The sequence below is a fragment of the Oryctolagus cuniculus genome, chromosome 4, assembly GCF_964237555.1.
Source record: "Oryctolagus cuniculus chromosome 4, mOryCun1.1, whole genome shotgun sequence".
Lineage (NCBI taxonomy): Eukaryota > Metazoa > Chordata > Mammalia > Lagomorpha > Leporidae > Oryctolagus > Oryctolagus cuniculus.
This window is the reverse complement of record NC_091435.1, coordinates 109,401,175-109,473,111: the sequence shown is the minus strand read 5'-3', so window position 1 is coordinate 109,473,111 and position 71,937 is coordinate 109,401,175. Positions and strand designations below refer to the sequence as shown.

The window sequence follows — 71,937 nt, the reverse complement described above, 5'->3', positions numbered from 1 at the left end:
AAGTATCAGCTCGGGGGTGGGCATGCGGTGCAGAGGCTTACGTCTCATCCTGGAGTTCTTGGTTTGAGTCCCAGCTACTCTGCTTTGGATCTGGATTCCTGCTAATGCACATTTGGGAGGCAGCAGATAATGGCTCAGGTGCTTGGGTCATGCCATCTACATAAGAGACCTGGATAGAGTTCCAGACTCCTAGCTTCAGCCTGGCCTACCCCTGCAGAAGAGATTATTTGGGGAGTGAACCAGTCTCTCTCTCTCTCTCTCTCTCTCTCTCTCTCTGCTCCTCTACTTTTCAAGTGAAATGTAAATAAATAAATTTGTTTAATAAAAGATATCAATTAGCAATCCAGGGCAGATAAATCTGTAAGTCATTTTTCTTCCAATGACTCCAGTTTCAAGAAATTTATCAAATTACTAATCAGTCTCTCAGCAATTCACCACAGAGACATAACTGGGGGATTCCGCACGTTCACATGATGAACAACAGAGCAAATCCTAGAGCACCGTAAAAGTACTGCAGCCCTGGCCGCATGAATCAGGGAGAGAATGAGAGAGGCAACAGTGTTAACAAATGATAACTTGCTCATCCCCAACAACATGAATTACCATTTACTGAGTCACTACTGGTTGTCAAGTAAACATGTCACATTCGATTTTCATAATGTTCATATAGAGACTGGAGACAGGACAGGGGTGGGGTGTGAAAATAGAAGACAGTGAGTTTCCTGGAAAACCATTTGGCAATATGTGTCAAGAGCCCTCAAAATAAATGCACATTCTTTGGCCAAGGAATTACTCTTCAATGTGACCATGACATGGAAAAAGTTGCACATGCAAATGGCACTTCTGTTCACAAAGATGTTCACTGCAGCATAGTTTATAATGGTAAGACAGTGGGACTAGCCTAAATACCCAGTGGTGAAGACACATGTTGTTGTGTCAGTCACTGGAGTACCACACAATCATTAAGGATATTTTCCCCCTTGAATACATTTCATGGCATGGAAATTGTTAGCATAATAAAGCACAAAATAAAGTAAGACTTAAAATAGTATCTTCAGTGTGATCCAAAGTTCCAAGAATGGCAAGTAGTTATAAACATGTCCGATCCAAAGTTGGTTGCAGTTAGCTTGCCTTTGTTTGTACCACTAACTTCCTCAGAGAACAACTTCCAAATGGTTAAAAGGTACAGTGCCAAAACGGACATCCCTCAATAGCAAACACGGTGAGCAAGTGACCCCGTGGGGTGCCGCTGGGTGGTCCGTGCGTTGCTCCGCACACTAAGGTTCAGCTCTTCGGCCTGGCCACATCCAGCTGAGGCCAGGCAGGAAGGCATATGTAAACAGCGGAAATGGAAAACAAATGACAACTGATGTGGCGTACAACCAAAATACTTGTTTCACAAGTTCTTCTCACTACTGGAATCTGCTTTCTCCACGGGTGTGAAAAGAGGAACTGAGAAAGAAGGAACGATGAGCAGAAGAGAAAACAAAAGGAAGTGGAGTGCGTGGGCGGGGAGACGCCATGGGCTCGGGCCTCGGCGTGCAGAACCCTGCTGCCCAATCCGTCTTTTCCTTCCACGGCCGGGTTTGCATTGAGGGGGCCCCTCATTTCCTCACATCTTGCTTCTGTTCAGGGGACAGCCTGGGCAACCCTGCCTCCGCCACAGTTTTCAAGGCCACTTTCTCCTGCTGTGAGCTCCTTAGCCAAGCTGTTTTCCTGTTCGCACCATAGAATGTGGGTCTCTGTCTTCTGGGCCTGGTCATTTCAGATATATCGGGCTGTTGGCCAGGTTATTTTATGTATCATGTACTATGCGAGTATATGATGATGCTGTGTGATGCTACATCACAGACATAAGATGCGTGCTTCAGTCTACATATGGAAAGGTTGGATTCAATGAGGGCAGCGCAACAGAAATTGATGGAAAACTGAGACTCCAACAATACAGGAATCTGCTGCCGTGTCAGTTTGCTGTGCATTTAAAGGCTATAATCGTTCTCCAAATGTTTCAGAGGCAGGCAGATGATTTTAGCCTAAAACCAACTCATTAAATTCAGTCGGGCTCCGTGGTCCTTTGAGAATAGCAATGCTGCTTAAAGATTTCTTGTAATCCAGATGTTTAACTCCTTGTGCAAATCTCTTTGATCCGGGTTAAACCATCTAGAAGCGTAACAGAAAGCAGCTTTTCCTCTGAGGTCTTTCTGTTTCTGCATCACCTTCTGGTTCCTATTAAGTCAGAAGCCCTCCTGGTGACTTGTCTCTGTATAAGGGCCCACTTGTTTCAAGACAGATCTAATGTGCATTTAAATTAGTTATAAGAGGGTGGCTATTTGGCCTGGCAGTTAAGACACTGGTTAGGACGACTTCTGGGTTGGAATCCCAGCTTCAGCTCCCAACTCCAGCTTCCTGCTAATGCAGACTAAATGAAGGAGCAGGCAGTGCCTAAATACTTGGGTATTTGAAAATACCCAAAGAAAATATGCCAAACTAGTAATAACAGTTTATAAAAAACTGCACAAAGAGGGACGGCGCCGCCGTAGCTCAATAGGCTAATCCTCTGCCTGTGGTGCCGGCACACTGGGTTCTAGTCCCGGTCGGGGCGCCGGATTCTGTCCCGGTTGCCCCTCTTCTAGGCCAGCTCTCTGCTGTGGCCAGGGAGTGCAGTGGAGGATGGCCCAAGTGCTTGGGCCCTGCACCCGCATGGGAGACCAGGAGAAGTACCTGGCTCCTGGCTTCGTATCAGCGCAATGCGCCGGCCACAGTGCACTGGCCGTAGCAGCCATTTGGGGGGTGAACCAACGTCAAAGGTAGACCTTTCTCTCTGTCTCTCTCTCTCACTGTCCACTCTGCCTGTAAAAAAAAAAAAAAAAAAAAAAAAAAAAAAAAAAACCACACTGCACAAAGAGTCCAACTCTCTTCTCCAACATTAAAAGGCACCATCATCCTCCAGGGTTCAGAATCACCTTTATGGGAGACTGTCAAACAAAAGAAGTCACCTTTAAAAACCTGGTACTTGGGTGGCTGTCCTGGCACACTGGGTTAAGCCACTGTACCAACATCCCATATCAGAGTGATTTGTCCAGGTCCTGGCACTTCTGATTTCAATCCTGCTTCTGATAATGCATCTTGGGACATAGCAGATGATGGCCCAAGTACTTGGGTTTTTGCCACCCCGGTGGAAGACCAAAGCTTCTGACTTTGACCTGGCCCAGCCTTGGCTGTTGCAGGCATTTGAGGAGTGAATCAGCAGATTGAAGATTCTGTGTGTGTGTGTGTGTTTGTATGTGTGTGTCACTCTGTATTTGTGTCACTCTTCCTTTCAAATAAATAAATGTTTCTTAAAAAAACAAACCTGGTGCTTTCCACGTGTTTTCTGGGAGAACTTACCTTACCCAGTGCTCACCTGCCACTTCTCACTCCAAGCCTCCACTCCTGGTTTCACTGCCATCCTCTGCTCTTTGTGTTACCTCTCCTATCAGCTATTAATCTTTTTCATTATCACATTGTCCCCACCATGGAGACTGCACCCTCTCGATCATTTTCTGAAGCAAGGCCACTTCCTGTAATTAACCTCTATTGCATGTTTGGGGTCAACAAAGAGCAGCAGTGCAGGTTAAAAACAACTCAAACTTAAATATCCATCATCTGTATTCTTGAATTTCCCTGCACATCCTGATATCGTTTTCCTAGCCTGCTTTCTTGCTATCTATTATAATGAGAGCACCGAGGATGTGTTGAGAAATAAAGTGTAGATGCGTCAGAATGAAGCCATCATCTTGCTAAGACCAGTTCCGTGTCTAGGAGTCACATGGCTCAGACTCACGTGCTATTACATTCAAAGAAACAGCAGAACTGGACATCCGCAGAGTAGTTAAGACGCTGCTTGGGATGCTGCCGTCCCATATCAGAGTGCCTGGGTTCAAGTACAAGCTCCACTCCCAATTCCAGCTTCTTGCTGGTGTGCACCCTGGGAGGCAACAGGTGATGCCTCAAGTACTTGCATCCCTACCACTGATATGGGAGACCCAGGTTGAGTTCCTGGCTCCTGACTTTAGCCTGGCCCTCCCCTGACTGTGTGGGCATCTGGGAGCAAACCTGTGGATAAGAGCACTCTTTTACACTCTCCGTCTTCCTCTCTCTGCCTCTTAAAGAAATTAAATAAATTTAAAAATAAAAAAAAGAAACAGCACGAAAGGAAAATGTCACTTTACTGTTCATTCTATCATGCACAGAACGTTCCTCCTCCCTCCAGCTCTCTGACCTCCTCTGGTTATCGCGATGCCTCTCACTTGCCAAACTCCTTATTCGCCACTCTCCTGCAGGATTTTTCCCAGTGTCCAGCCAAAGAGGATTTGTAATCTATCTCCTTTTCTTTTAATACCAATGCCCATCAATTTAGCCTCTCGGGTTTCCATTACTTTCTCTGTTTTGCCTACTTAGAAAGTTCAACACCATGAGGAAGAACCTGGGAGCTGACTGTCAAGCAAGACGGGATGATGGGAAGCAGGACTCAGTGGGAAACTTAGACACTGAGCACTCCTGTCCTGATTATGAAGGTTGTGTTTCTCTCGTTCAATAGACAAGTCCTCCTGGGAAGTTAGGCATGTGGTCACCGCTGGCAGGATATCAGGATTGTCCCACCTAGTAGCAGGGAGCCCATAAAGCAGTGGTTCCCCAACTGTGGTCCCTGGACCAATGGCATCAGCACTGCCCACTGCCTGTGAGGAAACTTGTTTGAAATTCAAACTCTCAGATACATGGGACCTACTGACTCAGACACGGGGGTGGAGCCAGCAGCCTGTGCTTTAACGTCAAGCTCTAGGTGCCACAGAGGCAGCCAAGGGTGCTAAGCTAGGAAGCCCCCGAGCTTGATTTGGGCTTTAGCTCTGCTCATTCTTCCTCCATGGTCTCTGCTTGACTGAACCCCAAGTGCCTTGGGTGGAGAGTGCGCTGGACTTTTCTCCCCCAGAGTCAGTGCCAGGGTTCCTTCTCATGTCAAAGCCTGGCTCCTAAAGGCATCCTCTTCCTTGTTGTCTACCCTCAGAGATGCAGCCTGCTTTCTCTCCTTTGGAATGCTGCCAGTGTTTGCTCTGTCCTTTGGGATGCCTATCTCCCAAGTCTGGGTAATATTTTCATAATGATCTTAATGCTGATGATTTGGTGAGATGGCAGCTGAGGAAGATCCTCCACCAAATGTTTCCCCACAGAGACACTGATATGAAGAGCTATTTGGACACACATCACCTTCACAAGAGCTGGGGAAGCCTGGTAGAGACCGCGGTGCCTGGCATTAGTGTAATGAGAAGAAAAGATGCACTGAAGAAGCAGGAAGGAGAAGAGTCGCCATTGTCTGCTCCCCACCAGCTCCGAGCAGCACAGTGCGCATGCGCAGAAACATCTTCCGCTTTGGGGAGAGACAGGCAACTAAGTGCAAGCCACCGTTCCAGGTCCACCATGGTGCGACCTAGTGCCAGGCAGAGCCCCGTGGCCCCTGACCCCAGGCCAGTACCCGGGAACCGAGCCTCTGCAATTGCACCTGCCACGCAGCCAAGAGACAGACGGGCCTCCAGCATCCCTCCTCCAACCTCAGGGAGCGCAGCAAGGAGACACATGACAGCCTGGTGCACACAGCACCTGCCATTTCATCTCTCAAGCTCATTCTGAACCAGAAGGGTCTTCACTCATAAGCAGGAGGCCCCTGGTGGCCCCCATTCACGCCTCAGACACCTGAGCTATTTACTGCTGGGGAACCCTGGGGCCCTCATGGGCCCTGAGCCACCAGGTTAGGTTCTGTGAAACAGCTGCTCCTAGCAGCTCCTCAGGCCCAGCCCTGAGAGCCGGCGGGGAGTCCCCGCCAGGGGCTGCACACCCTGAGCGGCTCAGATTGCAGCAAACAGTTGAGTGCCCTCTCCCACCCTCTCCCTGCGCAGAAACAGCTAGGCAGCCCCGCCTACCCAAGCTGGCCCCACCCACCCTCCTGCTGCCTCGGGACCCTCATTACCATGTCTATGTGTCTTCCCAAGCCTGCTTAAAACAACCATTAAAATAGGGCCACACCTTGAAACACCAGTCCCAGCGGTCACAGTCAGCCCCCTCTTTGCCAACAGTGGGCTCAAATGCATCCCCCGAGGTCAAGTGTGCCTTCTAAACATCAGCGCCTTGGGACGAGATGTGGGGCTCACGCAGGGCACTTGCTGGGCTGGAAGGGCCCTAGTCATGGGCAGCAGAAACTTCCCAGCTCGGCCCAGAAAGGCAAATTACCTGATTAGGAAAACCTGTTGGACCACAAGAAAACAAAATTAGCTGAGCTACGATGAGGCGGCCCACCATATATAAGCCTGTCAAGCTGCAGTCCCTGGGTGGAAGGTGGTCTCTCGGTCTTGCTCGCTCCTTTCTTGCAGTGAATTCGCTACTCACCCTCTCTGCCCACTCTGGTGAATTTGTTCACTGCCCATGGCACAAGCCCCAGTCGGTGGCTTCCCATGGCACTTTGGTGGCCCACCCAGGGTCTTTCTCCTCTGATCACTAGGAACCAGCCTCCAACATGTGGTGCAATAGGTAGCGGCAACTGATCCTGGTGAAGCCACACACATACACACACACACACACACACACACACGTTTCCCCCATCACTCTTCAGCCCTTCTTTTCTCCTGATCTCCAGTCCTTAGCGAATGGCTCACCTATGCAAGGGCTGCTGCTGATTCCTGGCGGGGCAGCTACCCCCTGGAATCCAAAGGCCCTTGTTGGTGGATGCCCATTACCAACTGCCCTTCTCTCTGACCCACCTTACTGGGCTCACTTTGTCCTCTACAAAGGTTGAAAACCTACTGCCTCCTCTCTTTCTCCCATAACTCTAACCAACAGCCCCATTGGGAACAAACCCGGGCTGAAGGACTTGACGCCTCAAGGGCAGGTTCAACTTTTGTCCCCATTGGCTACCCAGCATCCGAGACCTTCCTTCTTTAGGGGGGAACGTGAGGCCTTTTCTAGCCAAGGAAGCACCACTGGTGCCTGCAGTGGGCAGGGGGCTCCCTTTGAATTAGACACCTGCTTAATCTGAGTCTCTCCCTCTGGCAGGATCGCCTGGAAAGGGTTTGCATTGGTTGCCCCTTAGTCGGGCTTTTTTCTTCTAAGAATGGGACAATCGTCTTCTGTCCCTCACAGTTTGCACATGGAACGTGTCCTAAAGAATTGGGGTCAGTTTGATTCTTAGACCCTGAAAAGGAAGCATCTAGTTTTCCCTTGTAATGCTGTCTGTCCCCAGTACAAGTTCTGGAATGGGAGGCCTGCCCGGAAAATGGAACTCTTAGTTACAATGCTATGTTTCAGGTTGATCTCCTCTGTTGCAAACTCTCCAAATGGTCCGAGGGCATTTAAATTGAAATCTTCATGGCCCTATTCCCAAGCCCCAACCTATACAAAAGCTGCCGAATGTGCCTTGCTAAATTTCATGGACCCACGGGCCACCTTGTCATATTGGATGATCTCTCCTTTGCCTTCACCCAGAGCTCCCCTCCTCCCGATGGGCCAACAGCTCCTCCACCCCATCAGGGCGTATTCTCCCCTTCACGTCCTGTGACACAGGGTAAAGTACTTTCCCAACACAGAGGCTCTGACAGGGAAGCAGCCTGCCTATAAAACAGGTCCCAGCAAGGTCCATGGTGTTCTCGCTTTGAATATATCCCTCCACTCATACCACTTCCTAACCAACCTCTCCTCTTTTTCCCAGCATGTGGGTTGAGTCCTCAGTAGCTACTTGTCTCATTGCTCTAGGAGTTCTGTCATTGAGAAGTGCAGCCTTTAGATTTTATACAGTGGTGCCCAACCAGAAGAAGTTTAGCTAAAAGGATAATCCTGGTTCTGATAATGGATGGTTGGAGATCCTGTATGGTCTCCCACAGCCTCAGGAATGTCCGTGGCTCTGGCAAGAAATTAACTGAGAGCAGCAAAGTGAAAACAGGGGAGTTTCATTAAAGAAAGTGGCATGGATCAGGCTACTCTGCAGGCAGAGCAGCCCCACGTGTGGAGGGGGCGCTACATTTATAGGGTCCGGGAAATGTATGTTCATATCTGGGTGGGAGGTGGGATATTCATCTTATTTCTGGGAAGGGGGCATCAAGTTCCCAGGAATTAGGGATGCTCCTCTTTTCTCACCCTGTGTGGGCACGTCTGGAGGTTGTCATGGCAACTGGGGAGTTTTTGTTTTGTTTTGTTTTGTTTTTTTACTATCCTAATGCATGATCATGGATGAGGCTGGAGGTCAGGTAGTGTTTGATCTGGGTGCCATCTTGGGTCCAGTTGATTTGAATCAGTTCCTTTACCTGGACCTTGTTTTTCCTGCCTGCTCCCTGGTGGATGGGGGGCTGGAGCTTGCCACTTACAATCTCAGTTCTGCTGGCTCTGGGCTCTCTGGGAGTGGGTGACAACCAACAATCCTGATCTAAGTGGGATGCATCTTCCAGGGCAGCAATGAGCCAGAAACCATGAAAGGAGAAGAATGAGGGTGCTCCAGGGGCCTAGAGATGATAGTGCTGACCCTCACATGCGCCTGAAGGAAGAAAGGCAAGACAGAAAGCCATCCCCATGCCCAGGAAAGGCACCCGCAAGCCCCTGCAGAAAGTTTCCAGCTACCGAAATACATGCTTCTCTGTTGCTAATGTGCGTATGAATCACCCACAGATATTACTTGTTATTTTTAACACATAATAGTTTTTTTTAATTTATTTACTTATTTGAAAGGCAGAGTTAGAGAGGCAGAGGCAGAGAGAGAGAGAGAGGTCTTTCATCCGATGGTGCACTCCCCAACTGGCTGCGACAGCCGGAGCTGCACTGATCTGAAGCCAGGAGCCAGGAGCTTCTTCCAGGCTCCCATGCAGGTGCAGGGGCCCAAGCGCTTGGGCCATCTTCTACTGCTTTCCTAGGCTATAGCAGAGAGATGGATTGGAAGTGGAGCAGCCAGTACTTGAACCGGCACCCATGTGGCATGCGGGCACTGCAGGTGGCGGCTTCATCAGCTATGCCACAGCGTCAGCCCCTCAAGGATCTTATTTAAATGGACATTTTTTCCAGGACTGGTGTTGTAGCAGTGTGGTCTCTCCTAAGTGGGAGACCCAGAAGAAGCTCCTAGGTCCTGGCTTCAGACCTGCCCAGCTCTGATGTAGCCATTTGGGGAGTGAACCAGTAGATGAAAGATCTCTTTCCCTCTCTGTGTGTCTCTCCCTCTGTGTCTTGCTCTGTAACTCTGCTTTTCAAATAAATAAAATTATTCTTTTTAAAAGATGAACATTTTATATTTAACAGGTCTGAGGTGGTCCTTAGAGTCTGCATTCAGGCAGTGCTGAATGTGGGCAGCAAGACCCTCTCCACTCCATTTGTGAGTCCTTAGCCGAGAGAAAGAACGGTGGAAACACAAGAGACTCATTAGCTCAGAGTAATGGTAGGCATTTCTGAGGCGTGTTATCAACAATCTCAGCAGTCTAAGTTAAGTTAAAATATTATCTTAATTTGGAGTCTGTTTGTTTTTACCATTTTTTCAGAAAACAAAATATTTTAAGTGGTGGTATGTGTGTGCTATTGTTTTATGTATGAGTGTGTGTTATATTTTCACTTTCTTAGCCAAGTTTTTGCTTAAGTACAAGACTCATTCTTAGGACTCATGACAAAGTGGGGAACAGTTACTCCTAGTCGTGGCAGGGTTCATGGCAGTGCACCGTTTGAAGCCATACAATTGAGGTTCTAGCTTCTACCAGCTATTTTCCAAATTGCCACCATGGCCAGTGCTTCTCAGACTTGGTTGAGAGATTGAATGCTTGGAAATCACAGTGCTCTCTGCAAAACATAACAGGTGAAATATTGATGTATTTATGTAATAATATGTTACAGTTTTACAAACCAGTGGAAGGAGAATGAATGCAACATAAACTCACAACTAACCCTAAGTCCTCTCAGAAATGAGCCTCGATTTCATTGTTGCAAAGATGAAGGTGATAACTGCTACCTCACCTAGGAAACTTCTGATTCTTCCATTATAGCCAAAGATAGGCCAATGGTGTTTTAATGATTTATTTATTTATTTGAAATGCAAAGTGACAGAGAGAGACAATGAAACAGAGAAGAGGGAGCTCTTCCACTTGCTGATTTACTCCCCAAATGGCTGCAACAGCTAGGGCTAGACCAGAACTCCATCCAGGTCTTCTACATGGGTGGCAGAGACCCATGTCCTTGAGCCATCATTTGCCACCTCCCAAGATACACATTTGCAGGAAGCCAGATTGGAAGCGGAGTAGCCAGGATTCAAACCAACACTTTTATGTTGGGTGCAAGTGTTCCAAGCAGTGGCCTAAACCATTTCACCACAATGCCCACCCCTATGTAAAAGACTTTTGATTCTGGTGCTTTTGTGGTTATCACCATAAAGCACACAAGATGGCCAACACGACTTCCACTGCTACTGGCTGCATTCTTTATGTATCAGATCCTGTGCTAACGTCCTTCACTAAACATGCAGACAACTCTTTTCAGTGAAGTTTTTATTAGTAGTATTATTAGTATTTATTTATTTTTTGAATAATTATTTTATTTATTTGAAAGACAGAGTTACAGAGGGAGGTAAAGAGGTAGAGCCAGAGAGAGAGAGGTCTTCCATTCTGCTGGTTCACTCCCCAAATGACCGCAATGGCCAGAGCTGAGCTGATCCGAAGTCAGGAGCCAGGAGCTTCCTCTAGGTCTCCCATGTGGGTGCAGGGGCCCAAGGACTTGGGCCATCCTCCGCTGCTTTCCCAGGCCATAGCAGAGAGCTGGATGAGAAGAGGAGCAGCCGGGACTCGAACTGACGCCCAAATGGGACGCCAGCGCTGCAGGTTGGGGTTTTAACCCACTGCGACACAGCACCAGCCCCAATATTATTAATATTCATTATCTTTGCACTAAGATAAGGAAGAGTAAAGCAGTGGTTCCCTGATAGAGCTCATTGGTAGAGATCACTCCTGGCTCCTCTTTCAATCACCAGCGCTTCCTCCCATGCTAGGAATTTACATCTTCATCAGGAAAATAACATGTGTCTCTTGGTTAAGCCAAGTCCCCAGGGCAGTATCTCTTCACCACTTTTGTCAGAATCCCTCTGATAATCCACTGGAGACTGTGGACCCTCTTCCTAGGGAAATGCACACAAGCACACAGAACATCTTGCATTCAACTTGAGGTGACTCATGGGCGCCAAGAAGAACACCTCTATCCACAGAGTGTCTCAGAAGGCAGAGGACTTTTCCAGGCTTCAGGCTGAACTTGACCTGCCCTTTCAAGCACGGACCTGAATTGTTTCCTTTCACCATCCTCCTGACCATGTTACTATTCAAATATTTATATTGATAAGAGATAAACACACCCAAAATGTCAAAAAATATTCGCTGGCACCAGGGAGCCTATAGAGCTTCCAATTTCTTTAGCATCAGTCATCAAGGGGCTGCCTTTCTGGAGTGAAGAGACAGCATCTGCTCAGGTAAGGGAGCGACTCTGAGAATGCTTGTTTCTCTGGATGAAACAAGATGCTTAAAGCAAAAACAGCATTATCACTCCCTCTTGGTTCCTTAATATAGAAGAGAGTTGAGCTGTTGACAAAAATACAGAGGCGAGAAATATGGAGCTTGGTGTTGTCCATAACTCCAAACATGAAGGGAAAAACCAGAGGAATGAAGTGGGAAAGAAAGGGGGTGAGGGAAGAAGACCCGCTCTTTGTCTTTAGGATGCTCTGAAGTCGACCTCTGTTGTGCATTTCGTGGACCCAACGTGCTCTCCGGACCAGCAGCTGCAGCCTCACCTGGGAATTTAGAAAAAAGGCCAGTTCCCAGGTTCCACCCCAGGCCACCTTATCAGAAACACAGGCGTGAGATCTAGCTATCTCTGTGTGCTTTTTCTTTTTATAAATAAGTTTATTTTCTTAAAGACTTTATTTTTTTGGAGCAGTTTCAGGTTCACAGCAAAGTTGAGAGGGAGGTACATAGATACCCCCATACCTCCTTCTCTATCATATGCAAAGCTTTCCCTTTATCAGCCTCCCCACCAGAGTGGTACATTTGCTACAACTGATGGGGCTGCATTGACACATCATTATCTCACCATGCCCATGGTTTACATGAGGGATCACTCTTGGTGATGAATATTCCGTGTTTGACAAATGGATAATGACGTGTGTCTATCATTGTAGTACCACACACAGTGGCTTCATGCCCTAGAAATCCTCTGTTCTCTGTTTACCCATCCTCTCCTCCCCCTTTAATCACGGAGAGCCCCTTATCTTTTTATGGTCTCCATAGTTTGCCTTTTCCAGAATGTCATAGAACTGGAGTCTTACAGTGTAGAGCCTTTTCAGATAGACTTCTTTTACTTCGTGGAATACGGTCATGTTTACTCCAAGTCTTTTCATGTCTTGATAGTTTATTGCCTTTTATCCCTGCATATTCCATTGTTTGGATATCCCACGGTTTATCTGTCCATTCACCTCCTGAAGAAATCTTGGTTGCTTGAGAATCATGATTAAAGCTACTGCAAACACCTGTGCGGAGGTTTCTGTGCAGACCCAAGTTTTCAACTCCTTAGGTAAATATTGCTGAGTCATGTGTAAGGAGTGTGTTTACTTTTGTAAGAAACTGCAAACTGTCTTCCAAAATGGCTATCCCATTGCCACCAGCAGCAGCGTGGCTTTGTGGCCTCTCTAGCACCTGGTGTGCTGGAGTTTGAGCATCCCAAGAGGAGTGTAGTGGTCAGTAGCCCGGTTTTGCCCAGCCCGCGAGGTGATTCTGGTGCACACCAGATACTGAGACCCTCCACTGTGAAATAAAATCTTCTTTTGTAGACGTAACTCTCCCCACTGAGCCTTAATCAAACTGCTGGCCTTGTAACAAGGGGAGCATGAAGAAACCATGGCAGGGACACTAGAGTTTTCTGAGCAAGAACATACCAGGCACTCTGTGTGTAACATCTCAGTTCACCCTGCCAGGAGGTCTAAGAAATTTTATTCTTGTACCCATTTTAAGCATTTTCTTAAATGAAATTCCAAGTGATAATATTAACATTGAAGGTTACAGATCTACTAAGTAGCTAGCTCATAAAAGCAAATTTGAAAAGTACGAAAAGTTACAAAAAGGAATATAGGAATTACCCACAATCCCAATTAAAAACAGCCATTATTGGGGTCCATGATGTGGAATAGCTGGTAAAGCCACCACCTGCAGTGCCCGCATCCTATCTGGGTGGTGGTTCGAGTCCCGGCTGCTCCACTTCTGATCCAGCTCTCTGCTATGGTCTGGGATAGCAGTAGAAGATGGCCAAGTCCTTGAGCCCCTGCACCCATGTGGAAGACCAGGAAGAAGTTCCTGGCTTTGGATGGGCCCAGTTCCAGAAGGCTCTCCAGATGTAGACATCTGGGGAGTGAAAGAGCAGATGGGAGACCTCTCTCTCTCTCTCTCTCTCTCTGTGCCTCTCTGTAACTCTGTCTTTCAAATAAATAAATAAATCTTAAAAAAACACACACTATTATTATTTCATGGGCCCCCTTGCAGTATTTTTTTCCCTATGTAAAACCCCTTAAAAAGTGACTGTATAGTCTTCTAGAGAGTGGGCTCTAGGGAAGGGTTCTTTCTCTGAGCTCTCAAGACCCAGGAACCAGGGCCTCCGCTCCCAGCTTGGAGCTGACCTCCTCTCAAAGCAGGTGTCCCCATTCCTCTATCCCTGCACTTGACAATACAGAGAAGTAAGAGCTCAGCGAACTAAACAAGAGCGCTGAAACTGATGCTGAGAGTTGGCCTGAAATGAAGCGGTGTTTGAGCCAGAGGTAGAACAAGTTAGTTTCGCTCAGTTCTCTAGGAAAAGGCTGGAGGCTGGCTCTGAAATGTGTGCGCCTCTTGTGCTGGGGGCTGCCGGCACTGCTGTTTCTGGAACACAACCGCGAGCGTCTATCCCAGGAGGGTCGTCATGATCTCCTCACCAGGAGCACCGTTGTGCTCCAGAGACAGGGAATGGAAGTCATCAAAGTTCTGGATGGTGCTCTGTGATGTTTGGACAGCTCTCTATTTAACCCCCTGTGGAGACTGGTGTGGGTCTCAGGGAAAATAGTAAAGATAAAAGACAGAGCCTTAGGCTTATGGATGTTGTTTTCATGAAGTGTTTGTTTTCTTTGCCATTAAGACCACTTGTCCTAGTGAATCACTTGGAGTTGGATTTTACTAAAAAACCTCAAAAAAAAAAAAAAAAGAGCCAAAATGTTTTTAGAATCTATAGCTCTGGGTGGCCTAAAGATAATGAGCTTCCTTCTTCTGAAAAAGAAAAAAAAAAAAAAAAACAGCTTAAGGTTTTTTCCAACCAGGCACTAATTCTATGAAACCTGGAAGCAATTTCTGCCCCTCCCTCCCAAGCCTTTAGCTTTTACCCAACGTAAAGTGAAAATGAAGATCAAGTGGAAGAATTTTTTTTAATTTTTGTATAATGTACATTTGTCACATTCGGCCTGTGGCTAATTGAAACTTACAATTATCAGTTTTGTCAGAAGAATGCCTTTTGTTCCCTGGGCTCCTTTGTAATGCATGCTGGTTAGGAAGTGATACAAGCTGTTCAATTAGGAGAGAAAAGTTTATCAGGGTTGGCTTATCTCCTTTGGAATTGACAAGACATTCCTGTAGTTCGAAATCCAAACAGTACAAAAAGATAGAGAATGAAAATAATCCTTTCGGCCTCTTCTTTTCTACCCTTCAGGTTTCCTCTCTCAGAGTAATCAAGGGTACCAGTCTTTTGCTTTCTGTCAGGTTTGCTTTATTGTTAGGCCCTGTTTTGTTTTTTTTTGTTTTTTGTTTTTTTTTGTTTTTTTTTTAAATGAGAATGGGAATGTTTAATACCCGCTACTCTACAGCTTGTTTTTGTACTTAGCAATGTCTATTGATGTTTGTATTTCAGAGTAGAGAGAATATTCTCAGATATGATCCCTACTTTGGAATGGTACCTCACGAGACTTCCTTACAAGTGTCCTTGTGGCTGCTTCATCCCCTTTTATTGTTTTCTGTCTCTGCTTTCATTTTAAAGTTTCTTTCTTATTCCTCTAATAGTTCACGTGGCTTAAAGGAAGAGCAGATCTTTACACTGCAACGATCTCGGGCCTCCAAGAATCCAGGGATAGCTGGCTGGTGGGAAGAAAATTCCCAAGTCAAAAAAAAAAAAAAAAAAAAAAAACAAACTAAGAAAAGGCCTGCGCCGCGGCTCACTAGGCTAATCCTCCGCCTTGCGGCGCCGGCACTCCGGGTTCTAGTCCCGGTTGGGGCGCCGGATTCTGTCCCGGTTGCCCCTCTTCCAGGCCAGCTCTCTGCTGTGGCCAGGGAGTGCAGTGGAGGATGGCCCAGGTGCTTGGGCCCTGCACCCCATGGGAGAGCAGGAAAAGCACCTGGCTCCTGGCTCTGCCATCGGATCAGCGCGGTGCGCCGGCCGCGGCGGCCATTGGAGGGTGAACCAACGGCAAAGGAAGACCTTTCTCTCTGTCTCTCTCTCTCTCTCACTGTCCACTCTGCCTGTCAAAAAAAAAAAAAAAAAAAAAGAAAGAAAAAAAAAAGAAAATTCCCAAGTCTAGGAGTCTGCACCCTTCTTTAGAGAGAAATATGCAAAAGGATGTAAGGAACAAGGAAATGGAAGCAAGATCAAAGGCAAAGGCGATGTGAAAGGAACTAGAAAAATGATCTGGGTGAGAGAGCAGTCATGAGGTTGCAAGGTTAGATGTACTAGATGGCTTGATCCAGGTTCTTGTCTCCGACACAAGAACTAATTCAAGGATGAGCTACAGGTAAAGATTAGCAGAGGAATAAGATTGATTTGCATGCACAGTGAGAGTACACACTAGAGAAAGAATGTGGGCATGCTGGAGAGTGAACAGTATTCAGTGAGGTTTGGGGTGACCCCCTTATATCACCTGGAGGCATGGGTGTAGTGTCTGGGGAAGGGCTGAATTGGCTATTCATGGGGCAGAGTTTGGGGTGCAGTTCTGATTCTGCCCATTTCTTTGTCCTATTTTTAAGAAATTTTGGAAGTGTCATGGTATCAGGTGCATGATGGGAACAGGGATGTCAGGCATGATAATTTTATTATAAGGATTTTATAATTAGTTATAGGTCATCATGGGATGCAATCAGTAGCTGTCTTTGTTATTTTGGTTTGGCGTCAGTTCTAACAGGCAGTTTCATAGAACCATGATTTTTCACTGCAAAGAATGTCCTCTGAAAACCTCCTTAGCTTTTGTTTATGTTGATTTAAGTCAGTCATAGAGAAAGGGACATGACACTTCCAAGGGACATGTACCTAAAGTGTACCATTAGCCAGCTCTCTCAGAGGACAGTACTTGTATGCAGATGGTAGGAGGCCCCACTGTGACTGCAGCCAGGCTATCCTCTGAAAGAAGGGAATAGATCAAGTTGTGGAGTGGGGGCACTGGGCCAGTGGAGGTGAAAGAGAATTGGGACTTGAGGGAGAGTGGGGAACCAAAGCCCTGGGGAGGGTTCCAGCAACGAGACAAGTTGAGTTTGAGGTGGTTAAGCCCGGAGTGGTGGAGGAGCACTCAGGAGTGGGTCATCCACTGTGTCCACTGCTGGTCTTCTGACTCTTGTCTCTCTAAAGGGGGGGTTTTCAAAGACTGATGTGAAAGCCTAGACTTAAGGCATATCTGGCCATTTGTGTTGAAGGTTGAAGGACAGTGGGGATCTGTATGGCTGCGACCTGTTGTTACAGCACAGGGCAAGGAAGAGGGCTGCACAGCTGGAGGCTTTTGAGTTCCAGGGGTGTCAGGGAGAGGCCTGATTAAGGGGGAATCTGGTTTCTCACTCACCCTGTGGAATTGTTCAGAAGCTCTAACGATTGTAAGGAAACAAATGTGAATAAACTTGTCACATTATTTATAACATCAAAAACACTAGAAACAATTAAAACAGGTAATGTGAAGGGTTCATGTAGCAAAACAAGATGCATCCATAAATCGAAATACCGTTAGTTGTAAACTATGCTTACAGAGATCAAAAAAGATTGTCAATAAATTTCTTTTTAATTTAATTTATGTATTTGAGAGGGGGATAGAGAGAAAGAGAACTCCCGTCCACTGTTTCACTCCCCAAGTACTCACAATGGCTGGAGGAGCCGAAGCCAGGAGCTCGCATCGGGGTAAGAACACAGCTACTTGAGGCAACACTGCTGCCTCCCAGGCTCTGCATCGACGCACGTATCTGGGATTGGGAGTGAAGGCTGGGCATTCAACCCAAGTATTCTGAAATGAAACATGGACGCCTTAACTAGCATCTTTTCCACTAAGTCAAATACCTACCCCCTCTCCATCCATTTCTTAATTTTTTAGAAAGTTATAATTGTTTCTTGGTATCTGTAGGAAATTGGCTCCAGGTACTTGCAGATACCAAAATCTGAGACTATTCAAGTCTCTTCTATAAAATAATTGCATATAACATATGCACATTATCCTGTATACTTTAAATCATCTCTATGTTATTTATAATACCTAACATAATCTCTACGTTATTTATAATACCTAACATAATGTAAGTGCTATATTATTGATATATTGTATTATTTAGAAAATAATAAGAAAAGAGTCTGTACATGTACAGCATGAATGTAATTTTTTTTAAAGTATTTCGATCTGGAGCAGATGTTCAGCTTACGGTTAAGATGCCCATGTCTCACACTACAGTACCTGGCTCAATGCCCAGCTCTGGTTCCTACTCCATCTTCCTGACAAAGCAGACCCTGGGAGGCAGTGGTGATGAGTCAGGTAACTGGGTTCCTGCCACCCTCATGGAAGAATTGGAGTTGTCACCCGCTAATGCTTAAAAGTCTTGAATTGACTCATTTTTATTTCAAGACCCTAAACGCACCTGGTGTTCTTGAGTTGTTGTTCTGGCTTTCAGGCACATTACAGAAATAAATGCAATCACCAGCTACCCTGAACTGATCCAGACCCTACAACAGGAACAACACCTATGCAGATGGGTCAAAGAGTATACAGAGGTCACCTTTTGCTTTATTTTATTTTATTTTATTTTTTTTGACAGGCAGAGTGGACAGTAAGAGAGAGAGAGACAGAGAGAAAGGTCCTCCTTTTGCTGTTGGTTCACCCTCCAATGGCCGCCACGGCAGGCGCGCTGCGGCTGGCACATCACGCTGATCTGAAGCCAGGAGCCAGGTGCTTCTCCTGGTCTCCCATGCGGGTGCAGGGTCCAAGCACTTGGGCCATCCTCCACTGCACTCCCGGGCCATAGCAGAGAGCTGGCCTGAAAGAGGGGCAGAATCTGGTGTGCCGGCGCCACAGGCGGAGGATTAGCCTATTGAGCCGCAGCGCCAGCCACCTTTTGCTTTATTTTAATATTAAGACCCCCCCCCCCCCAAATCCACACAACCAGGAGGAACTTAAAACTTATTGCCATAATTTGCAACATGTCAGTGCATGTTTCCAAACTGTACATGCGCGTACTTGTCCCCACCCCTACATGACATGGCAGCAACACCCCCTCCTACATATTCATGTGCCCCTAAAATAAAGATGCCCATTTCCTCTGTTCATAGGGTCAAGGCTTTGGAAATTAGTCCCTGTGGTCTCCTTATTTGTTGCAAATAAATTATTTTTCATGACAACTCCTTCTGGTGAATTTCCTAAAATTTGCCAGGAAGTGGGTCCACAGGTTTGGAGAGAAACAGATTGAGTTTATGCTTTGCCCAGTCCTGGCCCTTTCGGGCATTTGCAGGAGTGAACTAGCAGATAAAGTTCTCATTCTCTCTCTCTCTTGCTTGCTCTCTCTCTCTCCCTCTCGCTCTCTCCCTGTATTACTCTGTCTCTATCTCTTGCTGCCACTGTCTATAGATAAATAAAAATATTTTCAATCTGTTGTTGGTGCACCCCCTGGTGGACACAGAGCCCAAAGAAGCTGTGGAGGCGGAGAGCTGACGACACAGCTCGAAGACTAACTCTGTGCATCTATCTTAGTGGGCTGATAACAGCAAGTGCTTTCTGAGATTCACCATCTGACAGAAGCTCTTAACAGCATTCTGCGTGTAACTCATTAAAATTTCCAATACAGTTGGTAGGAGCTATTGTGGGGAGCAACTTGGACTAGACTGTTACTGGAATTAAGACTTATTCTATACATCTGCTCTCCCACAATATGGCACTGGGAGAGGAGGAAACAGCTTCTACACAGCTGCCTCCAGTTCAACCAATAAACAGCAGGACCTGCTCCTGATTGGAGGAGAGCAGCGTACTCGGCGTGTGGGTAGCAGAGTTGGGATTGGCAGAAGAGGACTATAAAGGAGGAGAGAGACAACATGCACCAGGAACATCTAAGGGGAACACCTGTGCAGCCCTCGAGAGAGCCGGCCGGCGGTGTGCTGCTCCCCCGCGGAAGTGGGGAAAGTGGCAGGGGGAACCGCCCTTCCACGGAGGTGGAAGGGACGGTAGCCAACCCGGGAAGAACCAGCAGCAAACCCGGGAAGGGCCGAGCAGACAAAAGAACAGCGCAGGGTCCTGTGTCGTTCCTCCACGAAGAGGGGGAGCGACAGCTATGATAATTTTCAGTTTGTACGTAAGAAAGTTGAGGCTCAGAGCAGTTAGGCAACGGGGGTCAGATCATGCAGTGGGTAAGTGGAAGGGCTCGGACTTGGACCCCGCTCAAGAGCCAGTTCCACATGCTTACCCACAGGCGCTAATGCCTAGCTATGTAGCAAGAAACCTAGGTAACAAAATAGAGTTAGGGCTTTGAGTAGTGACCATGGCGGGGAAATGTTGGGGACTAAAGAAAGTGGGTGCGAGGGAGTTTGGTCTGTATTGCAAAGATTCTGTTCTGATAAGCCAAATATGGGGAAATAAAGTGAAGAATAAAAAGTAAACTGAAGGAGATCTGTTAGAGGCCAGTGGAGTGGTGCAGGGGCCCAGGAACTTGGGCCATCTTCCATTGCTTTCCCAGGCCATAGCAGAGAGCTGGATCAGAAGAGGAGCAGCCGGGACATGAACTAGCACTCATATGGGATGCCAACATCACAGGCAGAGGCTTAGCCCACTATGCCATAGCACCGGCCCTCACATTGTTTATAATAGCAATAAAAATCATTTCACCTGTACCATTTCCTGCACATGCCAAAGACTATGTTCCCAGGAGTTCAAAGCCATCAACATTTACTGATTTGTTATCAAAAGCATATTTTAATAATGGACTGCAATGTTTTAAGACTTAAAGAGATATCCCCATAACTTATTTAGTAAGAGCAACATTGTAGAATAAGTCTATCTTCCTGGATGGCTCCTGAGAAGTTCTGACATTTTTTCTTGGAAAATGTCACTTTACTTTATAATCACCTGTTAAGCTTCATGTTTAAATACATACATATTGCATAAATTGAATTACATTATATACATGTACCTAGAATTTAGCTCAAGGCATATGAGCACAGTGCTCCTTAAAGTATAATAAACACTATTTTCCCCTTCGTTGCATAATGGCCTGAAGCCTTAAGCAAACTAAAATAAACCGCACTAATTTTTCAGTTGTATGTTAAGGCCTTAAATCCTCCACATAAACATTCCCGAGTGCACTCGGCGCGGTCAGCTAATACGCCGCCCGGAAAGCACCGTCAGAGGCTTAGGCGAGGCTCGGAGGGCGCAGGGGAAATGCGTTCCTGACCTTCTGTACGCACGGCTGCTTTTCATCTGGTTTCAATTCTCTTGTTTGTGCACCTTGCCATATTTATTATTGAATTCTTGGTTTCATGTTCCATGTCCCGATGATTTATGAGAAACTGCTGGTCTAGATGTTATCTTTGGCATCCAGCGAGCTCACATAGCCCCTCAAGAATGCTGAGTGAATAAATGTGTTTTGAGCTGCACAATACCCAGGCTGAGCACACGTCCATCAACTCATAAAAAATGCCAGCTGAAGATGCTTTAGCAAGATGCAGTTCTCTTCTGAAACACAGCAGCGAGGATGTTTTGAAAATCACAGAGATTTTTTCCCTCGTTGGCAAATGATTGTTGCTAGAGATGGTAAGACTTGGTCCTAAAATAGTCACTTCTGGAAAAATCTCAAGATAATTTTTCCTCCTTGTTTTTCCCCTGTTTTTTTCTTTTTTTTAAGATTAGCTCAAGATGAAGTGGCATGTTTTCCTATATCAGGGATTTGTCTTCTTTGGTTGACTAAGAAATGACATTTGCTAATGACATTTTGGTTAATAGCTAAACATCTTCTTGAACATGATCTAGTTTGTGTGTGTAGGGGATGAGAGTTTTTAATGATGATCAGCTTTTTTCTTGCTTATCTAAGTAGAAACTAATTGGCAAGGCAAATATGCTCAGAGAAAATAATATAATTACAGACATTTTACAGGCTAATCAAAATGGTTGGGGAATTTTCTCTGGACTTCCTCCTTTCCCATAAAGGGACTAAAAAGATTGCTCTGCCTGAGACTGACCTCACCACACAAGTGCTTCTGTAATTAACTCACTAAATGTTACACCAAACCTCCTGAAGTAGGCATGTAGATGGGGTCCTTAGTGGGACTGATGCATCATGACTTTGCCATAGAATTTTTTTTAAGTTTTTTTTTTTTTTAATTTATTTGAGAGAGAGAGTTACAGAGAGAGGGAGAGACAGAGGGAAAGGTCTTCATCCACTGGTTCACTCCCCAGGTGGCCCCATTGGCCAGAGCTGTGCCAGTCCAAAGCCAGGAGCCAGGAGCTTCTTCCAGGTCTCCCACATGGGTGCAGGGGCCCAAGGACTTGGACCATCTTTCACTGCTCTCCCAGGCCACAGCAGAGAGCTGGATCAGAAGAGGAGTGCATATGGCATGCCAGCACTGCAGGGGGAGACTTAGCCTACTATGCCACAGCGGCCCTGCCACAGAATTTAACAATTTTTAAGAGCACAGTGTGTAAATGTCAAGTTCGAATTGTTTAAAATTACTTTCTCCCTTCAGTTCCATCTTATTTCTCAGAGTTAAACATAAAAGCATCACCCAGAGGAAGACAACATATAAAGAGATCAAGGAGCACTATGACAAACAGTACCCTTGGAATAATAGAAATATAACAGTGAAAGGAAGAAAAAAGCCCCGTTTTTCTCATGGTAAGAGAGAAAGTAGATCCTTTTACCTGTTTCTTCACAGCCATGCTAGAAGACTGGAGCACTTAATATCTCTCTAGATTGTTACACCGACTTAGCTCAATGCCAGTTGGAACTCAGGCCCCGGAAACACAATCCTTCTCAGCAATTTCGGATTTGTTTTTTAAAGATAGCTTCCACAAAGATTCCAAAGGGGAAGCAGGAAAAGGTATTTCGTAACAAATCCTCAGCAAGCAGCTGCCAACACCCCAGTCGGCTTGTCCCACGCTGGAGCTTTGCTGCAGTCTGGGCTTTCCTCGTTCCCTTTCATCTCCCCTGTAGCCCCCAGCCCGGTTAGTTCCCTTTCTTTCCTCCAATATTTATCTATCTAGTGGTCAGCAACTGAAAAGCTTTCCTTAAGGAGTGAAGGGGGAGGGGGATGAGAAACCATTTTACTTTCCCCGACACATTCACGTTAATGTTCACGACCACTTCTGCGATGGCGAGAGTGTTCATCGCACCCAGTTCCCACGGAGCAAAGTTCAGTTCCCTCTCCAGAGCTTCATTCGTAACTGCTGTACAACATCAGTCTTCTTGTACGATTGTTGGATGTCTGTAGAGCCCTCACACAAGCTGGTAGGAAGGCAGGCAGCTACAGATATAGGGTGGCTTTCATCATTCGAGACAGGAAACAATCACAGGATTATTTTTGTGTGTTTCTCTTTTTGTTTTAATAACGAAGGAAGACATCTCAAGGTCAAACCCAATTTTGAAAGTAGACAGCTATTACATTCTACCTATCAGAGTCACAAAAAAGAAGAAAATATTTTCAGGCATCCAGCGTTTATGCAGATGGCATTGAATTACATGTGTTTTATCCTCCAGCATTTATAAAAATGCATGCAGTAGCAAGTAAATTGTATAGGGAGGTCATAGACGCAGAAATACAGTTGCTGAAGATTGTACACTTCAAAATTCGCACTTAGAAACTATACAAAGAAAGAGTGAGCGGCTGGTGTTGCAGTGTAACAGGTTAAACTGCCACTTGCAATGACTTGAAATGTCAGCATCCCAGATGGGCCCAGTTGGTGTCCTGGCTGCTCCACTTCTGATCCAGCCTCCTGCTAATATGCCCAGGAAAACAGCAAAAGATGGTCCAACTACTTGAGTTCCTGCACCCCCATGGAAGACCCGGAAGAAGCTCCTGGCACCTGGCTAATGGCTTCAGCCTAGCCCAGCCCTGGCTGTGCTGGCCATCTGGGGAGTGAACCAGGGATCAAGGGAAGTCTGCACGCTAACCATCAGTCCTTCTCAAGGACAGGAGGGCTGATTTGAGCGGTGAGTCACCATGGGATACAGCAGGGTCACCATGGAGGCGCCTGGGTGAAGGCCCAGTGGGGCGAGGCCCAGTAAGCTGTGTGCTGACGCGTACCCTGCACGTCTTCCACAGCACCACACGCCCGGCTTTGTTCTACATCTACTCGGGCCTGTCAAACTGCCAACTCAGGCAACTGACTGGTTGTTTCTGGGTTTAAAGCTTCAGTTTGAATAAACTTGAACTCTGATTTTCCAACCAGACTCTGGTTATTTCAGTCAACATAACAAAAAAGAACTTCCTCTCTTCCTGCCTTTGAACAGAGGAAATACGGTTGACAAAGCAGAATCGAGCTGTGGTGCGGTGAGGGGAAAGACGGCTTTGGCTCTTGGGAGAAGAAAGGGGCTGTGAAGAACTTGGAGGAGGACGCTCCGGTGAGTGAGACCCCCACATGCTCTGACTCACCTTAGACCGGGAAGGAGGCCCCTCTCCCATAGGCGTGGGATGTGAAGAGTGTGGCAGTCAGTGTACTCTCGATTTTGCTGCCGAAATAAACTTTTTAAAATGCTCTGGGCTTAGCCTGGCTGATGTTTAGTTCTTGCCGACACTCATACGCCCACTGCAGATGGTGAGGATGTGCCGCCCACTCTAATCTCTCAGGGACCCAGGCTGTCAGAGTCTCCTTCTCAACCCGGGCTTCCATAACCATCACGGCACAAAATGCACCTGCTCTTGAAGTCTCCACCCAGAAGTGACATCTGTGCTTTCCTGTCACATTTCAGTGACCAAAGCAAGACACATGGCCACACTTCAGAAGCAGTTGGGAATGTGCCCAGAAAAAGAAGTGGAACAGGGGCCGGCACTGTGGCGTAGTGTTAAGCATCGGCCTGCGGCATTGGCAGTTCATATGGGTGCCGGTTCGGGTCTCAGCTGCTCCACTTATGATCCAGCTCCCTGCTGATGGCCTGGGAAAGCAGTAGAGGATGACCCTAGTCCTTGGGCCCCTGCACCTGCCTGGGAGGCCCAGCAGAAGCTCCTGGCTCCTGGTCAGGATTGGCTCAGCTCTGGCCATTGTGGCCATTTGGGGAGTGAACCAGCAGATGGAAAACCTTTCTCTTTGTCTCTCCCTCTCTCTGTCTGTAACTCTGTCTCAAGTAAATAAATAAATTTTAAAGAGCGAGAGCGAGACAGTGAAAGAGAGAGGGAGAGAGAGAAACAGCCCAATGACTATCATAAATAACTGCAATGCTAATTTAGCAAGAGAGCACCAGAAAGTCATCTTCCCTCAATTTCTCCACCTCCAAAGTTCACACAGGTTGTCCATGTGCCTCCATGCAATGCATCAGCCTTTTTGATTTAGCTTCACCATCCTTCAATGAAGAGGGATTAGATTTAACATCAGAAACTCTTTGCTTTTAAGTATTTATGTTATTTGAAAGAGAGAGAGAGAGACAGCAAGATAGAGAAGCAGAGCTCCGATTTGCCTGTTCACTCCCTGCAGTGCCTGCAATGACCAGTGGTGGGCCAGGTTGAAGCCAAGAGCTGAGAATTCAAGCCAGCTTTTCCACACGGGTGGCAGGGTCCCAACCACTTGAACCATCATCTGCTGCCTCCCAGGACATACATTAGCAGAAGCTGGAATCAAGAGTGGGGCCAGGACTTGAACCCAGGCACTGTAGTATGAGATGCACATGTTTTAGCTGGCGGCTTAATTGCTGGGCTAAATGCCTGCTATCTCATACTTGCAACTCTATATTAATAAAAAGCCACAGATCAATATTAGATTTAGAAAACTGCGAATAATTCATTGCAAAAGAATCACTTCAGGTGATGCTCTTAGTCGTCTTTAAGAATCTCAAGAGTCGTATCAAAAGCTATTAGGAGGAGTGGGCATTCAGCTTAGTAGTCAAGACACCTACATGCCAATCAAAGCGCATGGATTTGAGCCCCAGCTTTGACTCCTGACTCTAGCTTCCTGTAAATGCAGGACCCTAAGAAGCATCAGGGATTGTTCAAGAAATTGTGTTCCTGCCACCATATGTTGTGCTTCTGGTTCCTGGCTCCAGCCCTGGTTTTTGTGGGTCACTCTATCTCCCTGTCTCTCTGCCTCTCAAATAAATAGATAATTTTTTTTAAAAAAATCTGAATTATTATATATCTGTGATCTGAAATTATTCCTCATTCTTTTACCTAACAGTTGAAAATCTGTATTAAGAATCCCAAATATTTTAAAACAAAACAGTACATTTATTGTACACTGTTTATAGTAGAACTAGTTTGAAGAATCATGTTTTTAAAAGATTTATTTATTTATTTGAAAGGCAGAGTTACATAGAGGCATAGGCAGAGGCAGAGAGAGAGAGAGAGAGAGAGGTCTTCCATACACAGGTCCGTTCCCCAAATGGACACAATGGCCAGAGCTGGGCCGTTCCAAAGCCAGGAGCCGGGAGCTTCTTCCAGATCTCCCATGTGTATGCAGGGGCCTAAGGACTTGGGCCATCTTTTATGCTTTCCCAGGCCATAGCAGAGAGCTGGATTAGAGTGGAGCAACTGGGACTTGACCCGGCACCCATATGGGATGTGGACACTGCAGGCGGCGGCTTTGTCAGCTATGCCACAGCATTGGCCCCTAGTTTGAAAAATCATAAATGGTCAAGAACAGAGGATGCTTTAAGCAAATTATGATAAGGCTACATGAGATACCCATTAAGAATTGTAGTTTTGGGGAAAATTATTATAATATTAATTTTAAAATCAGGATACAAAGACTCATATAAGTGATTCAATCTGTGTTGAAATGATCTGTATCATAAGATGTCTATTTTATACATATTTGGATGTCCACTGTGAGATGAATACTTCATACAGTGGTGCTAATGGGATCTGTTTTCCTTCTGATGTGAAGTAATTACACATTCACAATCAAAGGACTACCACAGGTCCTCAATTAATAAAACACAAGCACTTGGGCCACCTTCTGTTGCTTTCCCAGGCACATTAGTGGAGAGCTGGATAGGAAACAGAGCAGCCGGGATTCGAGCCGGCACCCATATGGGTTGCTGGCATCTCAGGTGGCAGCTTAACCTGAGGCACCACAAGGATGACTCCAGAGATACTGTGTTCTTTAGGGAATTCTGATGATGGCAAGGTGGCTCCAGTCCGCCAGGTGGTTGTGACTCAGGGCCTGGGGCTCCTGGAAAAGAAACTCAAGAGAAAGCCAAACTTCAAGACGTTATGTATAGAGCAGATAAGAGAGTCTTGTGATCAGGGACCTGTGTGGCTGGCTGCAGCACTCCCCCAACGTAGTGAGTTACTTGTAGTAAGACATTGATTTTCCATCATCAGAGTAGGGCGAAGAAACTGTAAGCTGAGGGAGGGAGGCTGAGAGGCTGTGGGTCGCCTTGAGCTGACGGGGCCCAGCACCTGGGTCCTAAGCACTCCTGGGGCTCGGCTTCACCTTCGTTCCCTCTCCTGACTTCTCTGAAGACGGCAGAAAGCCAAGAGGTCATTTCACATATAAATTAGATATTTCTAGTCATGTTAACTTCTATTTTGAAAATTTAAAAATTTCTTACAGCATTCTCAGAAATAACTCTTTGCATATTTATTTTTCTTGCTCTTTCAAATAAAAACCAATTACAGACCCACAAGCTATTTTTCCAAACTCTCAGAGACAACTGTATTTTGGACTTTGCCATCTAAAAGCACCTGGCTCCTGGCTCCTGCCATCGGATCAGCGCAGGTGCGCCGGCCGCATCGCGCTGGCCGCGGCAGCCATTGGAGGGTGAACCAACGGCAAAGGAAGACCTTTCTCTCTGTCTCTCTCTCTCACTGTCCACTCTGCCTGTCAAAAAAAAAAAAAAAAAAAGATAATATGGTGCAGTTATCATACATTATGTTACACCCCCTAGTGGACTCTGGGGCAGTGCCCAAAATAAAAAAAAATTAATATTCTAGCAATGACATATATACATGTTCACACTAAGAGAGGTGAGGCTTATAAATAGCCTTACCTGAATTTAGGTTACATTTTGCCATCAAATAGTTAGAAAAATCTTTGGTTTTTACATAGGGTTATAAGATAAAATAGAGAATGCTCAGATAAATTTGAATTTCAAATAAACAACAAAGAACATTTTTGTGGTGGTGATGGAGCAAGTAATTTTGTAGCACATGTCTCAATAATTGCATAGAACACACTTATAAATATGAAAAAACTTCAGTGTTTATCTGGAACTCAAGTTTAATGGAATGTCATATTTTAAAATTTTTATTTATTTATCTGAAAGTCAAAGAGATAGATGGGAAGAGAGAGGGACAGCGAGCGAGCTTTCCCACCCTCTGTTCACTCCCCAAAATGCCTGCAAAGGTTGGGGTTGGGACCGACTGAGGAGGGGAGTAGAAAGGCAATCCAGGACTCCCCCACGGGTGGTGGGAACCCAGAGATTTGAGCCATCACTTCTGCTCCCCAGCTCCGCATTGGGAGGAAGCTGGAGTCAGGAGCCAGAGCTGGGTATTGAACCCAGGCCCTCCCGTGTGGAACATGGGCATCTTACCCAGTGTCTTAACTGCGAGACTAAACTTTGCCCACCCCTGAATGCTATGTTTTATTTGTATAAAAACTAAATATGGTTTTAGGATTTTAGGACTACAAACAAGGGGTTGTAGACCTCCCCGTCTAGAAATATCACAACTGAAATGCTTTAGCAGCTACTCTCTTCCTGGAGTAGAGTTTGATTTGGGCCCATGAGAAGGGAGATACAGAAAACAAAGTTTTAAGTATGTGAAATATGAAGCCTGTGCAAAGCCAAGCAACTTAACAACTCAAGATACTTTAAAGGTTAGAAATAACATGACTGCTCTAAAAATAATTTGTTACACATTTTAATAGATAACTCTTTCCTAATTCACTTAAAAATGCATCATCTATAAAACATCTCTTATCGATGCATGAAATTCTCCTGTTATGACAATATAGCTCCATCTAATGGAAAAATGTGTAATTACAGCCCTTCATGGAGCTAGGAATTACTAGTTTTGGCTTTTTAAAAAGATTCATTTTTAAAAATTTATTTGAAAGGCAGAGTTACACACACACACACATACACACACAGGTAGGGAGGAGAGAGAGAGAGAGAAAGAGAGAGAGAATCAGTCTTCCATCTACTGGTTCACTCCCCAAATGGCTACAACAGCTGGGGTTGTGCCAGGAAGAATCCAGGAACCAGAAGCTTCATCAGAGTCTCCCATGTGGGTGGCAGAGGTCCAAGGCACTTGGGCCATCTTCAGCTGCTTTCCCAGGCCATTTACAGGGAGCTGGATAGGAAGTGGAGTAGCTGGAACTCAAACTGGCACCCGTATGGGATAGTGCCGGCTTTACCTGCTATACCACAGCACGGGCCCAGGAATTAATAGTTTAATTATTAGTAATATTCCATGTGTGCATATATATAGATATATATATATGTAACACACACACACACACATACACACACTCACTGAGGTATTCAATGTGTTTCTGAACTTTCTCATTTTTAGAGTCAGGTTTAAGATCTCAAGGGGGGGCTGGCGCCATGGCTCACTTGGTTAATCCTCCACCTGCGGCGCCGGCATCCCATATGGGTGCCAGGTTCTAGTCCCGGTTGCTCCTCTTCCAGTCCATCTCTCTGCTGTGGCCTGGGAAGGCAGTGGAGGATGGCCCAAGTGCTTGGGCCCTGCACCCACATGGGAGACCGGGAGGAAGCACCTGGCTCCTGGCTTCGGATCAGCGCAGTTCCACTGTAGCAGCCATTTGGGGAGTGAACCAATGGAAGGAAAACCCTTCTCTGTCTCTCTCTCTCTCACTGTCTATAACTCTACCTGTCAAATAAATTAAAATTAAAAAAAAAAAAAAGATCTCAAGGGACTCAGTCACTGCTGGTGTAAGAACTGTTCTTGTCCTTGGATTGGACTCTGAAATGTAAATATGTTTATATTGCTTATAACCACCAACACCCTAAGCTCATTCTTGCCCTGTTCATCTACAAAATAACCAGGAGAGTGTTTCATTTTCTTCCCTGGAGAATTCTGGCCTCTTCTGAGGTGGGGAGACTTTGAGGTTATTGAATCTGTGGTTCTCCACCTGGCTGAGTGTGAGGCTCATCTGGGGAAGTCAACAGGAATTCTAAGTTGCTGGGTGAGGCCTGCACTTGGGGGTCGTGTACGAGACCCCTCGTGACTCTAATGTGCAGCTGTAGTTAGGCCCCCGGGAATTCTGAGACATCCCTGAATCTTACAGTTGAAGAAACCAGAGCTCCCTGATTTCAGGGATGTGATCTATAATCTAGAATGCCGAGACTCTGACATACAAAAGCAGTCTCAATCCTTTCCCTTCCATCACAGTGCTCGTCTGATCCTTTCTTTTATGTAAGAAGCTATGGTGGGGAAAGGTACATTTCAAAATTCCAACTCAGAGCCACCGAGTCAGAAAGAAAGCTGTCTTCACTTCTGAGAGGCTGGCCCCCGAGTTTGAACTGTAGTCCATTTTATTCCTATGCTTCTGTCACCCCTCTCTATCAGCAAGTCAAAGCATGGGTCCTTCTACTCCATTGTCATGGTCCTAGCCTTGACTGATATGACTGGCTCCTGGCAAGCACTCAACTAGTAAGTGCAAAATTAAATAAATAATATCAAGGACTCTTGCATCCGTTTACTCCTCTCTGTCCAGAACAAACCCTCAATTCCTCCTTTACTGTTACAGTCTCTTTACTAATTTTTTTTTCTCATTTCCTGCCCTTTTTGCCTTTAGTCTCTCCCAGGTAATACATTCTGCATGGTACTTTCAGCCCTCAACATTTCATACCCCTGCCCCAAAACATGTATTTCTGTTTTATTTTTTTTTCTCACTCCACCGAAATTACCCATTGTCCTCATTGTCCCTATGCCATCTCCATTCATGCCATGTCGAAGTTCTAGTTCCTTCTGCTCCTTTAGACCTTGGAGCCTTGAAGTAGAGGAACAAATACAGGTTGTGGCACCGCACTGATAGTGCCTCAGATTCCAGCTCTGCACCTTGGTCACCTGGAGCCTCACTTACTACATCTGTAAAATGTTTCAGCGGAGAATAATATGATGAGGCTGGCCAGTGGGCCTGGGGTCTGTGGGCCCCTCAGACATGGATAGAGTGTCCTTCACAAGCAGGCTGCCAGCTGTGGCTGGAAAGCCTGTCTCCAGACCGACTGGCATCTCCCCCACTAATAGTTTCTTAGGCTGCCTGTGTGACCTGGCGGTTTTAACTCACACCTTCAGGGTGGTTACAGTCTTCCACCCAGAGCTGGCAGGGGAAGGGGCTGAGCGCCTGGGGAGAGTTGGACTGGCTCCAGGAGACCCTGGCTATCTTGTGTGACCTTGTGGTTTTAAACCATGCCTTCAGGTTAGTTGCAACCTTCTACCCAGGGCTAGCAGAGGAAGGGGCTGAGCCCCTAAGGAGACACAGTCTCCAGGAAACCCCCCACTATCTCCTTGAGCCCCAAGACAATCAACATATGTATGTGAAACCCGGTGTCCAAGGGGGACCCCCAATAGGACAACCTAATGAACAAATAGTAATGCCTTAAAACCCGGGACACTTCCTCAAAGCCAGTGTCCCACTCGGGCACTCTGCCTGGTCTCCTCTCGGATCAGACACTTTCTCTATTGCTTGCCAATCAAAAGTTTCTGCCTCTTTGCAAATTGTTTCCTGGCTTTTTATTTCTATATTAAGCTGAAGAAAAGAACTCAGAGACTTGCTCCGGCAACCACCCTCCCTGCTGTGACAGGTAACGTATAACACATTTAAAGCACCTGCTACCATGTCTTGTACACGTATTGGGCTGACATTTTAGTCTCTTCACGAGCACCAGTTTTGACTATAGCTATGAAAGTCCCAGACTTGAGTAGACTGATTCCTCCCACTGTCATCTTTTTCAAAATGATTTTAGGCTATTATAGGTTCTTTGCCTTTTCTTTTAAATTCTAGCCTCTACTCAAATGAAAACAATGCATTCCTAATCCCCTTAAGGGAGCCCACTACCTTCCCCCCACCTCCCACCTTCAGCAACAAGGTTATGCTGCAACTGGATTAAGCTGATAAGCATAGGCAGTCTCCCTTGTTTCAGGATTGGTTTAGGGAAGTGCACTTGCTTTTGTTAGTCAAGAATTCATTCCTAGATTTACTGTTTTTGCTTAAGTGATTTTGGCTTGGGCTTTTGGTCATTTGCAACCTAACAGGTGTTAACTCTTGAGAAAAGCTGCAGGGGCTGGTCTGGCACTCACAGGGAAACCTGGGTGTTAAAAACGTAAAACATTTCACCAGTCGCCTCAGACGCAGTCAGTCTGACCATGCAGGGGACAGAGGAAAACAAGGCAATTTACCAGTCAGGTCTGTCTGGTCTGTCCCTAAGGCCCAGTGGGAGGAGCCACCACTTAGGGAGCACCTAATCACTTGGAGGAATTTTCTCTGGGAGCACCTGTATCACAAAGGAAAATACTCCACACCGTATGTTGCTATGTGAAAAGAAACCTACTTTGTTTTGGAATACAACACCCTCCCTTCCCAAGAAACCCTGGTTGGTGGGGATATTCACACCTTACTCCTCTCCTGGAGGATGGCCCACAGAACCAAGCACAGGAAAATCAGAGGCTTTCTACTTCTTGACACCCTTAAGGTAACACGGTGTTCAAGGGTGTGTACTCACAATCTGGAACTCACTTTTCTCCACAGCTCATCAGTCAACTGGTTCACAACCCCAATGGCCGCCCACAGCCAGGGCCCCACCCACACCCCCACCACCTTTCCAGGTGCATTCACTCCTGGGAGGCATACTGGCATTCCAAAAAGCTGCTCAACCTGCTGAACCACAACACTGACACCACTGCCGCCACGCCTCCAGTTGACAGCACTGACATTTAGTAATTCTTTTTGTACATTTCATCAGCATCAGAGCCCAGGTTAAGACCCAAGGTCTGGTACCATCGTCAGGTTAGAGAAATTCACTCTCATTCAATCTAGATGCTGCTAAACTACCTCAAACAAATCCAGTTTGAGGAAACAATGTTAGTTTTCATAAACTTTCATATTTCAATCTACTAAAGAGCTAACTCTTAACACTATTAGTAAGTAAGTGCCAGGATTCTAACTGGACATTAAGCACTTGGGTTTAGCAGGACCGCTGCTTACCCAAAACTTCTATACTAATGACCAGACAACATCCTTTGAAGCAGAATGCACAAGCGATGCCACACTGAGCACACAGGTGCTGGGCTCCTAGGCTCGCATTTATGAAACTGCAAACACCTGAGGCTGTTAAGAGCATGCAGCATATTTCAGTTTAAAGCTGTGTGTGAACATGCTTCGATAATATTCCCAATGCTACTTTCACTTGAGATCTCTAATAGGAACTTTGGAAATTCTAGCTGTAACTTATTTAAATACTGCCTATAAAAATTATCAAAGGAAAACCAGAATCACGCAAACAGAATACTCTTTAATAAAAAATAAATAAGACAGAGGTTTAAGAATACAATTTTTTTAATTGCCCAATAAGTGAAAAAATCCCTTTCTGGATGTTTCTTTTTTATGAGTACTTCATGAGTGAAGGAAAGCCTCTACGGGGAGGCCTGACCTAATCCTCAGACTCTGATCCATCTTCATCTTGACTAATCTGGAAGTAGCGAAGTTCATAAGTCTCCTTGTCAGACGCAACCACACGAAGCCAATCACGAAGATTGTTCTTCTTAAGGTACTTCTTGGTAAGGTATTTCAAATACCTTTAAAATAAAAGCATGAATTTCATTAACAAACAGAATCTATTAAGATTATATGGAAGATATACATTCTTTTTGTTCATACCTTACACATTCCTCCCCACCCTTTGCTATTGTACTCCCTCTGCTCACAGCACCTCGTTTTAACTCAGCCTCTCTGAATTCTTGGGCCCTCGACCTGTAACAAGGAAGTCACAGAACTGCACCTTCTAACTTATGTTGCGTGGCTTTAAAACCCTTGGGGACAGCAGCTACATTCTTTGAATCCTTGCTAATTCCTAACTTCAGTTGACATGCACTGCCACTGAAGTAGGCAGGCATACAGGTTAAAATTGTTAGATTTGTGAACTGGAAGACCACGCCTTTGTCATGGCCCTGTGTGACCTCATTCCCTTACCTGGCCACACCTGGGTGCCCACCAGCCAATCAGGTTAATTAACCACTCACCTTTGGAAGTGGGTTAAAAGCCTGCACAAGGTGTGGCCTGGCGCTGGCCAGAGCCCTTCTCCCCTGGCCTCTTGTCAGGAGGGGGCTTGCTGTAGCCCTGCGCCTCCAGGGCACATGGCCTTCAGGCCATGTGCTTAAGGCTTCCTGGCCCAGATACAGGCCTAGATGCTCATCCACATGGCTGGTTCCTGGTGCTTGGTACGAACCCCTATTCACCTCTCTTAAATAAAGCTCTCACTCTCCTATACATCTTTCTCATTAAATAAAAGCTTAAAACGTACCATGCTGCCTTGTTATTAGGCAAGAACCCTCCTGGACTTATTAATATCGGGGATTTTAATAAGCCTGTGGTGAAATCATAAGGCACCCCAAATCCCAGTAGCACATGTGGCAACCCGGATAGCATTTCTAGGGAACTTTAAGGGGCCACATTTCAGTGTAAATTTCAGGGGGTCTTCTCCAATTTCACCACTACTTCAGTCCAATCCACCACCATCTCCTAATGCTGTTAGTGGTCTTCAGCAACAAGTCAATGGTTTCCCTTCCTGTTGCTTTGAAGATCTGCTCCCCAGCTACCCCTCCAGCCTGGTGCACCCTTCTCACAACACCCTATACTCCTTACTACACTTAAGTGAGGTCTTTCATGACCAGCCACCCCCCGAAACACAACCCTGTACAGAACTTGCCACAGCCTGAAATTTATTGCACACCTCTCTTGTCCAGTCCTACAGTGGTGCTGCCATGCACTCATTTACCATTTGCTGAGTAAAAAACCAAAACCTTCCCATTAGTAAGTTGCAGTATTTCTTCCATGCGTACACTAAACATGCTTCTGGAAATGCATTCTTATACTTATGCACCAACACACATTTCTGTACACAGTTCCGATTAACAGGGCATACAGTTCATGAGTGAGAACTAATGTTGGACATGATTTACCTAAATACAATCCAGCAAGGAATCACAACAGCCAGGCACCTGGCACCCAGTGAATAAATTTTCCACACAGATGGGCATTTAGTAAGTTCAAAGCAGATTTTGGATATATCCGATTAACGTATTTATTCTTGCATAAAGAGAATGCTGCATTAAGTATTCTCTAAAAATACTGCACAACCATAATTTTAGTAAAAATTTGCAAAGTGCATACCAACCTTTTAGAGAACTGTTTCTCAGAAACAACCGTGATTTTATTCTTGAAGCGTTCAATGTGAACAACATTCCCGAGATTTCCAGTTTTCCCATTGACTTTAACCTTTTCCCGGAGAAACTGTTCCTATTTCAAAACAGAAAGAATGCAAACTAGGGAAGAAAACCCTAGATATTCACTAGGGAAGGCACCCTAGGAATAGAGGTCAGGTTATTATCAGATATACTTAAGTCATCATGAAGAACTCTACAAATATAAAAACAAGCTGAGGATGATACTCACAAAATTTCCTGAATCAAAAATTCCATCTTCCATAGGATGAGTAAAGTCCAAATTAAACTTCCAGGTTGACTTCTTGGGCTTTTTGTCTTTTTGCTACAAGAAGATTAATTATAGCACTGTAAGAATTTACTTTATATGAAATGTGTATCAATGCAATATGCAACGTCCTAGTTTACTTATATACAAATATGCAACTGTCAATCTGCCATAGCCCAATTTTTCTTTAATCAGACTTTCTAAAGAGGGGTACAATTTTAACTTGGTTTAAACCAAAATTTCTGTGGGTTCTGTACAAGTCCACAACTCAGATGTTGCTATGGTTGGCAACAGTCCACATTCAGTGAAATAAAAACATAATCACTATTTGCTAGAGAATGTCACCTCCAATTAGATCCACCCACATGGATCTCAAGTATTAATATTTTTTTAAAAATAATTATCCACAACGTGGGGCTGACAAGAGATTAGTGGGTGCTGGGATTGATATACTGCTTGCTAAGCAGTTCACAGCTCTGTCAGAACTTGACCCATGTAGAAACAGATAATCCCAGAACTTGTCATTTAACCCAACCGGCAAAATGTAATTGGCAAACTGCCAAAACAAAGGGTCTTCAAAATGTTCCTAACACTTTATTTTTACTCCAAAACAAGATAATATTTTTATTCCATTTTCACACTAAGTTTCCTCAAATACATCTTTTACTCGAAGCAAGCTCTTTCCAATACTAGAACCACTTAATATTTAAACTACTTCACAAAGTTTCTTCAACTATAAAGTTCTCGGAGCGCGCCTGGGCCCTCCGACCGGCCCGCCTCCATTGCTAATTACCCACCCTCCCTGGTGCAAACGGAGCCGCAACGGCGCAGAGAAAAGGCCGATGCTGTCCCCAGCCCTGTCTACAGTCGTGCCTCCCTCTTCCCTGAGAGCCCACGACCCCCATCTTAAGCCGATTCCGGGCCCAGCTCGAACTCCACCAGACCACATGGCAGCGACAGGTCTAAACAACTGGGTACCCTAAAACTTTGTGTTCCCGCGAACCACTTCTCCCTTCTCTTTATCTGATCGACGCTCTTCCTCGCCAGGTACAAACATTTAAGATACACCAAAACCCTCCCCTAAAACGAGTACCCTCACTCACCGGCGCCATCTTAGAAGACCGCAGTAGCGCAGAGAGGAAGCGACCCGCGCGCGGCACGTATTTATAGCGCAGCGTGCTACGTCACGCGCCGAGGACGTCGGCCCTCCGCCTTCCAGAAAAGGACGTGGGGCGGGGCGGGGCGCGGAGCTCGGTAACCCAGGAAACCGGGGGCGTGGCTCCGGGAGAGCCGTTCGTGAATGCCTACTGGCGGCAGTGGTTGCCCTGATTCCCCGGCTCCAGGTTAGTCACGGGGATGCATCCCTGCAGTTGCGAGGAGGCTGCTCCCAGAATGGCCCGCGGGAGTCATCTGAAACTAACCGGTTGGATCTTTCTAATCAGGGCAAGGCAGTGGCTCAGGCTGCCTTTTTTTTTTTTTAATTTTTAAACTTATTTAATGAATATAATTTCCAAAGTACAGCTTATGGATTACAATGGCTCCCCCCCCATAACTTCCCTCCCACTCCCCACTCTCCCTACCCCCTTCCATTCACATCAAGATTCATTTTCATTTCTCTTTATATACATATCAGTTTAGCATATATGTAAAGATTTCATATATTAAGTAAAGATTTCAACAGTTTGCACCCACACAGAAACACAAAGTGAAAAATACTGTTTGAGTACTAGTTATAGCATTAATTCACAATGTACAGCACATTAAGGACAGAGATCCTACATGAGGAGTAAGTGCACAGTGACTCCTGTTGTTGACTTAACAAATTGACACTCTTGTTTATGGCCTCAGTAATCACCCTAGGCTCTTGTCATGAGTTTCCAAGGCTATGGAAGCCTTTTGAGTTCACCGACTCTGATCATATGTAGACAAGGCCATGGTCAAAGTGGAAGTTCTCTCCTCCCTTCAGAGAAAGGTACCTCCTTCTTTGATGACCTGTTCCTTCCACTGGGATCTCACTCGTGGAGATCTTTCATTTAGGTTTTTTGTTTGTTTGTTTGTTTGTTTTTTTGCCAGAGTGTCTTGGCTTTCCATGTCAGGCTGCTTTAGTATCTCCCCTCTTGCAATTACAATGTTCTAGCCAAAAAGTTATTCCAATATATATTTTTAGTTGCTTGAGAATTTATTTTTTCCCCCAAAGAAACCTTCTATTTAAGGAATACAGACTTCATGCATTTCATAAGTACAACTTTAGGAATGTAGTAATTTTCCCCTTATGTTTTATTTATGAGTCTCATGTTTCAAAACGACTGTTGAGGGCCATCAGGGCTTCTAGTACTGTAAATTAGGTACTGGGATGAGGGTGCAGGATCTCAGTAAGAGCAAAACACATGGCATGGATTTCTTGTCCACACGTTGGGTATAATTTACTCCACGTTGTCACGAGTTCCAGTGAACCCCAGGTCCCCTGACTTAACGAAAAGCCTCCCAGCTAATTCCACAAATATGTGCTGTGATGTATCTACCAATATGTGTGAGGGCCACGAGGGTGGAAATGTCGACATCACAGCAGCACAGTGGCGTGCCGCTCAGATGTTAGTCCTGCTGAGTGCCTGGGGGATGAAACTGCTATGGGCAGGGGGCAGGGGGAGATTTGGAGACTGACTCTAGAAAGTGACGATTGTGGGCTGGCACGTCGCAAAGTGGGTAGGCATCCCATAGAGCCTCTGATTCCATAGTCCCAGCTGCTCCACTTCCAATCCAGCTGCCTGCTAATGCACCTGGGAAAGCAACAGAAGATGGCCCAAGTGCCTGGGCACCTGCATCCACCTGCAGACCATGAAGAAGCTCCTGGCTCTTGGCTTTAGCCTGGCCCAGCTATGGCTATTGTGGCCTTTTAGGGAGTAAACCAGAGGATGGAAGGTCTTTCTCTCTCTCTCTTTCTCTGTAACTGTCTTTCAAATAAATAAATAAAGTACAGAATATAAAACTAAGTGTTTTTAATGTGTTTAAGAGATAAAAGTATAAGGGAACCAGGACAATCAAGTTTTGCCAGGATATTTGCCATTTGGGGAGTGAAACCAGTGAATGGAAGACTTTCTCTCTCTCTCTCTCTCTCTCTCTCTTTCTCTCTCTCCTGTAACTCTGCTTTTCAAATGAATGTCTTTTTAAAAAAAAAACCTGATAATTTTATGTGTGCTTCATGCCATCATTTATCGTGAGAACTGTTTTGATAATGCATAGTCTGAATAGAGCTGCTAAATTCCTAGAAGAAATCCATTTCAACAAGATTGTCCAGGTGTTTGCCTTAAGAACCACAATAATTTCATTTGCTTTCCAAACATTAAGGAGCCAAGAAAGCAACTGGCATTTCTTTCCCCAAGAACTGCCGGTCTGCAGAGCAGAAATGATCTGTGCTCTTGGATATTTTGAAAATTAATCATTAACTGAAAAACACACTTTGTTTTGCTTGGCAGCCTTCTATATTATAATAAACTCCTTAAGAATTGTTAAGCCATTTGTTCAAAGGAGATATGAAAAACATGTTTCAAAATAACTAGTACTTGCAAAATAACCAGTTAGAAAGAGTAATAGAGGAAAAGATTTCTCTAAATTAAAAAAAAATTACCAGAAACGTGCAAATTGGAAGACTAAATGCTGTAAATTGATCAGTTCTTCCCAAACTGTGTACTTGCACACACACGCACAAAGTATATATTAACATTATGCCATTCATTCGGATCTGGCTAATAAGTCAATGAGAATATTTCAGGCATGGAAAGACAAGACACTGTGGCAAAAAAATTAAAAAACCTAAATGAAAGATCTCCGCGAGTGAGATCCCAGTGGAAAGAACAGGCCATCAAAGAAGGAGGTACCTTTCTCTGAAGGGAGGAGAGAACTTCCACTTTTGACTATGGCCTTGTCTAAATAAGATAGGAGTTGGCGAACTCAAGAGGCTTCCATAGCCTTGCTAGCTTATGACAAGAGCCTCGGGTGATTACTGATATCATAAATAAGAGTGTCAATTGTTAAATCTACAACAGGAGTCACTGTGCACTTACTCCCCATGTAGGATCTCTGTCTTTAATGTGTTGAACTATGTGAATTGACGGTATGGCTGGTATTTAAACAGTACTTCATACTTTGTGTTTCTGTGTGGGTGCGAAGTGTTGAAATTTCACTTAGTATGCACTAAATTGATCTTCTGTATACAGAGATAATTGAAAGTGAATCTTGATGTGGGTGGGATGGGAGAGGGAGTGGGAGATGGGAGGGTTGCAGGTGGGAGGGAGGTTATGGGGGGGGAAAGCCACTATAATCCAAAAGTTGTACATTGGAAATTTATATTTATTTAATTATTTATTTTTTATTTTTTGACAGGCAGAGTGGACAGTGAGAGAGAGAGACAGAGAGAAAGGTCTTCCTTTTGTCGTTGGTTCACCCTCCAATGGCCGCTGTGACCGGCGTGCTGCGGCCGGCACACCGCGCTGATCCGAAGGTAGGAGCCAGGTGCTTCTCCTGATCTCCCATGGGGTGCGGGGCCCAAGGACTTGGGCCATCCTCCACTGCACTCCCTGGCCACAGCAGAGAGCTGGTCTGGAAGAGGGGCAACCGGGACAGAATCCGGCGCCCCGACCGGGACTAGAACCCGGTGTGCCGGCGCCGCAAGGTGGAGGATTAGCCTAGTGAGCCGGGGCACCGGCCGGAAATTTATATTTATTAAATAAAAGTTAAAAAAAATGCCATTCAACACCTTATTTTTTTGATAGTTGATTCTAAAGCATGAAAAGGTACATATCTGTAAATAGCCAAGAACAATGAAGAGTGTATTTCTAGCTCCTCAAATATCTGTATCTATACACTACATATAGTACTTGATAGATATATCAGGGAACTTTGGAAAATTCACAGAAAAATATAATTAAAAGCTATGTTCATTTTGGGGCAAAAAGATATGGTATCTGTGAATGCTTCTTTAATAATACACATTTCCCACAGATGTTTTGAAGACCTCTTATATTTCTTTTTTATAGAAAACTTTTAATTAATAAGTAAAAATTTTTAAAGTACAACTTTTGGATTATAGCAATTCCTCCCCCCATAACCACCCTCCCACCTACAAACCATCCCATCTCCTTCTCCCTCTCCCATCACATTCTTTATTAAGATTTATTTTTAATTATATACAGAAGATCAACTCTAAGTAAAGATTTCAACACTTCACACCCACACAGACACACAAAGTATAAAGTACTGTTTGAAGACGAGTTGTATTGTTAATTCTCATAGTACAGCACATTAAGGACAGAGATCCTACATGGGGAGCAAGTGCACAGTGACTCCTATCGTTGATTTAACAATTGACACTCTTATTTATGATGTCAGTAATCACTCACAGGATCTTTCATTTAGGTCATTTTTTGCCACAGTTTTTTTTTTTAAAGACCTCTTATACTTCTAATATAAACTTCAGTCATTGGAGCTACATGATATTGGAGCCTAGATAGAACAATTTAAAAAAAAGAAAAAGAATATAGAAAGATAGTATGGTGGATTAGATTTATAGAGAAGTCCCTCCATTATGTATCTATCTAAAAATGGCTATAATAGTTTTTTTAATTTATTTTTTAATTATTATTTCTTTTTTGACAGGCAGAGTGGACAGTGAGAGAGAGAGACAGAGAGAAAGGTCTTCCTTTGCCGTTGGTTCACCCTCCAATGGCCGCCGCGGCCGGCGCACCGCGCTGATCCGATGGCAGGAGCCAGGTACTTATCCTGGTCTCCCATGGGGTGCAGGACCCAAGGACTTGGGCCATCCTCCACTGCACTCCCTGGCCACAGCAGAGAGCTGGCCTGGAAGAGGGGCAACCGGGACAGAATCCGGTGCCCCAACCGGGACTAGAACCCGGTGTGCCGGCGCCGCAAGGCGGAGGATTAGCCTAGTGAGCCGCGGTGCCGGCCAAAAATGGCTATAATAGTTTCATAAACAATTTTTAATGTATGGTTACACTGGTAGAAAAGTAAAATACTGTTTTAGAAGCAGAAGTGACAAGCCATGTTCATATGTGTTTGAAGTTTTAATTAGCTTTGGCCAAATAGCATGAAAAAGCTCCAAACTAAAAATGTGGTTTAAAGTATGCTCAGGCCTTTATGGAAAAGCAAATGCAAATGCTGTCTGGAGGAATTCATTTTAAGTCTGGGCACAAAAATATTCCCCAAGATAAACTTCAAGAAATATAAGCAATTTTTTTTAAAAAAAGTTAATAAACACATGGAAAACAAACCACCATGAATGAAAGCACCGGAGATCTATAAAATGAGACTTGTGGAGACTACATATATTAGAATTATAAGGTACATGGGGCCTGTGCTATTGCTTGGGGGGTGAGACCACCTATAGTACTGGCATCCCATATGGGCAGTGGTTCGGTTCCTGGCTGCTCCACTTCCTATTCTTCTCCCTGCTAATGCACCAGAGAAAGTAGTGGAAGATGGCCCAAGTGTTTAGGCCCCTGTGCCCATGTGGGAGACCTGGAAGAAGCTCTTGGCTCTTGGCTTAAGATCGGCCCCACTCTGGCAATTGTGGCCTTTTGGGGAGTGAACCAGGAGATGGAAGATCTGTCTGTCTCTCCGTAACTCTGCCTTTCAAATAAATAACTAAAAAATAAATAAGGAATGTACAGAATATAAAATTAAATATTTTTAAAAATGTTTTAGAGATAAAGTATAAGGGAACCAGGACAATCAGGTTCTACCAGGATATTTTTTAAAAGGAGCTAAATATTATAAAAATTAAAATCAGAAAAACTCAAATTAGCAATAGTGGAGAAGAAACAGGGTTGTAGACCCAGCTGAAGAGAAAATTAGTGAGTGGGAAATTATTTACAATGCAACACAGAAAAACCAAAGTTATAAAAGTAGGTTAAGGCACTGTGCACTTGCTCCCCATGCAGGACCTCTGTGCCTAATGTGTTGTACTATGAGAATTAACGGTAAAACTAGTCTTCAAACAGTACTTTATACTTTGTGTGTCTGTGTGGGTGCAAAGTGTTGAAATCTTAGTGTAGTGTTGATCTTCTGAATATAAAGATAATTAAAATGAATCTTAATAAAGAATGGGTTGGGAGAGGGAGTAGGAGGTGAGATGTTTTGGGGAGGGGAGGGTGGTGTGGGGGGAAGAAACACTAAAATCCAAAAATTGTACCTATGAAATTTATATTTATTAACTAAAAGCTTTCTATTAAAAACCAAAAACAACAACAACAACAAAAGTAGGTTAAGGGACAAGGACAACAAAGAGAACAAGTATTTCTTTTCATTGCTTACTCTTATTATTTTCAGCTTATTTAGTCATTTGCCTATTTATGGACATTTAGATTATTTCATTTTTTTTCTCTTTTAAACAAATGCTTTGAGGAAGTTTTTTAATTAACAAAATTATGGTCACCTTCTCATGTGAAAAGAAACATTCATGAAAGAAAATATAATGAAGAAAAAAATTAATATGCAAAAATATCTAATTCACTTGCTCAGAAATAGCTATTTAATGCTGTGGGAAATAACATAAATTTATAAAAACTGGATGGTATTATGTGAGTTTTTGGGGTGTTAAGAAACTTATTTAGAAATAATTTCAAACTTACCAAAGATTATAAAATAGTTCAAAGCACCCACATTCATACATGCACATCTTTTATCCTTATTTTCATGACATTCCTTTTATTCCATTTGTTCTCTCTCACACACACACCTTTCACTGTATCTGGAGTTCCAATCATAGGTGAGAAGGTAGGAGATTATAGAGGAATTCACCTATTTATTTTCTCTCAAGGCTTGTATAGTTTCATTGTTTCCAATGGGAGCGCTACTTTATTTGGAATTTATTTATATATTATGAAATTTGTCTTGTTTTTTCACAATTGTCTCAGCACAATTTATTTAAGTTCATCTTTCCTGTGATTTGCATACCACCCTAAGCATACACTACATATTTTTTTTAAAGATTTATTTATTTATTTGAAAGTCAGGGTTACACAGAGAGAGGAGAGGCAGAGAGGCAGAGAGGCAGAGAGGCAGAGAGGCAGAGAGAGAGAGAGAGAGAGAGAGAGAGAGAGAGAGAGAGAGGTCTTCCATCCGCTGGTTCATCCCTAGTTGGCTGCAACAGCTGGAGCTATGCCAATCTGAAGCCAGGATCCAGGAGCTTCCTCCAGGTCTCCCATGTGGGTGCAGGGGCCCAAACACTTAGGCCATCTTGTACTGCTTTCCCAGGCCATAGCAGACAGCTGGATCAGAAGTGGAGCAGTCAGGACTCAAACCGGCACCCATATGGGATGCTGGTGCTGCAGGTGGCGTCTTTACCTACTATTTGAAAGGCAGAACAACAGAGAGAGACAGACAGACATAGACATCTTCCATCTAATGGTTCACTCCTCGAATGGTTGCAAAAGTGAAGTCTGGTCCAGGCCCAAGCCAGGAGTCAAGGACTCCATCCTGGTCTCCCACGTGGATGGCACAGGCCCTCTTGGGCCATCTTTTGCTTTTCCAGGCACAATTGCGGGAATGCTGGAAGTGGAGCAGGCAGGACTCAAACCTTCACTGCTAAGTGGGATGCTGGTGTTGTAAGAGGCAGCTTGATCCACCGTGCAACAACACCAACCCCAAACACTAGACATCTCTATGTATATGGGTCCAATCTGGGTTTTCTCTTCTTTTCTGTTGGTCTGGTTATTTCTTTGCCAGTCTCTCACTGTCCATCAGTGGTGGGGAACTTTTTTACTGACGAGGGCCATTTCGATATTTACAACATTATTCATCGGGCTGTACAGTTATCCACTTACAAATGAGCCTATTACATATTTATTGAATTTCGAGTCCCACCTGCAGTTTCCTTGGCAGCACCAGACCAAATGATTCTATGAGCCTTATCCACTCCACAGGCTAGACATTCCTCACCTGTTAGAGAATTTGTAACAGGTTTTAATTTAGTGCTAGTCCCCACTCATGGCTCTTTCTTGTCAGTACTTTTATTATGATAGTGAATTATGTAATAGATTTTCTAATCATTAAATCATTCTTGTGTTTCTGAAATAAACTCCATGTGGACCTCTGGTTTTATTTTCTTCATGCAGTGTTTGGGTTTAAAAACTGGTAATACACAAAGGTACTTCAAAAAGTTCATGGAAAGTTAATTTTGGTGCAAAACAACTTGAAATTCATGCATAGTATTTTCATAATATATAGTTCCCATGAACTTTTTGAAGATGCCTTGTATTTAGGGATTTTTGTATTCAATATTTTTGTTTTGTTATTTTGTTATCAGGTTTAAGTACCAATGCTAAACTTGGCTTCCTAAAATGAATTTAGGAGCTCTGTTTGTATTCTATGTTCTACAACAGTATCGGTAACACTGGGACAAACAGGTCTGTAAAAGCTTAGCAAAATTCTCCTGTGAATCCATTTGAACCTAGTTTTGTTTGGTTTCTTTGTAGGACAGTTTTTTGATAGCTTTCTCTATTTCTCCTATTAAAATTTTTCTGTTTAAGCTTTTTATCTTTACTGTGGTCGATTTTGATAACCATATTTTCCTAAGAAGTTATAAAAATTTTATTATATATATTTTCAAAAAATCAGAATTTTATTTAGATATTTTCCTATTCATATCATTGATTTCTGCATTTATCTTTAGGTTTTTCTGTTTGATTTAGGAATTTAATTCAGTTTTGCTCATACTTTCATTTTTACTGATTAACAGATATGATATGAATTTTCCTCTAATACTGTTTTATACAGATTCCAACACACAGGGCTTTAATTTCTGTTTTCTCATTATACATTTGTATACTATCTTAAAATTTACAGCAGGAAGGACTATTTTCTTTTAAAATTTTATTTGAGAGACAGAGATAGAGATCTTCCATTTGCTGTTTCACTCCTCAAATGCCTTCAACAGCTTGGGCTGGGTTAGCCAGAAACTGGGAGCCTACAACTCAACCTGGGTCTCAAATGTGGGTGGCAGGAACCAACTACTTGGGCCATCACTGCTGCCTCCCAAGGGTTGGCAGCTGGACGCTCGAATTGGATATAGAGCTAGGACTCAGATATGGAATGTGGGTGTCCCAAAGTGGCATCTAATTTTCTATTTTTGTTCTTAATTTCACTTGGAATTGGTATTATAGTGTTACTTTTCATATTTATACTTAAAGAAATCACTACTGTTCTCATTGTGTTGTAAATATCTTTTAAGTTCTATTTGATTTTGAAAGGTATATTCTCGGCTGGTACTGTGGCGCACTTGGCTAATCCTCCGCTTGTGGCGCCTGCACCCCGGGTTCTAGTCCCGGTTGGGGCACCAGGTACTAGTCCCGGTTGCTCCTCTTCCAGTCCAGCTCTCTGCTGTGGCCTGGGAGGGCAGTGGAGGATAGCCCAAGTCCTTGGGTCCCTGCACCTGCATGGGAGACTGGGAGGAAGCATGGGCTCCTGGCTTTGGATCTGCACAGTGCCGGCTGTAGTGGCTATTAGGGGAGTGAACCAACGGAAGGAAGACCTTTCTCTTTGTCTCTCTCTCACTGTAACTCTGTCAAATAAAAAAAGAAAAGAAAGAAAAGTATATTCTCTAATTCAAGGTGTTAAATTTACCTCACTGATTATATTGTGATTAAAATGGACTATACCAACACCCACAATTTAGGTGAAATACACGTAATTGTGAGCCAAAAAAAGCAGTTTATAGTGATGGAAATTTAGGACCCTCACTCTTTTAACTAGAATCCACTTGGCAACCGAGGTTGCCATGCCTTTTTGGCCCTCATGAACAGCCAAATGCAATTGACTGTGGTGCTGGGAAGTGCCCATGGATGTGGCAAAAAATTACCTAGAGTGGATTCAGAAATGACTCTCAGATCAGACAATGTACTGTTACAACTTTGGAACCACTATGCTCCTGGTGTTAACAGATATGCTCAGCATGTTGTGGGAACTGGTGTTTCAAGTTCCCAATGGAGCACACTAGGCAGCACGTCCTAATTGGACCAGATTCACAGAAGGGCACCTCCTATTTGGCTAGAATGTTTAATTATTTGGGGGAAGAAGCACAAAACACTTATTAGCTGTTTTTCTTCTTTTCTCCCTCCTGTGCCTACATCTGGGAAACTGGGTTATTGGTATTTTTAAGTTCCAACAATGGGGATGGAGGCTAGAAGACTAATCCAGTGACTCTTTTACTCTCAAAGTCTGCCTTCTGCATCTGGTAGGTCAGGGATATTAGTACTAATGATCAAGGCATGGGCCAGTGCTGTGGCACCACCTGCAGTGCCAGCACCCCATATAGGCGCCTGTTCAAGTCCTGGCTGCTACACTTCTGATCCAGTTCTCTGCTATGGCCTGGGAAAGCAGTAGAGGATGGCCCAGGTCCTTGGGCCCCGGCACCCACATGGGAGACCGGGAAGAACCTTCTGGCTTCGGATTGGCGCAGCTCCAGCCATTGCGGCCAAGTGGGAGTGAACCAAAGGATGTAAGACCTCTCTCTCTCTGACTCTCCTTCTTTCTCTGTTTAACTCTGACTTTCAAATAAAATAAATAAATCTTTTTAAAAAACCCACTAATGATCAAGGCTATGAAGTGACAACTGCCATGATAGCTCTGGCATGGCTCACATGTCTGGGAGAGGGATATTTTAGAATGGTACAACGCATGAAAGGAAGAAACCAAGTGAGCTATCCAGAGATGAACTATCTAGCTGGTGTGGGTTAGACAGAGGACTGGGAAAGAGTGGGGGTCAGGGACTCTCTGCACCACTCACGTCACTGTGGAAAGAGAGTAGCATACAGCTGGGAGGGAAGGAGTACCTCTGACCCTGGGAGGGATCATTAACTTCCTTGGCATTAAGTATCCCTGGAAGGGTACACAGAAAGCAGGTGAAGAGGAGAAGATTTTACTATTTTGGACTTGTTAAAATGTGAACTAAGTGACTATTTCACATATTTTTAAAAATATTAAAAATTAAAAATAAAACCAAAATTGTACCTGAATCTGGAACTAAAGTGTAGAAATTAAATTACCCAGCCAAAATTGGGGCATTCTCAGTGAGGACCTAGAATATAAAAAATGTGATATATGCATTAATTCATAAAATTTTCTAGTATGCAAATATTTTAAAAATATTTATGTAAAAAACATGTACAATAGTGCAAACTGTTGAATTAGCTTTATTTAGTATAACTGATGAAGAAACAGACAAATATATCTTAACAAAGTTATAATTGATCAGTTCATCAGCTACATTTTAAAGAATATTTTAGTATAGCCAAAGAATTAACATTTGAAATTTACCCATTTTTAAAATGTAAAATGCACAATTGTAATACTGATATAACATATCTTACTATTTTAAAGTTTTAGCTAAAACATTTGGGTCTCTGCAGGTCAGGGCAGGAGTTCTCCTATATTTAGGACAACTAAAATATGTTATTAATAAAGTGCCACTGTATTAGACAATGCCATTTCAACTACTTTCTTTCTGGAGAGGAGGACTAATGTACATAACAGTATAGAACTAGTTATTTTCATTATACTGCATAGAACTAGTGATTTGCAATAAACACAAGAGTGCTTATTTGTAGTAGGTATTTACCACAATAGAGTTCCTCTCAAGAAAGATCACAACTGACTTATGACGAGATGTTCAGTCATTGCTGAATACAGTTCAGTGTTGAGAGTTTTTGACAAGTTCCATCTTGAACTAAGATCAACCTAATTCTACCAATACCAAGATAGAGTTTTCAGAACTTCCTATAAAGAACCACTTTTTTTTTAATAAAATAATTTCTACCTGTTTTGAGGAGAGGGGAATAATTGTGGATGGCCAAGTTTGTCAACAAGTATGTTTCCAGCAGGTGAAAGCCTGGTATGCATTGCTGTGAGATCTTACACATTCAGAAACGTGCTTATTAGATGGACTCAGCACTTTTCAGGCACTTGACCTCACTTGATAGTTCAGTTGGTGTTCAGATGTTTACTTAATAGAAAAACAAATTATATAGTGACTTCCAGCTATGTTCCCACAGAACATCTGTGGTCTGTAAGCTAAATCCAAATGTTCCCTACAAAACCAAATAATGATACCGTATACCCAATTCTGAAAAAATAAATTTAATAAAGTTAATAGATTGAGTTTTCTCAACCTTAAGATTTTCAACACACACAAAAAATTTCTACAATAAATTTTCTTAAACCTTTGTTGCCAATTATTTGTCTCAATGCTAGCAGGAAAAATAAAAAGACTTGCACACTATGAAATATTGTGCCTGCATGATATTAGAAAACCTCAAACTATTGATCCATACAATATACTGCTTATGGAAATATTCTTATGTTTTTGCTCTTCTATTAAAAGCCATATTTTGTCAGAGTAAATGTGTTCCTAGTTCATTTTCAAGATCATTATGTAAACATTTTAATGTACTCAAAAGAGGATTATGAATTTTCAGTGTGTTATCCCTAATCTGTTAAGAACTACTATGTCAACGAATGGCCCTAATGCCACCTTTGGGGTTCTTTCTGAAGGAATGCTCTCAGATGTATCATTAAGGAGACAGGTTTCTAAGGTAAAACTAACAAATTCTACTCGAAAGTGAAAAAGTGTGGCAAGATTCCAGTATCTTTTTTATTCAATATTTAGCATGTAGTGTAAGTAGACTGGTATTAAGAATTTGTAATATGTATGTATGCATCACTGTATTACAATTTGGGAAAATTTCACAATATACTTTCAGGCAGTTAGCTTGAAATTAATGAAATGTCAGTTCTTAGCATAAACAGCCCTGAGAATAATGCATTCAAATTACAGCTCAACTAGAAATAATCTAATTGAGAAACCCTAGAGTACAAAAACAAATTCTGGAGAAAATTTTAAATAAAAAAAAGTTACCAACATTTGAGGCACTACCAGACTACAGTACTTTTAAGAGTTGGAAGGACTTTGGGAAAAAGAACATACAAAGCTGTATGTGCACATGTGTACCACCATCACATAGTGCTGTAATGAGAAATTGTGTCCCCTATAGCCTAAACATTTTACTGCAGCATTTCCTAGTAAAGATATTTTCTGGTTGCAGAAGTTTTGGTAACAAATACAAAGCAATAGTACAGAAGCTTGTACCATTAAGGGAAACTGAGTCAAGAGCTTGGTTAGCAACAATTTCTTCAAGTGACTGACAGCCCTTGGAAGGGAGCATGAAAGAAACATCACAATTACATTTATGATGCAAATGCTAGGTCAAAGTAGCTGTGATTTGATCTATGTCAAAAGGCATACAACTCTGTAGCAAATAAGATATAACAAAGTCTTCACAATAGAAATAAAATATGTTGTAGAAAGAAACAAATATTCATTTGTTTATGAATATATTAATATAATACTGTCTATAAAGTGGTGAAATGTGTCCAGACAAAAGTAGTGTATCACAGTATAATCTATCAACATGACAGTCTACATTCTATACATGGTAACTTGTGATATGGAACACTTGCTACAAAAGAATACAACAAAGACTAGGAATCCACTTTTAACATTTCTCTGATGTCAAAAAATGAATGAAGTTACTTCTGTTCTATGTTAAAAATATATGTTCCCTGCTTCCTTTTAATACAATGTATAAAGCTTTACTAAATGGAATATTTTGCTCTAGAGAAACATCTATTGACTTATGTGAAAATAAACAGTCCCATATCTTTAAAATCTATAATTATAATTATATATCAGAGTATTTACACTTCATATAATGCTTGAGATATTTATGCATAAATAACTTTTGCCATTCAAGGTATGAAGATAGAGATGCATTATTATAATTTGTATATCCTTACATCTCAATTGAAAATATATTTATGTGAAGTTTGACAAGTTGGGAAGACCAAGGGCATGCTAAAATACAAAATGATACTAATTCAAAACACTAGGATGGTTAACTGAGGCCATATAAATGACCAGCAAGCAGCACAGATTAATAACTTTCTGGGATTCCCATGGGTAATAATGCCAATCAGCAGCAAGTACAACACACATCAGAGAACTAAAAAACTGGAACAGTATGTAGTAGATACTTAAATAGAATACTGGAAAGAATTTAGCCTAGTTCCTAATTCTGCTTTAGATGGGCAAAAGCTAAAACCATTATACTAAAAACATTTAGCAACAACCTCAGTATTTCTTGTGTTTTAGAATTCTTCTTGCACTTTTCTCAGAGTATCTTGCTTCTTCTCAAATGAGTTTGTTGAGCATAAAACAGGATTTACAAACTAAGCGCCTCAAACTGGGATCTTTTGCTCTTCGTGGTAGTTCCAGTGGCCGACTGGATCAGTTATATCACCACATTGATTTTCCTACATCATGGGAATAAGGGTCTTTAAGATGCCAACACATGATGTGAGAAGCTTCAGAACCACTCTTAAAAGAATTATGGTATTTCTGAGTTAGGATTTTGTTCTACGTTTTACTCCAATACAACGACTGCAACTGAGTCAATGATCCTCACAAACTCTCTAACAATGCCTAAATGTCTGGAAATAACACACATGTGACCCAGAAGATTACAGAGAAAATCAGGCTGTCACCTAAAACACCCTTTAACATAATTCAGTTCGCTTAATTCTTTCCTAGTTGTATTTCATACTAGTAATTGAATTAAGTCATATGACCAATCAGAAAACAAACATGTTTAAAATAATTTTTGCACATCAAGTAAATTTCTTCCATGATTCATTTTCATTTCAGTTCAGAGAAATATATATGCATTTAACAAATATCCCAAATCAAGTTAAATAAGGATTTCCAGTTTTTGTCTAACAAATATTTTAATGTTAAAACATCTAATGAAAAGTGGTTGGTAAGCAGTAATTGCTGATAAATGGCAACTCTAATTAACAAGGTTAAAAGAAAGTGCTGCACAGTATCTTGTAAACACGGGTCACCACTTTAAATGTAGGGTTGCAGGTGGTGCTACAAAAGTTAAAAGTAAAACCATAACTAAAAACAACTTTGTTTTACTATGCTGATTACAAAGGCTTCAAATAAAAACCTATAGCTTTAATCAAACCCCTTTGCCACTGTCCTTTTTGTCTTCTTTACAGTCTGACATGCTCATAAGTGGACACTTCAAAAAGTTTGTGGAAAATGGAAGGCTGTTTTGGTGCAAAAATTTTTGAAATCCTATGCATAGTTTTATCATAATACATATTTTTCATGATCTTTTGATTTGAAATTTTTTTTACAGGAAAATAAACTTACCTTTTAATTCCACTTTCCACGAACTTTATGAAGTCGCTGTGTATTCACCCAACAATTTAATGCCCATGTTAACCACAAGAAGGTACTAAAACCACCATATATGGTTATTTCAAATTTGCCAACCATTTGGCAAAGAACAGTATGACTGAGCGAATACATGTGATTGCACATGGCCACCAAGATACCTGTACTTTTTGATAACATGGTTTTTGCTTAAAGATTTTTTTGCCAGAGGTTGAAACTGTGATAATTTCAATTCACTTTTACATGGATTCTTTACTATTAAGCTTGAAATTAATGCCGAGCAATTCACCTTAATGTGGTATTGTAATATCACTATATGTTACATTGATTTACAACCCTGGTTTATTTTGCATTAACTAAAATGCAGAAATGATTTTCTCATACAAATCACATCTGCTGAAGCTACCTTGTCTGTTTCTTGGATTCACAAACTGAAAACCACAGGAACATTATAGGAAAGACACCTACAAAGTTAAGACTAAAGAATTATACATCTTGATTATTTTCTTAAATTGCCAATTGCTTACTAAACTAACCCAGCACAATGTCAAAACAATAAAAAAAAATGAGGTGGCTTATGAAGGCCATAGCTTTGGTGACAACTTAGAATCAGACTTTAGATCTGGAGCTGACCCAGACCTAAACAGTACGCTCAGGCCTGATGTCCCCCCTCTTTATTTGCACGGCTTTATGGCTACAGCATATTCTTCACTCATTGCACACATGACAGACACCTAGAAGAAAAAAATTGCAGGCAAAAAGTTATTCAGAAATCAATATATAGAGATCTATTTAGTTCCTCATATAATGTGTACTTGTGGATATTTCGTGTGTACTGATTTTGGAAAAGTTATTTGAAAACAATCTACCTTCTTGACAGTTTTCTAAAGTAGAAGTTTTCAAACTTCAGCTGTAAAACAACATCTAGGGAACAGGGAGAGTGAGAGCTGTACCTCAGCACTTACTAGATGCTATACTTCTGAAAGATGCAGCAAAGACAAAGTAAATCTCTCACTTGCTAGCACTCCCCCAGTTTGCTTTCTTATAGCTCAGATGCAGATCTTCAAAACAAACTGGGGATTGACATAGGCTATACAGCAAAAATGAACTTTGATACTTTCTTTGGTAATGGGTCTCTAAGGGTATCTTGGAAAAATCACCTTATAGAGATAAAAATTTTAAACACTTGGCAGGATTTTTAAATGGCATTTGTATTTGGTATTTTCTGCTTACTAGTTAGGACAGTTTTTTTTTTTTCAGTTTTTATAAAACGGATTAAAACAATTTTCTCCTAGGTCTTTACCTGTACATCTTCGCCTGCATTGTATTTGCCTTCTATTTCTTTGCCTAGTTCACCTTCTGGCAGTTTAAGATCCTCACGAACTTCACCAGTTTCTGTCAGCAGGGAAAGGTAACCATCCTGAATGCATATCAGCTGTTAGAAGACATCATAGCATTTGCACTGATTAGACTATACCCATTCCTTTGTAAGGCTGGCACGATTAAATTGCAGTCAACACTAATTTGTATAAGTACAGAGTAATATACAGTAATATATTCTTGGTGTATAAAAATGCTAAAAATAAAAGAGTATAAAATACACACAGAACCCAAGTATTAAGTACACCATTCACTGTACTCACTCCTCCCTTCCCAGGCTCAATCTCTGTATTATTAAACAGTTTAGGTTTCTTCATGGTGTATTCTAAAGCATTTACTTTTATGTGCACAATATACATATGGCTACTTTTGGAAAAAAATGGGACAGCACGAGTATTTTTTAGTAAGCTATTTTCACTTAATAGTACATCTTAGAAATCTTTCAAAATTAGAAAACCACCACACAACTACATTCCTGTAAAATGAATAAACAATTGCATGACTATACCGTAATTGAATTAATCATTTCCCATTAATAGGCATATGAATATTTTTTCAATTTTTCATTATTACTAACAATGCATCTTATAATTTGATTATAAACAGTTAAGTGGAAAATTTTTGTTTTCTAGCTTGTTGCTTACGATAGTTTTTTTTTTTTTTTTAAGAAAACCAAAACCAAACACCTAGTTACTGATACATTAATGAAACAAACCCTAGTCATCAATCTATACTGTGCGTAAGTACAATTTTGATATAACTGAATTTCTTTTATTATAGGAATGGAAAACATGTATTCTAAAAGCACATCCACTATCAGTATGCCAAGGATTCTGGAAGGTTTTATAAAATGCAGGTGTCCAGAATACCAGGGGCTAACATACTTAAGGGGAGTCAAAGACATGGTCCTTGACCCCAATTAGCCCATGAAATAACCCAGGCATCCTATTGGGATAGTTTCTAGAGTTCCACACTCTCCTCTATGTACACCATCTACCAAATCTGCCTATGGTTTTCCATGAACACTCCAGCCACCGCAGATTTGAGTTTTTGCACATGGCTAAAATCTAAACAAAACAAAACAAAACACAAAAACAATCATTCAGAGCAACAGCAGTCACTGTTAATTCACCTCTTAGTCACTCAAACATTTGTGAGGTGGTGGGTAGAGGAGGGAGGAGCAAGGAGGTTGAGATAAAATAGTAAATTTTTTTAAATTAAAAGAAATATATTTTACCTAAGTTAGGTAAGTTTCATATATTTCCTTTATACCATTTTAGGAATATAGTGGCACTTCTCTCCCTATCCTTCCTCCCCCTCCCTCTTGGATTCCCACTCTTAGTTTCTACAATCATCTATTTTCAGTACACTTAATGATTGTACAGTAGAACAGTAATTTTTAAACCAACCACATGCTTCCAAGGCAGATCTTTCTCATTTTTGCTTTCAGCAATTCCCTGGAGTGAAACTATTTTAAGAGTTAAAGAATCTTGTTGACTCTAGTGACTGAAAGATAGGAGCCAAATGATAACACTGGTATTTTGATAAAAATGAAATACCACCATTTTATAATAAGCATTAAAAACTCATAAAATAAACCATGGGATGAAATATATAAAGCATTTTAAAGGTAAAAATGCAAAACATCATAAAATCATATAGTAAAACAATGCATTTATGCACATTATAATCTTATTAAAAATGACTATATGTAATAAAAGTTTTCAAAAAATAAAACTAAGCTATAGAAAAATGAGTGCAAATGAATAACTTTATATTTTAAATTAAATGTTTATTAAATACTTCAATGTTTTTCCTGAAACAAGGATGTGTGTGTGTGCATGTACTCTTACATAAGTTTTTCAAAATAAGGACATTTAATATTGATAATCTATTTTTCAATATATAGCTTTTCAAAATCACCTAACATTTGTCTTTGATAGTGACTTTTTGCCTGAACTCCAGGAAAATACCTGTATTTATGTAGCTGTCATGTTGGTTTAGCGTCTTTTCATTTGTCTTTCATGACATTGATTTGAGAACAGGTTCATCATTTTGTAGACTGCTCCTTGGTTTGTCTCACTGTTTCCTTATGATCTCAGTAATGTAGTTTGTGAAGAAATACTGTGTACAAGTGATGCACTCCCAGAGTGTCACATCAGGAGGCAAAGCCTGCCAGTTTGTTCCCTTACCGGCCATGTTTACTTGGATTCACTTGGTTTGGTTAAGGTGATTGTCTGCCAGATTTCTCTAAAGGTATGCTTTTTCCCTTTTATAATTTTCAATCTTAAAGAAAAAAAGATAATGGTGCACATTTTTGTGCACACTTTCCCATCTTCTTTCAAAGCACCCTCTGGCTGTAGAGTTGGAAGGCAGAGATGGTGAGGACACTATTATAAGCTAATTCTAATCTAATTCTGATCTTTCACCTTTAAACAAACCTCTTCATTTGATACCTCTTAGATATCTTTAAACATTTTTTTTTTCTTTTTGGAAGGGAGTAATCACTTTGTGATACCAAGCAGGGAGACAACTGAGGTCAGACTGAGAAAACTGTAATAAGAGATAATACCCTATTACAGTGGTGTACCACGCACTTTAGTAGTATATAATACTATACTGGTACCAGAATGTGGTAGTTCATCTTCTACTAAAAGAATTTAAGTCTTCTTGAAGAAATGGATAATTCCAGGTTCCGAGCAGGAAGTATACAAGATGAACCTAGAGCAAGCTGTTATATTAGAAAACAAGGAACTACCAAAGACCATTAATTAGGCTCATGTCAAAGGAACACAGGAGCTAACCTGAATAAGCTCCCACAGGCCAAGGATAGAGTAATTTGAGAATCAATAGGGTTAAAAACCACAGTGGATTGAAACACAAATATGTTTAAAAGCTGAAGTTCAAAGTGAAAGAAGTTATTTCATTGGTCATCTTCAGCAAATGCTAGGAACCAATGCATTTTGAATACTGATAACTGAAGAGAAACATCAAGCATTCATGTTGCCCTTGTGTAAACACACACACACACACACACACACACAGAGTAACATTAGGATACTTCAAAAAGTTCATGGAAATGGAATTAAACAATAATTTTATTTTGGTGAAAAAAGTTTGAAATCCACTAATAGAGGGGGCCTTCAAAATGTTCAAGGAAAATATATATTATGAAAAAACTATGCATGGGTTTTAAAATTGTACCAAAATGTACTTAGCTTTTAATTCCATTTTCCACAAACTTTTTGAAGTGCCCTTGTTTATACTGTACCTCCAGGGACATAAAAATTTGGATGAAGGGAAGTGTCTTTTAATGGAAGTATTCTGGCTAAAAAAAAGAAAAGGAATGTCAGATAATTACTTAGTATCCTTTAATAAATTAATGGGTTGAGGTAATGATGACAAATCTGATAACATAAGGAAAAAAATTAGGTTTTTTTATTTACTGATGGTTGCACAGAACATCACCTATGTAGTAGTCTTGTTAAAAAAAGAAAGAAGAAAATAAAAAAAATCTAAAATGAATCTGATCAAACCTATACATTTTACTAAATTTTAGGAAATATGAGGGACAGAGGAAAATGGTAAATGACAAGGAAATGCATTAGAAAAATCCAGACAGTAGGAAAGCTTGCAGAAAAAAAAATGATTATCTCTTTAACAAAAATGCCAAGAGACGGACGCTGAGTACATATGTGAGAAAGGAGAATTTACAGCTTAAAAACAGTTAAGAGACACCTCAACCAATCTGATTGTGTGGACCTTATTTGGGTCTTGACTGAAACTATAAAACAAAGAACCACCACATCAAAAAAAAATTATAAAAACACAATTAGGAAAATTTCATTCTTCATGGGATTACTGATGATATTAAAGATTTTTTTTTTGGTATGACAGTATTCTACTTTTTTAGTTTTTCTCTTTTAGAGATCCATAACAAAATTCTTACAGATAAAACAATATCTGAGATTAGCTTAAAAATAAGAGGCAGGGGGCTGGCGCTGTGGCGTAGCAGGTAAAGCCGCTGCCTGCAGTGCCAGCATCCCATATGGGCTGCTCCACTTCCGATCCAGCTCTCTGTTATGGCCTGGGAAAGCAGTAAAAGATGGCCCAAGTTCTTGGGTTCCTGCACTCGCATGGGAGACCTGGAAGAAGCTCCTGTCTCCTGGCTTTGGATCAGTGCAGCTCCAGCCACTGCGGCCAATTAGGGAGTGAACCAGAAGATAGAAGACCCCCTCCCCCTTCCTCTCTGTGTAACTCTACTTTCAAATAAATAAATAATCTTTAAAAAAAATAAGAGGCAAAGAGTACAGGAAGAAAAATCGAGTGTGAGATATGGGTTAAACAAGATTGGCCATGTACTGATAATTACTGAAGCTGAGTGATGTATACATGAAGTTCATTATACTTGTACTTTGAAAATTTCCACAATAAAACACAGAAATACCATGGTGTATCAGAATTCTACAGAGTATTGTAACCACGAAGTTTCTGGAGGCACAGTAATCTAAGGAAACAGAGCATGAACAAAAAGGAAGGGTGCGAAGGTGGTTAGTGACTACAGATTCTGTCCACGATGAAGTCAGAATAAGAACACTGAAAATGGGGCAATTTTTTGCCTCCATTTGTATAATTGGTGTAAAACAGAAAGTTGGAGAAGGTATGTCATCATTACAGGTGCCTTCTCATCCCTAATTTCTGAATTTATATTTTGTTTCTCAATCTATTTCAAAACAATCAAACTTGCTTAGCTAAGCCCCCTTCCTTTCTACTTTTTCCCTCTTTTCCCTCTACTCTCAAGCTGCTCCTTTAGAGTGCTGGTTCCTGGAAGAGGCTGAAAGCTCAATCAGTAGTGTTATACAACCTGAACAACAACATCATGACCGACTGGGGTGTTATCTGACCCACCAGGCCATGAAGTTGGCTCTGCACAGCAGCACTCCATCATCAAGCAGAAGTAGCAACATGAAATCAACTTGAGCAGGTCCTAAGGGCACAAACAACTCGTATGAGAAGTGGCTTAGACTCAGAAAGCACCTTCTCCTCCCCCAGCACTTTTCCCCTCAGCTCACTGGCTTGACAGGGACTTCCCTGTGACCAGCTGACTGAGGAAGAGAAAAACTCAAGATGGTTTCTTGATGGTTAGTAATTACATGATGATACCACTCAGAGGTGGTGCTGAAAGACAGTGGGGATGGGAAGAACTGCAAGCATCGGACCTAAAAGGAGAGAGAACCAGAGTTGTGGATTTATTCTGATCATGGACAAAGGTTAAGAGCTGGACGATAAAGTCAACAGTGAAAGACCAAGATAGGAAAACTGCCAACTATAGAGTCTAGGGAAGTAGTATGGGGTATGTTGACAGATTTTTCCAAATAGAGAACGTATCCATATGAATGTTTACCAAAAGGTGTCTGCTGCAGATGGGGCTCTGAATAACTGGAGAGATAAGACAGATTCTATGTGTGAATGCCCTTGTCCAGTGAGCTCCATGACACAGTTTCCCTCACCCAGGCTGATCTGACTGCCGCCACTGACAGACTTCACGAAAGAGACCAACATATTCCCCAGGAGAAACAGCTAGCAACATGACAACACAGCACCCCTTCCATCAGGAAAGAGGCAATGGCTTGTCCTTACTGCAGTGGGCTCTTACTTTGCATATGGATTTGCATTTCCCACCCGCTTCTGGCAAAATCCCACCTAGATTCACAGAATGCCTCATTCCTGTCATAGTATCTCACATGGCATAACTTTGGAAAAAAAGCTCATTCTACAGACAAACTGATGAGGTAACGGAACGATGCTCAGAGAATTCATTAGTTTATGTTGTCATCATTCCCAAACAGCTTGCTAAGTGGACTGACCTATTAAAAACTCATTTATGGCACATGTTCCATGATGTTTTATAGGCCTAGGATGGTGTTTTATAGTTTACACTGTATTCTAATACATGGTGCTGTTTTTCCAATGGACAGGGCACAGTTATCAGGAATCCAAGGTGGTGGCTCTTCTCACTAGTATCCTTAATGATTCTATAGCAGAGTATTTGCTTCTGTCCCTGCAACACTGAGCCCTGCTGCTTTAGAGGCTTTCTATTTCCCAAGAAAGACTGCTTCCAGCAGGGAACACAAGGATTCCACAGAACAAGTAAAAATGATTTAAAAAACAACAACAACAACAACAACAACAACAACAACAAAAAACCTTGGAGCTCCAGGAATTTATAGCATCATGATTTTGTCATTGTTGTCTTGAATTGCAACAATAAAATTCAACTCATATTTCTCAACATCCAAAAGGCAATACTAATTTGAAGGTTATCCTAGGACTGAATAGTCATGGTTTTGGCAACTCACCAATAATCCAAAATTCTACAATATATATTTGAATATATCCTGGAGTAAATAGTTTTTCTTTGGAAAATGGTCTTCAAGTGATGGATAAAACTTCAGGGAATGCAGAAATGGCCTTTACCTTGTGGTGGGACACACAACACCACAGAACTTTCTAAAGAAATATTCAAGAAGTTGCTGGGGTCGGTGCATTTCTGTGTTTAACAGTTTGGGGTTTTCCAAAGGTGTCTGAATATACTCGCATTTTACACCATCACTGGGCCACAGACAACTATAAGTACTTTTGGGAGAAGTAATGGAAATTAGCAATTCTAATTCGAGCTAATCTTAGAAAGGAAGAGTCAGAAGAGATCATTTTTCTTTCATCATGAACTTATTCTAAAATACATAAAATTAAAACTGTAAATATGAATGTGCTTCCTTTCCTAAACAAAGATCTACTTTTTCAAACCTTGATTTTTATCGAAATGTTTATTTTTTAAGTTGTTTTGTTTGAGAGGCAGAGAGAGCGAGCGAGCTCCTGTCTGCTGGCTCAATCCCAAATGCCTGCAAAGACTGGGACCAAAGCTGGGAGCCAGGAACTCAATCCAGTTCTCCCACATGGGTATCAGGTACCAAATTATTTGAACTACACTGCTGTCTCCTGGGGTCTGCATTAGCAGGAAGCTGGAATTGGGAGCCAGGGCTGTGGAAACAAACCCAGGTACTCTGATGTGAGATGCAGGTAGGACACAGGCATCTTAATCTCAGCTCATGTGAAAAAAAATCTACTTTTATTTATAATTTCACTTTTGCTGCCTGCCAAACTGGCATTGAAATACCAAATTCAGCATACAAAGGACTACATATAGCCAACTAGGAAAAGCAGGAGTTTAATCAAGGCAGATGACTAGCACAAAGCCACAGTTGCACAATGAACACAACTGGAAAGGCTCACAGAACTAATTTCTTTAAATGAACTGAAATAAGTATGCTTTCCTGACTTCATAATGAGGATGTGAGCATTGACTACTTACTATACCACAAACTGTTCTTGTTTTGTTTAGAAATTTATCTTTTTTTTTTGAGTATCTACAAGGTTTTATGTGCAGTCTGTGTTTTATCTTTAATCTCCACAACATTTTCTTTTAAGATTTTACTTGAAAGGCATAGTGAGAAAGAGGGAGAGATATAGAAAGATCCTCCATCCACAGGTTCACTTCCCAAATGGCCACACAGCCAGAGCTAGGTCAGGCTGAAGCCAGGGGCCTGGAACTTAATCCGGGTCTCCCACATGGGTGTAGGTGTCCAGGTACTTGGACCATCTTCCATAGCTTTTATTAACTAATTTGGTTACAAAATGACCCCATAAAGAATTTTTCGGTCACATCCCCATGTTACCAGTGAAGGAATGGCAGTAAGAGAGGCTAAGTAACTTGCTGCCTGAGATTACACAGCTATGATGTGCCAATGTTGGCTTTGATCAAATGAACACTGTGATGCAGTATTTTTTTTTTTTTAAATTAGAATACAAAAATCCCATGATGAACAGAATATCAAAATTTAATAAAGACAGAATCAGAACTACTGACTTTTATTTTTGCCTTGGGCTCCTATATGGCTTGATTTTGTTACTAGTTCTGTATTTAATCAAAGTTTTGTAACTGAAGGAAAAACTCCACTCACCTCATTCACCTCACCCTCATCTGGAGCATACTATATACCAAAGTGAAAGTCAAAGCAAATTTTTCCTTTATGTTAAATCTTGAGCTCCAATTAGTTATTGACCAGTTTGATTATGGTAGTAATTACCTAAACTGCTAGTCCTATCTTCCTGAAACATGCAGTAGGCAAAAGCATTCTGTATTGAATATTACTGAATACCAAGAATATTGAATATTCAAAAGAATTCACATTTTTGAGAACAAAAGTCCATTTTTGGCAAAAAAGAAAAAAATTCCATGCCCAGCCTTAGTCTGCTGTGCCAACCTTACCACACTGAATCAGCACTGCATTTACCAAATGTTTACTGAACACCTATGTACCACATCTTTCTGAGCGATCCAACAATAGGATGATTAAGTTCAATTTTATACAGGAAAAGAGGGAGCAGAACAGAACTGCCTTTTTTTTTAAAGTTTTTTTTTATTTATTTAGTTTTTTAAAATTTTATTTAAGATATACAAACTTCATGCATTTCGTAAATACAAATTCAGGAACACAGTGATTCTTCCCAGCCCAGAACTGCTTTTTGGTACATTTCCCCCCTCATTTCATCCTCACATTATCCCTGTTTGGCAGACTAAGGCTCAGAGAGGTTACATAACTTATCCAAGAGTATCGAGCTAGAAAGTGGCAAAACTACATGAAAATATGGTTGCAGGTGGACAAAGAATAAAAGGAAATCACTGGCTCACTGCAGTTGACAGCAATGTTCTTTAAAAATCTACACAAAAGGCACAGAAAAAATCAGTTTAAGTTGAACAGAACAAATCTGTCAAACTTACATTCTTTTATGTAAAATGAACAGAAGAGAGTTCAATATATGGTATGCTTGATAAGGAAACTGAAGACTTTCAAGAAATGTTTTAGTTATGATTAATCTGAGCTTCCACCGACTATGAGGTCAGTTGTTTATCATCAATACTCCAAACAAAATGCTAGCATTAAATATGATGTACCCAAATGTGTAAGTAAAGCTAAAACTTGAAGTTTATACATATAATTTAGCAAAAGGTCCCAGCTGGGTCACTGAATATAAATAAACCAATTACATAATTTTTGTATTTTCTTTACTTTTTATTTATGGCTCTTGACTAATTCACTTCTTAAGAATACCAAATCTGACTAACATTCATTAATAGAAAAACTTAGTTGGAAGAACAGTTCCTTGAAAGTCTTTGATCAGAGGAAAGAAATAAAAGTACTCAGGAAGGAGTTATCTAAATTTGAGATATTTTACAACAGAGAGAACAGTAATTTCATGAAATACATACTTACTTGCAATATGCAGTCACTTGGTTTGAGAAACACTCAAAGTGTTCAACCTCTTAAAAATGCAAGAATGTTTAAAAACAATTAGCAATAATCCTAGATAAGGAACACCAGGTAAACATCACTATTTCTCCAATTTCTCAGATAGGTGGTGCCTAATAATTGGTTAGGAAAAAAACCTTCCAAATCACTCTTTGCTTTTGTCAATTTACAATTGACAGAAAGCATCTGTACTTTTAAGAAACAAGAATCATTCTGCAAGGGAAATTAGTACTTACTTGATAGTCATTTCTCTTAATATTTGGAACATCCATGTTGTGAGTAGAAGGGCAAATATCTTCATATTTTTTGCCCGTGAAAATATCAATTCCAACAAGGTGAACCTAACAGAGGGCAACAGAAGACCTGTTCATTCTCTGCCAAGTGTATCACTCATTGCATACACAGGAGTACAATACCAATACTTATTATGACAGATTCTTTCTCCTCCTGCCAGGGTCATCTACTTTTACTTTCTTACAAAAAACAAAAAGCCATGGTGTTAACAGAATTGAGACACATCAAAAAACTAAATGGTATCATGACACGTCAAGACCCAGTATAACAGAAACTCTAGTAATCTAGATTGTGAAAGTATATGACAAAGATGAAGTTAGGTTTCTAAGAATTGTTAAAAGAGGTTTTCACAAAGGTAAACTGAATAGATCTTAGTCTAGGCCAGTAGGATTCGGGGAGACTCAGTTCCCAATGAAACATGACAAGCCCCCCAGAAGGACGTGTACCTGTAAGTATTCAAGGTAACAGCTGACCACCTAATAACTACGGAAACAAAAAAAATTGCTTATTACAAAACGTGAAGTATAGAAATGTCAAGATCTGTAATGGAATACGAGTGATGAAAATCCCAACGCGGAGGCCACAGCCCGACTCGGAAGGGCGCTTACCTTGGCATGGCCGTGCTTTCCGGTTTTGGAAGTTGACATCTCCACTATTTTGCATGGTCGTCCTTTCAGCACCACAAAGCCGTTTTTGCGTAGGGCCGAGCACTGCATAGGGTAAGTGCTGGATGCCCCGGCGTCTCCAGTGGTGAAATCGATTTCGTCTGCCATGGTGGGCTGGGGAGAGGACTGTTCTTCCGAGGGAACTACGCAAAAAGTTTGTGTTTGCTTTTTAATAACCAGCATGCCGGCAGGGAAACGTCTTATTTGCGACAGACAGGTTATCTGGTAAGATTCACTGTCATTTTTGCATTTGCACGACACCCACCCAAGACTAGTGGGCACTTTTCTAAACTCTGGCCTCTACAAACTTTTCCAGCCATCGGGAGGTGGTTGCGGGTGGGAAAGGAAAACCCCGAGGAGCTCACCTCCCGCCTCGGGCGTTCACCCGCGCTGGGGGCAGGCAGCAGGTCCCCGCCCTGCTGCCCCACCGCAGAAACCCGCGACCTTCCCGCACCGCGCCGCGCCGCGCCTGCACGCCCGCTGCTCGGCGCCCAGCCCAAGGCCGCACGGCCCCGGGAACGATGCAAGTTGACACGACGTGGTCAGCAGCACCTGGCCCCTGGGCAGCCGGCGCGCACCCCGCCCGCCGCCCCGCACGCCGCCGCCCCAGTCGCCCAGGCATCCCCTGTTCTGCAGGGAAAGCCCAGCCCGGCCCGGCCCGGCTCCTCAAGGGCCTGAGCCCCGGCAGGTCTCGCGCTCGCCTCCATTCCCCCATCCATCTTTCCTCCACCTCTCGGCCATGGCTCGTTCCGGCTCCCTTCCCTGCCCTCCCTCGCTCTGGGACCAGCACGAGTCAGCTTTTCCCCAGGTCTTCACCTTTCAGCTTTGAGCAGGCAACCCGGACTTTCGCCTGCGCATCCGCGCCCGGTACCTCAGCGCTGCAGCTGCTGCGGCGGCGGCGGTGGCGGCCGCAGCAGTTCCAAGACACGGGGCGGGGCCGCCACACTTTCCACACCCCGGTCTCCCCGCCTTTTCCCGCCCCCAACCCAGCCCCACTTCCGGGATAGGCCCCGAGGCGTCACAGGCACCGCCTTCCAGGGCTACTATTGGCTACTGGGTTCCCAAGGCTCCGCCCAGTCACGTGAAGCGCGCCCTGGCAACCCCACGTGCTGCGGATTAGTGCACTTCCGGCGTGCGGAGCGCTTCCAACAGTTCAGTTGCCGAGGTTAAACTCGCAGACCGGAAAGCTTGTTCTCTCTAACTTCTAGGTTCGTGGCGGTCGGCTCTCAGTCGGCGTTGACGGCAGCCAAGCCGCGCGCCCTGTAGTCCCTGTCCTCTGTTCACCAAGGGTTCCGCGAGGTTATGGAGAGGACTTTGGGTTCCGGCTTCTGGTACAACTTGCAGCTCTCCTTGGAGTTCACACCTAGCTTATTCCTGGAGGCAGAGCCTAAGTGCGGTATTTAAGTCCGTGGCTCCCCGCTGCAGATTCTGCTGGAGGCTCCAGCCACCCCGTGATGCGGTTCTGCCCCTGGCCGGGCTCCTAGGAGTGGGCGGAGAACAGAGCTGCCCTGCCCCACACACCAGAGGCCGGAAGAATGTGGGGGCCAGGAGAGCCCACTCCCGCCGGATTATGCGGTCCAGAAAGTGCGACAACGCAGCCCTTCTTCCCTTCTGGCTTAGGTATTTCTGAGTTTGGAATCTCTCCAAACCACATTGGAGCGGTTGAGTTGTCTTCAGAATCCACCGAGCGCCCATAGACTTGGATAGAAGTAAAGACAAGCTTCCTAAGGCTATGCGCTGTGCTTTTCACAGTTCCATTTCACAAACTGCTCACATTCTGCTACCCTGGAGGTGACCTAGGAAGTTACTTCCCACTCCAATTTATGTATTCCCATGAATAGTCCCATGAACAGTTGCTATATGACTACATTTTACATGTATGTATTTCACATGTGTTGTCTAATTTAACTTTTATTATAAGCAAGTGATTTCCCATAAACGGAACCCAGCCTCTAACTGTATATGAATGAGCCAGATTGGAACTCTGGGTTCTTGAGTCCCAATTTGTTTTACCTGACACCACCTAAGCTTTCCCTAAAGTTACTAGAATGATCGGTAGTACGGCAGGTTACTTAGGCAGCTAGTCCAAAATTTGTTAAATCTTAACTGCTTCTCTTTTAAACCCCAGGTTTGTATAATTTAAAATAAAATGGATGCTTTTTAGTTCTTAGTTTTGAAAAAGATTGGCAGATAGCCACCTCTTTAATCCAGACAGTGACTATTTCCCTCATTCCAAAAGTTTCCTCCTGCCATTTGTATTTAGCCCCCTCCCCCAACACCTAGTCCCTGGCGTCCATTAATGGCTGTTTTATTTGCATTTTTAGTTATGAAAACAGGCTAGAGAAAAGTAATTTGTCCTAAATCACACAGCTAGCAAGTCAGAGAGCCAAGACTGAAATCTAGGCAGTTTGGCCCCAGAATCACTGATCTAACTACCATCACATAAGATTTGGCTCTTGAATCAAATTATTGGGAATTATTGGGATTTATTCATTCAACAAATGTAGTCCATTCTCCTGAAGTTGTTGGAACAATGAATTAGCAAATTCTGAACCATTGCTCACAGGAGAATACAAGGTTAGGGTCCTGTGATCCTCTGGTCACAGCATTTTCATAAACTGCTCAATATGTGATCTTATTTTATATGTGTCTTTGTTTAAAGATTTATGTATTTGAAAGGGGGAGTTACAGAGAGGAAGAGGCAGAGACAGAAAGTCTTCCATCTGCTGGGCTGGGCCAGACAGAAGCCAAGAGCCAGGAGTTTCATCTGAGTCTCCCAAGTGGCTGCAGGTACCCCAGCACATGGGCCATCTACCACTGCTTCCCCAGGTGCATTAGCAGGGAGCGGGATTGGAAGGGGATCAGCTGGGACTTGAACTGGTGCCTGTATGGAATGTTGGCTCTGCAGGCAGTTGGCTTAACCTGCTGAGCCAAAGCACCTGCCCTTGTTTAAAGGTATTTAATACATTTAATTGATTCATTAACACTGAGCCAATGACCAATGGTGCTTAATTCATGCCTGAGGGTAGCTTATCTAACACATGTGTTTTTTCTGAGGCACACAGTAGCCTTCTTGTACCATTAAATAAGCTCTTCAGCATAATTCTTGGGGGCAATTTTAAACAGGGAAATCAACAGAAGGGCCAAAATGCACACACACATAAACGCCCAAACATAGCATTACATATGGAAAAGAATACTCGCTTACAATTTGATAGTTGAAACAAGAAAGCAGTCAGTTTGACCTCAGCTGGGAAAATGTGCACTGGATTATTCAAATCTCTGTTCTTGTTCACAGTCGATCTGGAAAGCATCACATGTATTGATTTGGGGTTACAAGTAAATTTTGTTGAGTATGCAAATCCCAAAGAGAAGGAATCCAAACATAATATTTATTTTATCATCTGTGGAATTGCTCTGTTGACCAAGATAGCCCCTTGTTCACAAGAGCCTTGTGCAAGAGACAAGTTAGCAAATTTAAAAGATAAATGCTAGTAAAGAAATATAGACGCCGATGAAAGGAGCTCTTCCTTATGCAATGAAGGTGCTGTCCAATCAAAATACAGTGTAAGCCCCATGAAAGTAAAAATATGAAATTAAATAAAATATTTTAACTCAATAGACTCAAAATATTTCATATGCAATCCATATAAAAATTAAGATATTTTACATTCTTTTTTCATACTAAATCTTCCAAATCAGTGTGTATTTTAAATTTCTAGTGATCTCAATTCAGACTAGGTATTTTTAAAAATTTACTTATAGATTTATTTGAAAGACTGATTGACAGGGAGAGAGGTCTTTCCTCTGCTGGTTCATTCCCTAAATGGCCTCTTGCTGCAGACCAGTTACGTTTCAGGTGCTCAATAGCTGTGTATGACTGGTTGCTATCCTGTTGGATAGATGGTTTAGATTTAGATGGTTTAGATTTTGCTTCTCTGGGGGTGGTACTAAGTTGAGATTTGAAAGATAAGAAGTTGCAATGTGGGAGAATTTTAGAAAAGGGATTTTAAACAGAAGGCATGGTGGTAATGAGGTTGACAGGTGACGGAATTACGGCATCATCCTGTACTACAAGTAGTACAAGTAGGTGAGGTTACTGTAAGTAGATGGACAAGTGAAGGTCTGGTGTTGTGATGCAGCAGGTTAAGCTTGCTTGTGATGCTGTTGTCCCATATCTGAGTTAAAGTTTGAGTCCCAGCTGCCAACCCAGCCCCATGTCAGTGCACTTGGGAAGGTAGTGGAAGATGACCCAAGTACTTGGGCCCCTTCTACCTATGTGAGAGACCAGGATGGAGTTCCAGACACCTGGCTTCAACCTGGTTCAGCCACAGCTGTTGGGGCCATTTGGGGAGTGAACCATCAAATGGAGGATTACTGTTGCTGTGCCTTTCATATAAATAAATAAATAAATCAACCTTTAAAAATTTAACGAATGTGGACCTTTTCTTAAGGGCAATAGAGAGACACTAAAACAGTCCTATAGTAAAATGACAAGAACATATTTTTATTTTGACAGATAATTCCAGTTGTGATATGGAGAATTTTTTTTAGGGGGAGAAAACATTGGAAGAAGGAAATAAATTAAAAATAAATAGTGATTTGGTGAACAAAGTGGTGACTGAGAAGACAGATTCAAGAAAGTTACAGGGGAGCCGGCGCCGTGGCTCAATAGGCTAATCCTCCACCTTGCGGCGCCGGCACACCAGGTTCTAGTCCCGGTCGGGGCGCCGGATTCTGTCCCGGTTGCCCCTCTTCCAGGCCAGCTCTCTGCTATGGCCAGGGAGTGCAGTGGAGAATGGCCCAAGTGCTTGGGCCCTGCACCCCATGGGAGACCAGGAAAAGCACCTGGATCCTGGCTCCTGCCATCGGATCAGCGCGGTGCGCCGGCTGCAGCGGCGGCCATTGGAGGGTGATCCAACGGCAAAGGAAGACCTTTCTCTCTCTCTGTCTCTCTCTCTCACTGTCCACTCTGCCTGTCAAAAAAAAAAAAAAAAAAAAAAAAAAAAGAAAGTTACAGGGGAAAACGGAAAGAATGTCATATAGAATGGTTGAGTCAAAATAGGAAGTCAGAGTATGAAGAAGAGGAGAGAGTCAAAATGGCATGAAAAATTGTGTGATTTGGTTTATGTCATGAACAATTGTGAGAATTGTGGTATTCATTGAGATAGAAAACATAGGAGAAGATGCAAGCTTCCAGGGAAAGTTGAGTTGACTTTGGGGAACACTGAATTTGAAATTCCTGTGGGAGAGAGATCTATCTGAAATAGAGATACATATTTTTGAATCATCAGGATTTAAATGATGATTAAAGCTAAGGGAATGGTTGACATCTCTTAGGGTAAATATGCATAGTGAAAAAAGAGGAGCATTTAGAACGGAGGTCTGCTGTATGAGTATTGAGGACTATCCAGAGCAAAAGGAGATTGATAAAGAGCACTGTAATTTTGGGGGTTCTTCGGTGGTAACAAAGAGAAACCAACTCTTACCAATTGAAGCAAAAAGCAAGTTTATGGGAGTAATATGGGAGAACACCAGGTTTCAAGGAAAACCTGAAGGGACAGAAATGGTGCAACTTTCAAGTTTGTACAGAAAGAACTATCGTATAAGTCTCATCTGACAACATTAGAGCAAACTGTAGTTGACAGTGGAGACAGTTCAAGAGTTAAAGTTCTAGAAGATGAAATTTCAATTACTATAGCTTTTGTTTGCTGTCCACATCTTGACAAGGCACTTCAATGGACCTTTTTCTATGTATTATGTCAAGGAATCCCTATTATGCCAATTTCCTTTAAAATGAAATAGTGTGGGGCTGGCGCCGTGGTGCAGTGGGTTAATACCCCACCTGTGGTGCCAACATCCCATATGGGTGCTGGGTTCTAGTCCCAGCTGCTCCTCTTCCAGTTCAGCTCTCTGCTGTGGCCTGGGAAAGCAGTAGAAGATGGCCCAAGTCCTTGGGTCCCTGCACCCATGTGGGAGACCGGGAAGAAGCACCTGGCTCCTGGCTTCCGATTGGCGCAGCTCTGGCCATTGAGGCCATTGGGGAGTGAACCAATGGAAGGAAGACCTTTCTCTCTGTCTCTCCCTCTCACTGTAACTCTACCTCTCAAATTAATAAATAAAATCTTTTAAAAAAATGAAATAGTAAAGAGCATTAATTAAAACAGTGAGCTATTACACATAGCTGCATTGATGTTTATTTATTAGCAAATTATGCTTGGTTTTATTCTGTTGGTCTGCCCTCTATGGTTGAGCATCTTCCATTTCCACAAGGAATTTCCATAGTTTCAACCATATAAATCAAGAGATGGCTATAATTCTCCTTGTAGCCAGGCATTCACTTCTAAGTAGTTTAATTTTGCATCTGACTTCCAGTTTTAAAATTAGGATTGGATTCGGCTTAATAAGGAAGGGTGGGGCATAAAGGAATATTGTCTTTCTTCTCATGGGAATGATAGTTTAATCTTAGGCAAGGCAGGAACACCTGATTTAGATAAGAGGCTTGTCACAGTTAGATATGTACTTTTTAAAGTGTTTATAGAAGATTTTGAGGCTTAGGAGTACCTCAACTTCTTTTTTCAGCTATCCCCATTCTTGTAAGGTCAATCAGCTACCTAATGTTTACAAATGAGGCTTATAAATCTACCAGCCCAGAGAATCAAACACACCTGTTTGTTTCAGAGCAAATCTTAGCCTTTTCATCTGTTTTCTTGTTTTAAAATTTAAAATTCTCTGGCTTTCAATTACCTAATCCCATCTGAAGCAGCTGTCTGGTCTCAGAAGCTCTAAAACTCTTCGCATCCTTTAAATTCTTTAAATTGTTCTGTGGCAGCAGCTACCAGTTTCCCTCAACTAGAACTTTGTTTGCACTGAGTGTACAGTGCAGGAGATAATTTCTGCAGCTATTTCATCACTGCATAACATAGAGTACCTTGTTTCACTTTTGTAATATGAACTTGGAATATATCATTGTCTTTCACCTCATCTTCGCACTATCCAGTTCTTGGTAACCATATTTGCATGATAACGTGTGCCTTGTAACTCTGGTAAATTGATTAGGATTCTTTGATTGCAAGCAAAAGAAACTGCCCCCCCCCCCTTTAAGTTAAGCAAAACTGGAATTTAATGGAATAATATGAAGAAGCTGCCACTACTGAGGGGAGAAGGAAGACTTGTATAGAAAGGAAACAAGCAGCTCTAGACATCTTGATAACAAAAACGACTCTGTCATTGGAATAAAGAAATTTAAATGGTTTGGGATGACATGATTGTTCCTGAGTGGGTAAATGTGTTTTAATCTTGGAAAGATTCAGAGCTAAGCATACAAATAATGAAATAGGGTATCCTATGGGTTTATATATTTTTTAAAGATTTATTTATTTATTTATTTGAAAGTCAGACGTACACAGAGAAAGAGGCAGAGAGAGAGAGAGAGAGAGAGAGAGAGGTCTTCCATCCAATGGTTCACTCCCCAGTTGGTCGCAATGGCTGGAGCTGCTCTGATCCGAAACCAGGAGCCAGGAGCTTCTTCTGAGTCTCCCACGTGGGTGCAGGGGACCAAGGACTTGGACCATCTTGTATAGCTTTCCCAGGCCACAGCAGAGAGCTGGATCAGAAGAGGAGCAGCCGGGACTAGAACTGGTGCCCACATGGGATGCCGGTGTTTCAGGCCAGGGTGTTAACCCACTGTGCCACAGCGCCAGCCCCTATCCTATGGACTTAATATTTTCCATTAAATAATTGGTACAGGGGCTGGTGTTGTGGATAGCAGGTTCAGCTGCCACGTGCAATGCCAGCATCTTACATGGTCATTGGTTCATGTCTGGCCACTCCAATTCCAATCCAGCTCCCAGCTATACACATGGGAAATCAGCAGAAAATGGCCCTAGTTTTGGTGCCTCTGCCACCCATATGGGAAACCTGGATGAAGCTTCTGGCTTCTGCCTCGCCCAGTTCTGGCCACTGTGGCCATCTGGGGAGTAAACCAGTGGATAAAAGATTCTAAGATTCTCTCTCTCTCTCTCTCTCTCTCTCTTTCTCTTACTCTATGTGTTTGTGTGTGTGTGTTGTATCTCTCCCTCTGTCTCTGTAACTCTGTCTTTCAAATAAGGAAATAAATTTTAAAAAGTTGATAAGGTTTGATTTCAATTAATTGTGATATTTAAGATAATTTAGAATAATAGAGCAAAGATATGCCTGGAGATTATAATTTAAATATATAATTCGGGTGATTTTATTAAATTTGTAGTTTTAAGTTAAAATCTTCCTAATCTTTTATTTTGATTTTTTAATTTTAGTTAGTTTTTAACAGATTCAATGTGATTCGTAGATACAATTCTAGGAACTTAATGGTATTCCCTTCCTCCTCTCATTCCCTCTTTCCCTCCTACCATTCTTCCTTTTACCTTTGTTTTTTAGTTTTTGAGGTAACATTTTAAATTTACATTACAGTAAAGAGACTTAATACTTCACCAAATAAAAAGTTTAACAAGTAAAAAGAAAAAAAGACACTAGTTTGGTGAGAATATAGACAGCGCTATAAACAATAATTGAATGGAAAAATGAGCATTTTACCCATATACAGTGAGTTTTAAACTAATCACAGATCATTAAAACAATAATAGCATAACATTCTTAACCATCGGTTTGACAAAGGCATAAAACAAAGTTTCACAAACTATATTTGAAGCAATACTGATACACACAAACATTTCTTTTTCTTTTTTCTTTATTTTTTAAATTTTATTTCCTACCTATAAGGAGAACATATGGGATTCATCTTTCTGGTTC

At 42.4% G+C, this 71,937-nt stretch overlaps 2 protein-coding genes across 9 annotated transcripts; both read right to left on the bottom strand.

Moving 5' to 3' along the window:
• Positions 1-32,962: 32,962 nt before the first annotated feature.
• Positions 32,963-36,367, bottom strand: RPL22L1 (ribosomal protein L22 like 1). Its single transcript, XM_002716423.5, has 4 exons — positions 36,235-36,367; positions 35,096-35,188; positions 34,818-34,939; positions 32,963-33,219 (listed from the first exon to the last, which is right to left on the bottom strand). Exons 1-4 carry the CDS (start codon positions 36,241-36,243, stop codon positions 33,075-33,077), a joined length of 369 nt encoding a protein of 122 aa, XP_002716469.1. The 5' UTR covers positions 36,244-36,367; the 3' UTR covers positions 32,963-33,074.
• EIF5A2 (eukaryotic translation initiation factor 5A2) lies at positions 33,019-64,143 on the bottom strand. Of its 8 annotated transcripts, XR_011388375.1 has the most exons (11): positions 63,964-64,141; positions 63,091-63,290; positions 62,425-62,529; positions 52,741-52,872; positions 51,844-52,171; positions 47,958-48,143; positions 47,153-47,219; positions 36,235-36,547; positions 35,096-35,188; positions 34,818-35,005; positions 33,103-33,219 (listed from the first exon to the last, which is right to left on the bottom strand). XR_011388375.1 is itself a non-coding variant. In XM_051818781.2 (6 exons), the coding sequence occupies exons 2-5, from the start codon at positions 63,253-63,255 to the stop codon at positions 47,184-47,186; spliced, it is 438 nt and encodes a 145-aa protein (XP_051674741.1). In that variant the 5' UTR covers positions 63,256-63,290; positions 63,964-64,143; the 3' UTR covers positions 42,298-44,083; positions 47,153-47,183. The 8 variants fall into 8 exon arrangements, 2 of the variants coding, with proteins under 2 accessions (XP_051674741.1, XP_002716470.1); XR_011388374.1 differs by having other exon boundaries at positions 47,958-52,171; XR_011388376.1 differs by lacking the exon at positions 47,958-48,143.
• Positions 64,144-71,937: the final 7,794 nt, after the last annotated feature.

Bases quoted from the DNA above. Each gene is read 5' to 3' on its own strand.
- RPL22L1 (XM_002716423.5), bottom strand. The intron at 34,940-35,095 runs GTGAGTATCATC...GTTTTGAAATAG, and splicing joins TTTTTGATTCAGGAAATTTT to GAACAGTTTCTCCGGGAAAA. The intron at 33,220-34,817 runs GTTGGTATGCAC...TTTATTTTAAAG, and splicing joins GAGAAACAGTTCTCTAAAAG to GTATTTGAAATACCTTACCA.
- EIF5A2 (XM_002716424.5), bottom strand. From the start codon at position 63,255: ATGGCAGACGAAATCGATTTCACCACTGGAGACGCCGGGGCATCCAGC. The intron at 62,530-63,090 runs GTAAGCGCCCTT...GCCCTCTGTTAG, and splicing joins GAAAGCACGGCCATGCCAAG to GTTCACCTTGTTGGAATTGA. The intron at 52,873-62,424 runs GTAAGTACTAAT...GTCTTCTAACAG, and splicing joins TTAAGAGAAATGACTATCAA to CTGATATGCATTCAGGATGG.